Source organism: Theropithecus gelada, chromosome 20, assembly GCF_003255815.1.
Source record: "Theropithecus gelada isolate Dixy chromosome 20, Tgel_1.0, whole genome shotgun sequence".
Lineage (NCBI taxonomy): Eukaryota > Metazoa > Chordata > Mammalia > Primates > Cercopithecidae > Theropithecus > Theropithecus gelada.
This window is the reverse complement of record NC_037688.1, coordinates 1,603,763-1,675,851: the sequence shown is the minus strand read 5'-3', so window position 1 is coordinate 1,675,851 and position 72,089 is coordinate 1,603,763. Positions and strand designations below refer to the sequence as shown.

The following is a 72,089-nucleotide window of genomic DNA, read 5'->3' as shown; positions in this document are numbered from 1 at the left end:
GCCTGAGGATATTTCCTTTGTCACCATAGGCTTCAATGCGATCCAAAGTATCCCTTCTCAGATTCCCCAAAACAGTGCTACCAAACTGCTCCAAAAAACAATCGTGCAACTCTGTGAGATGAATTAACACATCACAAAGAAGTTTCTCAGACAGCTTCCTTCTAGTTTTTATCTGAGGATATTTCATTTTTCACCATAGGCCTCAATGTGCTCCCATATACCCCTTTGCAGATACCTTGAAAACAGTGTTAGCAAACTTATCAATGAAAAGAACAGTATAACTCGGTGAGATGAACTCATACATCTCAAACAAGTTTCTCAGAAAGCTTCTTTCTAGTTTTTGTCTGAGGATATTTCTTATTTCACCATGGGCCTCAAGGTCCTCCCAAATATTCCTATGCAGATTCTACAAAATCAGTGTTAGTAAAGTGCTCCAAGAAAATAGAGGTGCAATTCCATGAGATGAATTCACAAATCACAAAGCAGTTTCTCAGACAGCTTCTTTCTAGTTTTTGTCTGAGGATATTTCCTTTGTCAACATAAACTTCAATGTGCTCTGAAATATCCCATTGCAGATTTCAAGAAAACAGTGTTAGCCAACTGCTTCATGAAAAGAACAATGTAACTCTGTGAGATGCATTCACACATCACAAAGCAGATTCTCAGAAAGTTTCTTTTTGTTTTTGTCTGAAGATATGTCCTTTTTCACTATAGGCTTCAGGGCGCTCCAAAATATATTATTGCAGATTCCGCAAAAACAGTGTTATGAAACTGCTCCATGAAAAGCTAGATGTAACTCTTTGGAATGAACTCACACATCACAAATAACTTTCTCAGAAAGCTTCTTTCTAGTTTTTATCTGTGGATAGTTCCCTTGTCACCATAGGCTTCAAAGTGATCTAAAATATCTCTTTTCAGATTCCCCAAGAACAGTGCTACCAAACTGATACACAAAAAGAGAGGTGTAACTCCGTGATATGAATTCACAATTCACAAAGTAAAAAAGGTTTTTTCTACTTTTTGTATGAGGATATTTTCCCTGTCACCAAAAGCTTCAATGCGTTCTGCAATATCCCATTGCACATTCCAATGAAACAGTGTTTGCAATCTGTTCCATGAAAAGAACAGTCTTACCCAGTGAGATGAACACACACATCACAAGGAAGTTATTCAGAAAGTTCTTTTTGTTTTTTATCTGAGGATATTTCCTTTGTCACCATAAGCTTCAATGTGATCCAAAATATCCTTTCTCAGATTCCCCAAAAACAGTGCTACAAAACCGATCCATGAAAAGAATCGTGTAACCCAGTGAGATGAATTAGCACATGACAAAATGGTTTCTCAGAAAGCTTCTTTCCAGTTTTTATATGAGGGCATTTCCTTTGCCAACATAAGCTTAAAATGCCCTCCGAGATATCCCATTGCAGATTCCAAGAAAATAGTGTTAGCAAACCACTCAAAAAAAGAACAGAGTAACTCTGTACAGTGAACTCACACATCACAAAGAAGTTTCTCAGAAACTTACTTTCTAGTTTTTATCTGACGATATTTCCTTTATCACTATAGGCCTCAACACACTCCAACCAGTGTTAGCAAACTGCTCCATGAAAAAAAGGTGTAACTCTGTGAGGTGGATTAACACATCACAAAGAAGTTTCTCAGAAAGCTTTTTGGCTTCATCTGAGGATATTTCCTTTGTCACCATAGGCTTCAATTTGCTCCCAAATATCCTATTGCAGATTCCACCAGAAAAGTGTTATCAAATTGCTCAATGAAATGAATGGTATAACTCTGTTAGATGAATTCACACATCACAAAGCAGTTTCTCTGAAAGTTTCTTTCTAGTTTTTATCTGAAGATATTTCCATTTACACTATAGGCCTGAATGCACTCCCAAATATCACTTTGCAGATTCCATGAAAACACTGTTAGCAAACTGCTGCTTGAAAAGAATGGTGTAACTCTGTGAGATGAATTCATATGTCACTAAGGGCTTTCTCAGAAGCATCTTTCTACTTTTTAAATGAAATTATTCCCTTTGTCACCATGGACTTGAATGTGATACATAATATTCCTTCTCAGATTCCCTGAAAACAATGCTACCAAACTGTTTAATGATAAGAATCGTGTAACTCTGTGAGATGAATTCACAAATAACAAAGCAGTTTCTCAGAAAACTTCTTTCTAGTTTTTATCTAAGTATATTTCCTTTTTCACTATAGGCCTCATTGCGCTCGCAACTTTCTCAGAAAGCTTCTTTCTACTTTTTGTATCAGATTATTTCCTTTGTCACCTTGGGCTTCAATGCGATCCATAATATCCCTTCTCAGATTCCCCAAAAACAATGCTTCCAAACTGCTCTGTGGAAAAAATCATGTAACTCTGTGAGATGAATTCACAAATCACAAAGCAGTTTCTCAGAAAGCTTCTTTCTAATTTTTATCTCAGTATATACCCTTTTAAGCTGTAGACCTCAATGAGCTCCCAAATATCCCTTTGCAAATTCCAAGAAAACAGTGTTAGCAAGCTGCTCCATGAAAAAAAAATTGTAACTATGTGAGATGAATTCATATATCACAAAGAAGTTTCTGAGAAAGCTTCTGTCAATTTTTTATCTGATTATATGTCCTTTGTCACCATAGACTTCAATGCAATATAAAATATCCCTTCACAGATTCCCTAAAAACAGTGCTACCAAACTACTCCATGAAAAGAAAGGTGGAACTCTCCGAGGTGAATTCAAAAATCACAAAGATGTTTCTCAGAAAGCTTCTTTCTAGTTTTTGTCTGAGTATATTTCCTTTGTCACCATAAGCTAGAATGCGCTCTGAAATATCCCATTGCTGAATCCAAGAAAACAGTGTTAGCAAACTGATCAATGTAAAGAACAGTGTAAATCTGTGAGAAGAATTCACACATCACAAAGCAGTTTCTCAGAAAGTTTTTGGTTTTTACTCTGAGGATATTTCCTTTGTCACCATTCGCTTCAATGTGCTCCCAAATATCCTATTTCACATTCCATGAAAACAGTGTTATCAGACTGCCCAATGAAAACAACAGTGTATCTCTGTAGATGAATTCACCCACCTGAAATTAGTTTCTAGGAAGGCTTCTTTCCGGTTTTCAGCTGAGGATATCTCCTTTTACACCGTACGCCTCAATGAGCTCCCATACATCACTTTGCAGATTCCACAAAAACAGTATTTGAAAACTGTTCCATGAAAAGAAAGGTGTAACTCTGTGAGATGAATTCACACATCACCAAGAACTTTCTCAGAAAGTTTCTTTCTTGTTTTTATTAGAAGATATTTATTTTTTCACCATAGACTTCAATGCGATAAGAAAATCCCTTCTCAGATTCCCCAAAAACAGTGCTACCAAACTGCACCATGAAAAGAATGGTGTAACTCTGTGAGATAAATTCACACATCACAAAGCAGTTTCTCAGAAATCTTCTTTCTAGTTTTTATCTGAGAATATTTCCTTTATCACCATTGGCCTCTATGTGCTCTGTAATATCCCATTGCAGATTCCACGAAAAAAGTGTTAGCAAACTTCTCAATGAAAAGAACGGTGTAACTCTGTGAGATGAATTCTCACCTCACAAGTAAGTTTTTCAGAAAGTTTCTTTCTAGATTTTATCTGAGGATATATCGTTTATCACCATAGTCGTCCTTGTGATTAAAATTATCCCTTCTCAGATCCACAAAAACAGTGCTACCAAAATGCTCCATGAAAAGAATCATGTAACTCTGTGAGATGTATTCACAAATAACAAAACAATTTGTCAGAAAGCATCTTTCTAGTTTTTGAGTAAGAATATTTCCTTTTTCACCATTTGCCTCAATGCACTTTTGAATATTCCTTTGCAAATTCCATGAAAATAGTGTTAGCACACTGCTCCATGGAAAGCAAGCTGTAAATTTGTGAGGTGAATTCAAACATTGGAAAGTTGTTTCTTGGAAAACTTCTTGTTGGTTGTTGTCTGAGGATATTTCATTTGCCACCATAGGCTTCAATGTTCTCTCAGATATCCCTTCTCAAACACCACAAATACTGTGATGCCAAAGTGTTCCCTCAACAGACACGCTTAGCTCTATGAGATGAATGCACACATCACAAAGGAGTTTCTCTAAAAGGCTCTTTCTAGTTTTTATCTGAGGTTATTTCCTTTTTCATTATAATTCTCAATGCGCTCCCGAGTATCCCTTTGCAGATTAAACGAAAAAAGTGTTAGCAAACTTCTCTATGAAAAGAAAAGTGTTACTCAGTGAGGGAAATTCACACATCACAAAGAAGTTTCACAGAAAGCTTCTTTTTGGTTTTTAACTGAGCTTATTTTGTTTTTCACCAAAGGCTTCAATGCACTCCAAAATATCCTCTTGTAGATTCCACGAAAAGAGTGTTATCAAACTGCTCCAAGAAAAGAAAGGTGTAACTCTTTGATATAGTTTTACACATCACAAAGAAGTTTATCAAAAAGCTTCTTTTAAGTTTAAGTTTAAGTTCTTTTAAGTTTAAGTTTTAAGTCAAGTTTTAAGTTTCCTTTGTCACCTTAGTCTTTAATGCACTCCAAAATATCTCTTCTCAGATTGCCCAAAAACAGTGCTACCAAATTGCTGTATGAAAAGAATGGTGTAACTTTGGGAATTGAAATCACAAACCACAAAGTAGTTTCTCAGAAAACTTCTTTCTAGTTTTTATCTGAGGAAGTTTCCTTATTCACCATGTTGCTCAATGCACTCCAGAATATCGCATCCAAGATTCCATGAAAAAAGTGTTAGCAAACCTCTCAATGAAAAGAATGGTGTAACTCTGTGAGATGAATTCACACAACACAAATAAGTTTCTCAGAAACTTTCTTTCTAGATTTTATCTGAGGATATTTCCTTTGTCAACACAGGCTTCAATGTGATCCAGAATATCCCTACTCAGATTCCCCAAGAAGAGGTCTACCAACTACTCCATGAAAGGAATCGTGTAACTTTGTGAAATGAATTCACAAATCACAAAGCAACTTCTCAGAAACCTTCTTTCTAGCTTTCTCTGAGGATATTTCCTTTATCACCATTTGCCACAATGCACACGCGAACAGCTGCTTGCAGATTCCACGAAAATAATGTTAGCAAACTGCTCCATTAAAAGAAATGTGTAAATCTGTGAGACGAATTCACACATCACAAAGCAGTTTTTGCAGAAAGCTTCTTTTTGATTTTAGTCTGAGTATATTTAATTTGTCAACATAGGCTTAAAAGCACTCCCAAATATCCTATTGCACATTCCAGGAATAGTGTTATCACACTGTTCATTGAAAACAGCAATGTAACTCTGTTAGATGAATTCACAGAAAGATTATTTCTCAGAATGCTTCTTTCTTGTTTTTATCTGAGGATACTTGCTAGGCCTCAAAGTGTTCCCAAATATCCCTTTCCAAATTCCACAAAAACAGTATTAGCAAACTCCTCCATGAAAAGAAAAGTGTAACTCTGTGAGATGAATTCACACATCACAAAACTTTCTCAGAAAACTTTTTTCTAGTTTTTATCTGAGGATATTTCCTTTTTCACCATAGGCTTCAAGGTGATCAAAACTATCCATTCTCAGATTCCCCAAAAACAGTGCTACCAAACTGATCCAAGAAATGAATCATGTAACTCTGTGAGATGAATTCAAAAATTACAAAGCAGCTTCTCAGAAAGTTTCCTTCTAGTTTTTATCTGAGGATATTTCCTTTGTCACCATAGGCTTCAATGCAAAATATCCCTTCTCAGATTACCCAAAAACAGTGTTACCAAACTGCACCATGAAAAGAATCATGTAATTCTGTGAGATGAAATCACACATCACAAAGCGTTTTCTCAGAACCTTTCTTTGTAGTTTTTACATGAGGATATTTCCTTTGTCACCTTATATTTCAATGCACTCTGAAATATCCCTTTGCAGATTCCATGAAAACAGAGTTAGGAATCTGCTCATTGAAAAGAACCGTGTAACTCTGTGAGATGAATTCACACATCATAAAGGAGTTTCTGAGAAAACTTCTTTCTGTTTTTTTTTTCCTGAGGACATTTTCTTTTTCACCATAGGTGTCAATGTGCTCCCAAAAATACCTTTGAAGATTTCATGAAAACAATGTTAGCAAACTACTCAATTAAAAGAATGGTGTAACTCTGAGATGAATTCACACATCACAAACAGTTTCTCAGAAATATCTTTCTAGTTTTTATCTGTGGATAATTAATGTTTCAAGATAGGCCTCAATGGGCTCCCAAATATCCTTTTGCAGTTTCCATGAAAACAGTGTTAGAAAACTGCCCCCTGAAAAGATAGCTGTAACTATGTCACATGAATTCATGCATCACAAAGAACTTTCTCAGAAAGCTTCTTTCTAATTTTTATCTGAGGATATTTCCTTTGACACCATTGGCTTCAATGCGATTTAAAATATCCCCTCTCATATTACCCAAAAGCAGTGGTACCAAACTGCTCCATGAAAAGAATCATGTAACTCTGTGAGATTAATTCACAAATCACAAAGGAGTTTCTCAGGAAGCTTCTTTGTATCTATTTCCTGAGGATATTTCCTTTGTCACCCTAAGCTTCAATGTGCTCTGAAATATCTCATTGCAGATTCCAAGAAAACAGTGTTAGTAAACAGCTTAATGAAATGAACAGTGTAACTCTGTGAGATCAATACACATCACAAAGCAGTCTCTCAGAAAGCTTCTTTTTGGTTTTCATCTGAGGATATTTACTTTTCACCATTGGCTTCAATGCACTCCCAAATATCCCTTTGCAGATTCCATGAAAACAGTGTTAGCAAACTGCTCAGTGAAAGGAATTCAACACTGTAAGATGAATTCACACATCATGAAGAAGTTTCTCAGAAGCTTCTGTCTAGCTTTTCTCTGAAGATATTTCCTTTCTCAATATAGACTTCAATGTAATCCAAAATATCCCTTCTCAGATTCCCCAAAAACAGGGCCACCAAGCTAATCCAAGAAAAGAAAGGTATAATTCTGTGAAATGAATTCACAAATCACAAAACAATTTCTCATGAAACTTCCCTCTAGTTTTTTTCTGAGGATATTTCCATTGTCACCATAAGCTTCAATACGCTCCGAAATATCTCACTGTAGATTCCAAGAAAACAGTGTTAGTGAACTGCTCAATGAAACGAACACTGTAACTCTATGAGTTCAATTCACACCTCACATAGCAGTCTCTCAGAAAGCTTCTTTCTGGTTTTTACCTGAGGATATTTCTTTTGTTACCATAGGCTTCAATGCGTTCCCAAATATCCTGTGGCAGATTCCAGGAAAATAGTGTTAGCAAACTACTCAATGAACTGAACGGTGTAACTGTGAGATGAATTCACACATCACAAATCAGTTTGTTAGAAAGCTTCTTTCTACTTTTTATCTGTGGATACTTCCTTTTTTAAGAAAGGCCTCAATGCACTCCCATATATCCATTTGCAAATTCCACACAAAGAGTTTTAACAAACTGCTCCATGAAAAGAACGCTGTAACTCTGTGAGCTGTGTTCACACACCACCAAGTGCTTTCACAGAAAGCTTCTTGCTAGTTTTTATCTGAGGATATTTCTTTTGACACCATAGGCTTCAATGTGATCCAAAATATCCCTTCTTAGATACCCAAAAAGCAGTGCTACGAAACTGCTTCATGAAAAGCATCTTGTAACTCTGTGACATGAATTCACACATCACAAAGGGTTTCCTCAGAAACCTTCTTTCTAGTTTTAACGTGAGAGTATTTCGTTTTTCACCTTACGTTTCAATGTGCTCCGAAATATCCCTTTGCAGATTCCATGAAAGCAGTGTTAGCAAACTGTTCGTTGAAAAGAACCATGTAACTCTGTGAGATGAATTCACACATCACAAAGCAGTTTCTCAGAAAGCTTCTTTGTTGTTTTTATCTTAGGATATTTCATTTTTCATCATAGGCCTCAATGCGCTCCCATATATCCCTTTGCAGATTCCATGAAAACAGTGTTAGCAAACTAAAATGAATGAATGATATAACTCTGTGAAATGAATTCACATGACACGAAGCAGTTTCTCAGAAAACTTCTTTCTAGTTTTTATCTGTGGATACTTCCTTTTTCAAGATAGGCCTCAATGTGTTCCCAAATATTCGTCTGCAGATTCCACGAAAACAGTCTTAGCAAACTATTCAATGAATAGATGGTGTAACTCTGTGAGATGAATTCACATGACACGAAGCAGTTTCTCAGAAGACTTCTTTCTAGTATTTATCTGTGGATACTTCCTTTTTTCAAGATAGACCTCAATGCACTCCCAAATATCCCTCTGCAGTTTCCACGAAAACAGTGTTAGCAACCTGCTCCATGAAAAGAAATCTGTAATTCCTTGAGATCAATTCACATATCACAAAGAATTTTCTCAGAAACCTTCTTCTTAGTTTTTAACTAAGGATATTTCCTTTGTCACCATAGGCTTCATTGCAATCCAAAATATACCTTCTCAGATTCCTCAAAAACAGTACTACCAAACTGCTCCACAAAGAAAATCCTGTAACTCTGTGAGAAGAATTCACACATCACAAAGCGATTCCTCAGAAACCGTCTTTCTAGTTTTTACTTGATTCTATGTCCTTTCTCACCCTAAGCTTCAATGCACTCTGAAATATCTCGTTGCAGATTCCAAGAAAACAGTGTTAGTAAGCTGCTCAATTAAAAGAACAGTGTAATTCTGTGAGATCAATTCGCACATCACAAAGCAGTCTCTCAGAAAGTTTCTTTTTGGTTTTTATCTGAGGATACTTCCTTTTTCACCATAGGCTTCAATGTACCCCCAAAAATCCCTTTGCAGATTCCATGAAAACAGTGTTAGAAAACTGCTCCATGAAAAGAATTCAACATTATGAGTTGAATTCACACATCATGAAGAAGTTTCTCAGAAAGCTTCTGTCTAGTTTTTATCTGAGGATATTTCCTTTGTCGATATAAGCTTCAATGTAACCCTAAGTATCCCTTCTCAGATTCCCCAAAAACAGTGCTATCGAGCTAATCCAAGAAAATATAGGTGTAACTCTGTGAGATGAATTCACAAATCAGTTTTTCAGGAAGCTTCATTCTAGTTTTTGTCTGAGGATATTTCCTTTGTCACCATATGGTTCACTGTGCTCCGAAATAACCCATTGCAGAGTCCAAGAAAATAGTGTTAGCACAGTGTTCACTGAAAAGTAGAGTGTAACTGTCTGAGATGAGTTCACGCATCACAAAGCAGTTTCTCAAAAAGATTCCTTTTGGTTTTTATCTGAGGATATTTCCTTTGTCACCATAGTTTTCAAAGCTCTCCCAAATATCCTATTGCAGATTTCATGAAATCAGTGTTAACAAAGTGCTCAATGAAAAGAATGCTGAAAATCTGTGAGATGATTCACACATCACAAAGCAGTTTCTCAGAAAGCTTCTTTCTAGTTTTTATGAGAGGATATTCCCTTTTTCACCATAAGCCTCATTGTGCTCCCAAATATTCCTTTGAAGATTCCACGAAAACAGTGTTAGCAAACTGCTCCATCAAAAGAAAGGTGTAACACTGTGAGATGAATTCACACATCACAAAGAAATTTATCAAAAAGATTCTTCCTAGTTTTTATCTGAGGATATTTCATTTATCACCATAGGCTTTAATGTGATCCAAAATATCCCTTCTCAGATTTCCCAATAACAGTGTCACCAAACTGCTGCATGAAAACAGTCGTGTAACTCTGAAAGATGAATTTACTCATCACAAAGCGTTTTCTCAGAAACCATTTTTCTAGTTTTTACATGAGGATATTTACTTTGTCACCTTAAATTGCAGTGCACTCCAAAATATCCATTGCAGATTCCATGAAAACAGTGTTAGGAAACTGCTCATTGAAAAGAACGTATAACTCTGTGAGGTGAAGTCACACATAACAAAGTAGTTTCACAGAAAGTTTTTTCTAGTTTTTTTCTGAAGGAATTTCCTTTTTCACTATACCCCTCAATGGGCTCCCATATATCCTTTTGCAGATTCCATGTAAACAGTGTGAGCAAACTGCTCTGTGAAAAGAAAGGTGTAACTCTGTGAGATAAAATCACACATAAGAAAGAAGTTTCTCAGAAAGCTTCCTTTTGGTTTTTGTCTGAGGATATTTCCTCCATCACCATAGGCTTCAATACACTCCCAAATATTTTATTGCAGATTCCATGAAAAGAGTGTTATCAAACTGCTCATTGAAAAGAATTGTGTAACTCTGTGAGATGAATTCACAAATCACAAAACAGTTCCTCAGAAAGCCCCTTCTAGTTTTTTTTTTTCTGATGGTATTTCCTTTTTCATTGTAGGTTTCAAATTGCTCCCAAATATCCCTTTGCATATTACACAAAAACAGTGTTAGCTAACTGCTTCTTGAAAAGAAAGATATAACTTTCTGAGATAAAATCTCACATGACAAAGAACTTTCTCAGAAAGTTTCTTTCTAGTGTTTATATGAGGATATTACCTTTGTCACCATAGGCTTCAATGCCATTCAAAATATCCCTTCTCAGATTCCCCAAAAACAGTGCATCCAAATGATCCACGAAAAGAATTGTGCAAATCTTTGAGAGGAATTGACACATCAAAAAGCAGTTTCTCAGGATGCTTCCTTCTCATTTTATCTAAGGATATTTCCTTTTTCACTATATTCCTCAATGTGCTCCCAAATATCCCTTTGCAGATTCCATGGAAACAGTGTTAGGAAACTGCTGCATGAAAAGAAAGATGTAACTTTGTGAGATGAATTCACAAATCACCAGGAAATTTCTCAAGAAACCTCTTTTTGGTTTTTATCTGAGGTTATTTTCTTTGTCACCATAGGCTTCAAAGGCATTCAAAATATCGCTTCTCAGATTCCCCAAAAACAGTACTACCAAACTGCTCCATGAAAACAGTTGTGTAACTCTGTGAGATGAATTCACATATAAGAAAGTTGTTTCTCAGAAAGCTTCCTTCTAGTTTTTAACTGAGTATATTTCCTTTTTCACCGTTTTCCTCAATGTGCTCCCAAATATTTCATTTCAGATTAAACGAAAAAATTGGTAGCAAACTGATCAATGAAAAGAAGGGTGTAATTCTGTGAGATGAATTCCCACATTGCAAGGAACTTTCTCAGAAAGCTTCTTTTTGATTTTTATCTGAGGATGTTTCCTTTGTCAACATTGGCTTCAATGTGCTCCCAAATATAATATGTCAGATTCAATGAAAACAGTGTCATCAAACTGCTCAATTAAAAGAACAGTGGAACTCTGTGAGATGAATTCAAACACTACAATGCAGTTTCACAGAAAACTTCTTTCTTGTTTTTATATGAGGATATTTCCCTTTTCACTATAAGCCTCAATGTGCTCCCAAATATCCCTTTGCAGATTCCATGAAAACAGTGTCAGAAAACTGCTCCATTAAAAGAAAGGTGCAACACTGTGAGATGAATTCACACATCACAAAGAACATTCTCAGGCAGTTTTTTCTAGTTTTTATCTGAGGATATTTCCTTTGTCACCATAGGCTACAATGCAATTAAAAATATCCCTTTTCAGATTCCCGAAAAACAGTGACACCAAACTGATCCATGAAAAGAATCATGCAATTCAGTGAGATGAATTAAAACATCACAAAGCAGCTTCTTGTAAAGCGTCTTTCTAGTATTTATCTGAGGATATTTCCTGTGTCACCATAAGATTCAATGCGCTCTGAAATACCCCATTCCAGATTCCAAGAAAACAGTGTTAGCAAACTGCTCCATGAGGAGAACAGTGTAACCCTGTGAGATGAATTCACACATCACAAAGCAGTTTCTCAGAAAGCTTCTTTCTAGTTTTTATCTGAGGATATGTCCTTTTTCACCATAGGATTCAATGCGCTCCCAAATATCCCTTTGCAGATTCCACGAAAAGACTGGAATCTGCTCCATAGAAAGAACAGTTTAACTCTGTGAAATGAATTCATAAATCACAAAGAAGTTTCTCAGAAATGTTCTTTCTAGTTTTTATCTGAGGATATTTCCTTTGTCTCCATAGACCTGAATGTGATCCAAAATATCCCATCTCAGATTCTCCCAAAATAGTGCTAATAAACTTTTCCATGAAAAGGTTGATGTAATGCTGTGAGGTGATTTCACAAATCACAGAGCAGTTTCTAAGAAGGCTTGTTTTTAGTTTTTGTCTGAGGAAATTTCCTTTTTCCCCATAAGCTTCAATGTGCTCTGAAATGTCCCATTGCAAATTCCAAGAAATCAGTGTTAGCAAACTCCTCAATGAAAAGAACAGTGTAATTCTGTGAGATGAATTTTCACATAACAAAGCAGTTACTCAGAAAGCATATTTTTGTTTTTATCTGAGGATATTTCCTTTGTCACCATAAATTTTAATTCACTCCCCAAAATCCTATTGCAGAGTCCTCAAAAACAGTGTTATCAAACTGCTCAATGACAAAAACATTGTAACTCTGTGAGATTAATTCACCCATAACAAAGCAATTTCTCAGAAAGCTTCTGTCTAGTTTTTCTCTGAGGATATCTCCTTTATCATTATAGCCCTCAATGAGCTCCCAAATATCCCTTTGCAGATTCCATGAAAACAGTGTTAACACACAGCTCCAAGACAAAAAAGGTGTAACTCTGTGAGATGAATACACACATCACAAAGAAGGTTGTCAGAAAGGTTCTTTATGGTTTTTATCTGAAATTAATTCCTTTGTCACCATAGGCTTCAAAGCGATCCAAAATATTCCTTCTCAGATTCCCCAAAAACAGTGCTACCAAAGTGATCCATGAAAAGAATCGTGTAACTCTGTTAGATGAAATAACACATCACAAACTGATTTCTCAGAAAGCATCTTTCTAGCTTTTATATGAGGATATTTTCTATGTGACCATAAAGCTTTAATGCACTCCGAGATATCCCTTTGCAGATTCTAAGAAAACGGTGTTTTCAAACTGTTCAATGAAAAGAAAAGTGTAACTCTGTGAGATGAATTTGCACATCACAAAGCAGTTGCACATTAATCTGCCCTTTAATTTTTATCTGAGGATATTTCCTTTTTCACTAGAGGCTTCAATATGTTCTCAAATATCCTAGTGCAGATTCCATGAAAACAGTGTCAGTAAACTGCTCATTGAAAAGAACAGTGTAACTCTGTGAGATGAATTCACACATCACAAAGCAGTTTCTCAGAAAGCTTCTCTTCGGTTTTTATCTGAGAATATTTCCTTTGTTACCATAGGCTTCAATTCACTCCCAAGTATCCTATTACAGATCCCACTAAGCAATGATACCAAACTGCTCCATGGAAAGAAACGTGTAACTCTGTGAAATGAATTCACACATGACAAAGAAATCTCTCAGAGAGGTTATTTCCAGTTTTTATCTGAGAATATTTCCTTTGTCTCTATAGGCTTCAAAGCCATCCAAAATATCCCTTCTCTGATTCCTGAAAAACAATGCTACCAAACTGATCCATGAAAAGAATCGTGTAACTCTGTTAGGTGAATTAACAAATCACAAAGTGATTTCTTGGAAAGTTTCTGTCTAGTTTTTATATGAGCATATTTCCTATGTCACCATAACCTTCAATGTGCTCGGAGATATCCCATTGCAGATTCCAAGAGCACAGTGTTATCGAACTGTTCAATGAAAAGAAAACTGTAACTTTGTGAGATGAATTCACACATCACTAAGCAGTTTCTCAGAAAGCTTCTTTGTAGTAATATTTGAGTATGGATCCTTATCACTAGAGGCTTCAATGTGCTCCCAAGTATCCTACTGCAGATTCCATGAAAACAGTGTTAGCAAACTGCTCATTGAAAATAATGGTGTAACTCTGTGAGATTAATTCACACATCACAAAGCAGTTTCTCAGAAACCTTCTTTTCGGTTTTTATCTGAGGATATTTCCTTTGTTACCATAGGCTTCAATGCACTCCCAAGTATCCTATTACAGATTCCACAAAAACAGTGATACCAAACTGCTCCAGGAAAAGAAAGTGTAACTCTGTGAGGTAAATTTCTCACATCACAAAGAAGTCTCTCGGAGAGCTTTTGTAGTTTTTATGTGAGAATATTTCCTTTGTCACAATAGGCTTCAATGCGATCCAAAATAACCCTTCTCAGATTCCCCAAAAACAGTGCTACCAAAACTTCTCCATGACAAGAATCATGTAACTCTATGAGATGAATTCAAAAATCACAATGTAGTTTTTCAGAAAGCTTCTTTCTAGTTTTTGTGTGCGGATATTTCATTTTTCACTGTAGGCCTCAATGTAGTCCCAAATATCCCTTCGCAGATTCCATGAAAACAGTGTTAGCAAACAGCTCCATGAAAAGAAAGGTGTAACCCTTTGAGATGAATTCACACATGACAAATCATTTCTCAGAAAACTTCTTTGGAGTTTATACCTGAATATATTTCCTTTGTCACCATAAGCTTCAATGTGCTGCCAAATATCCCTTCTCTGATTCCCCCAAAAAAGGGCTACCATACTGCTCCATGAAAAGAATAGTGTACCTCTGTGGAATGAATTCACACACCACAAAGCTGTTTCTCAGTAAGCTTCTTACTGGTTCTTATCTGAGGATATTTCCTTTTTCACCATATCCCTCTATGCGCTCCAAAATATCACATTGCAGATTCCCCAATAAAAGTGTGAGTAAACTTTTCAATTGAAAGAATGGTGTAACTCTGAGACATGAATTTACACATCACAAAGAAGTTGCACAGAAATATTCATTTTAGTTTTTATCTGAGGATATTTCCTTTGTCACTAGAGACTTCAATGTACTCCAAAATATCCTATTGCAGATTCCACGAAATCAGTGTAATCAATCTGCTCAATGAAAAGAACAGTGAAACACTGTAAGATGAATTCACACATCACAATGAAGGTTCTCAGAAAGCTTCTTTTCAGTTTTTATTTGAGGATATTTCCTTTTACACTACAGGCCTGAATGTGCTCCCAAATATCCCTTTGCAGATTCGGGGGAGACAGTGTTATCAAATTGCTCCATGAAAAGAAAGGTGTAACTCTGTGAGATGAATTCACACATTACAGAAAACTTTCTCAGAAAGCTTCTTTCTAGTTTTTATGTGAGGATATTTTCTTTGTCACCATAAGCTTCAATGCGCTCTGAAATACCCCATTGCAGAGTCTAAGAAAACAGTGTTACCAAAGTACTCAATGAAAAGAAGACTGATACTCTGTGAGATGAATTCACCAATCACAAAGCAGAGTCTCAGAAAGCTTCTTTTTGGATTTTATCTGAGGATATTTCCTCTGTCACTGTAGGCTTCAATGCCCTGCCAAATATCCTGTTGCAGATTCCACGAAAACAGTGTTAGCAAACTGCTCCATGAAAAGAAAGGTTTACTCGGTGAGATGAACTCACACATCACAAAGAGGATTCATAGAAAGCTTCTTTCTAGTTTTTATCTGAGGATATTTCCTTTGTCACCATGGACTTCAACATGATTCAAAGTATCCATTCTCAGATTCCCCAAAAACAGTGCTACAATACTGTGCCATGATAAGATAAGTGTAACACTGTGAGATGAATTCACACTTCACAAAAGAGTTTCACAAACAGTTTCTTGTTGGTTTTTCTCTGAGGATATTTCGTTTGTCACCGTAGGCTTCAATGTACTCTGTAATATCATATTGCAGACTCCATGAAACAGTGTTAGCAAACTGCTCCATGAAAAGAGTGGTATAACTTTGTGAGAAGAATTCACCCATCACAAAGCAGTTTCTCAGAAAGCTTCTTTCTAGTTTTCATCTGAGAATATTTCCTTTTTCAACATAAGTCTCAACTTGCTCCCAAGTATCACATTGTAGATTCCACGAAAACAGAATAACAAAATGGTCCATCAGAAGAAAGCTGTTACTCTGTGAGATGAATACACACTTCCCATACAAGTTTCTCAGAAAGCTTCTTTCTAGTTTTTATCTGATTATATTTCCTTTGTCACCATAGGTTTCAATGCAATCCAAAATAACCCTTTTCAGCTTCCCCAAAAACATACTACCAAACTGTTCCATGAAACGAATCATGTAATGAATTCACAAATCACAAAATAGTTTCTCAGAAAGCTTCTTTCTAGTTTTTGTATTAGGATATTTCCGTTTTCACTGTAGGCCTCAACGTGCTGGCTAATATCTCTTTTGAGATTACACGAAAACATTGTTAGCAAACTGCTCCATGAAAAGAAACGTGTAAATCTGTGAGATGAATTCACACATCACAAAGCAATTTCTCAGAAAGCTGCCTTTTGTTTTCTCTCTGAGTATATTTCCTTTATCACCATAGGCTTCAATGTGCCCCCAAATATCCTATTGGAGATTCCATGAAAAAAGTGTTAGCAAACTTTTCAATGAAAAAAACGGTGTAACTCTGTGAGATGAATTCACACATCACAAGTAGTTTCTCAGAAAATTTCCTTTCTGTTTTTGTCTGAGGATATTTCTTTTGTCACTGTAAGCTTCAATGTGATCCAAAATATCCCTTCTCAGATTCCCCAAAAACAGTGCTACAAAACTGATCCATGAAAAGTACCGTGTAACCCTGTGAGATAAATTAACAAAGTAGTTCCACAGAAAGCATATTTCTAGCTTTTGTATGAGGATATTTCTTTTTTCACTATAAGACTTAATGTGCTTGCAAATATCCATTTGCATATTCTACGAAAACAGTGTTAGGAAACTGTTCCATGAAAAGGAATGTGTAATTCTGTGAGTTGAATTCACAGATCTCAAAACAGTTTCTCAGAAAGTTTCTTTTTGGTTTTTGTCTGAGGATATTTCTTGTGTCACCACAGACTTGAATGTGCTCCCAAATATCCTATTGCAAATTCCACGAAAACAGTGTTATCACACTGCTCATTGAAAAGAATGGTACAAAGCTGTAAGATGAATTCACGCATCCCCAAGCAGCTTCACAGAAAGCTTCTTTCTGTTTTTTATCTGAGGATATTTCTCTTTTCACTATAGGCCTCAATATGCTCCAAAATATCCCTTTGCAGATTCCATGAAAACAGTATTACAAGACTGCCCCATGAAAAGATACCTGTAACTCTGTGAGATGAATTAACACATCACAAGGAACTTTCTCAGAAAGCTTCTTTCTAGTTTTCATCTAAGAATATTTCCTTTGTCACCATAGGCTTCAATGCCATCCAAAATATCCTATTGCTGATTCCATGAATAGTGTTAGCAAACTGCTCCCAGAAAATAGTCGTGGAACTCTGTGAGATGAATATCCACATCACAAAGCTGTTTCTTAGAAAGTTTCTTGTTAGTTTTTATCTGATTATATTTCACACTAGGCTTCCATGTGATCCAAAATATCCCCTCTCAGATTCCCCAGTAACAGTGTTACCAAACTGTTCCATGAAAAGAATGGTGTAACTCTGTGAGATGAATTCACACATCACAAAGCTGTTTCTCAGATAGCTTCTTTCTAGATTTTACCTGCTGGTATTTCCTTTTTCTCCATATTCCTCAAGGCTCTCCGAATATCTCATTGCAGATTTCATGAAAAAAGTGTTAGAAAACTCAATGAAAAGAATGGGGTAATTCAGTGAGATGAATTCACACATCACCAAGCAGTTTCACAGAAAGAGTCTTTTTGATTTTTATCTGAGGATATTTCCTCTTTCACCACAGGTCTCAATGCATTCCCAAATATCTCTTGGCAGATTCCATGAAAACAGTGTCAGAAAACAGGTCCATGAAAAGAAAGGTGTAACTCTATGAGATGAATTCACATATCACAAGGAACCTCTCAGAAAACTTCTTTCCAGTTTTTATCTGAGGATATTTTCTTTGTAATCATAGGCTTGGATGTGATTCAAAATATCCCTTCTCACATTCCCCAAAAACAGTGCTACCAAACTGCTCCATGAAAAGAGTGGGTAACTCTGTGAGATGAATTCACACATTTGTGAGAAAGCAGTTTCTTAGAAAGCTTCTTTTAGTTTTTATCTGAGCATATATGCTTTTTCACCATAGGCCTCAACTTGCCCCCAACTATATCTTTGTGGGTTCCATGAAAATAGTGTTAGCTAACTGCTCCATGGAAAAAATGGTGTTACACTGTGAGATGAATACACACATCACAAAGAAGTTTCTCAGAAAGCTTCTTTTTAGTTTATGTCTGAGGATATTTCCTTTGCCACATTATTCTTCAACATGCTCCCAAATATCCTATTGCAGATTTCACGAGGATATTTCCTTTATCACCATAGGATTCAATGCGCTACCAAGTATCCTGTTGCAGATTCCACAAAAACAGGGTTATCAAACCGTTCAATGTAAAGAATGGTGTAAGACTGTTAGATGAATTCACACATCACGAAGAACTTTCTCAGAAAGCTTCTTCCTAGTTTTTATTTGAGGATATTTCCTTTGTCTCCGTAGGCTTCAATGTGATCCAAAATATCACTTCTCAGATTCCCCCAAAACAGTACTAAAAAATTGTTCCATTGAAAGAATCGTGTAACTATGTGAGATTAATTAACACAGCACCAAGTGGTTTCTCAGAAAGTTTCTTTCTTGTTTTTATATAAGGATATCTCCTTTCCCACCATAAGCTTCAATGTGTTCCCAAATATCCCCTCTCAGACACAACAAAAACAGTGATGCCAAAGTGCCCCTCCAAAAGAAAACATTTAGCTCTATGAGATGAATGCATACATCATAAAGGAGTTTCTCAGAAAGCTTCTCTACAGTTTTTACCTGAAGGTAATTCCTTTTTTGCCATGGACTCTATACGCTCTTGAATATCCCTTTCCAGATTCCACAAAAACAGTGTTACCAAACTACTAAAGAAAAGGAAAGGTGTAAGTATGTGAGATGAACTCACCCATCACATCTCTGAGAAACAAAGCAGTTTCTCAGAGAGTTTATTTTTAGTTCAAATAAGAAGATATTTCCTTTTTCATCACAGGCTTCAATGTGCTCCCAAATATCTCCTTTCAGATACCACAAAAACAGTGATGCCAAGCTGTTCAATCAAAGAAAATATTGAACTCTTTGAGATGAATACACACATCACAAAACTGTTACTGGAAAAGCTTCTCGCCAGTTTTTATCTGAAGTTATTTTCTTTTTCACTGTAGGCCACTAGGAGCTCCCAAATATCCCATTGCAGATTCCATAAAAACAGTGCTAGGAAAAAGCTCCATGAACAGAAACCTGTAACTCTGTGAGATGAATTCACAAATCACAAAGCAGTTTCTCAAAAAGCTTCTTTTTAGTTTTTATCTGATGATACTTCCTTTGTCACTGTAAGCTTCAATGCACTCCAAAATATCCCATTGCAAATTCCAAGTAAACAGTGTTAGCAAACTGCTCAAAGAAAAGAACGGTGTAGCTCTGTGAGATCAATTCACACATCATAAAACAATTTATCAGAAAGCTTCTTTTTGATTTTTAGCTGAGGATTTTTTTTTCACCATAGGCTTCAAAGTGCTCCAAAATATCCTATTACAGATTATATGAAAGCATTGTTAACAAACGGCTCAATGAAAAGAAAAGTGTAACTCTGTGGGATGAATTAACACATCACAAAGTAGTTTCTCAGACAGCTTCCTTCTAGTTTTTATATATTATTTAATTTGTCACTGAAAGCATCAATGCACTCCGAAATATCCCATTGCACATTCCAGGAAAACAGTGTTAGCAACTGCTCAATGAAAAGAACAGTGAAACTGTGAGATGAATTCACACATTGCAAAGGAGTTTCTCAGAAAGCTTCTTTCCAGTTTTTATATGAGGATATTTTCTTTGTCACCATAGACTTCAAGGCGATCTGAAATGTCCCTTCTCAGATTCACGAAAAAGAGTGCTACCAAACTGATCCATGAAAAAAAATCATGTAATTCTCTGAGATGAATTAACACATCACAGATCAGTTTCTCAGAAAGCATCTTTCTAGTTTTGATAGATTGAACTCTCCTTCCTACAGAGGAAATATCCTCAAATAAAAACTAGAAAGAAGCATTCTGAGAAACTTCTTTGAGATGGGTGAATTCATCTCACAGAGTTACATCTTTCTCTTCATGAAGCAGTTTGGTAACACTGTTTTCATGGAATCTTGCAAAGTGATACTAGGAAGCGCATTGAGGTCTATGGTGACAAAATAAATATCCTCAGATAAAAACTAGAAGGAAGCTTTCTGAGAAACACTTTATGAGAGTGAATTCATCTCACAGAGTTATACTTTCATTTCATGGAGGAGTCTGTTACCACTGTTTTTGGGGAATCTGAGAAGGGATATTTTGGATCACATTGAAGCCTATTCTGACCAAGGAAATATCCTAAAATAAAAACCAGAAAAAAGCTTTCTGAGAAATTTCTTTGTGATATGTGAATTCATCTCACAAAGCTATACCATTCTCTTCATGAAACAGTTTGCTAACACTGTTTTCGTGAAATCTGAAAAGTGATATTTCGGAGTGCATTGAGGCCTATGGTGAGAAAGGGAATATCCTCAGATAAAAACTAGAATGAATCTTTCTGAGAAACTGCTTTGTGATGGGTTAATTCATCTCACAGAGTTACACTGTTGTTTTCATTGAGCAGTCTGCTAACACTGTTTTCATGGAAAATGCAATAGGGTAGTTGGGACCACATTAAAGCCTATGGTGACAAAGGAAATATCCTCAGATAAATAGTGAAAAGAAGCTTTCTGAGAAACTGCATTGTGATGTGTGAATACATCTCACAGACTTACACTTTTCTTCTCATTGAGAAGTTTGCTAACGCTGTTTGCTTGGAATCTGCAATGGGGTATTTCTGAGTGCAATGAAGCTTATGGTGACAAAGGAAATATCCTCAGATGAAAACTAGAAAGAAGCTTTCTGAGAATCTTGTTTGTGATGGGTTAATTCATGTCACAGAGTTACACCATTCTTTTCATAGAGCAGTCTGCTAACACTGATTTCTTGGAATCTGCATTAGGATATTTGGGAGTGCATTGAAGCCTATGGTGACAAAGGAAATATCCTAAGATAAAAACTAGAAAGAACCTTTCTGAGAAACTGCTTTGGATGTGTGAATTCATCTCACAGAGTTACACGATCCTTTTCATGTATCACTTTGTTAGCACTGGTTTTGGGGAATCTGAGCAGGGATATTTTGGATCGCATTGAAGCCTATGGTGACAAGGAAATATACTAAGATAAAAACTGGAAAGAAGCTTTCTGAGAAAGTTCTTTGTGATGTGTGAATTCATCTCACCAATTTACACTTTCCTTTTCATAGAGCAGTTTGCTAACACTTTTTGTGGAAACTACAAAAGGATATTTGGGAGCACACTGAGACCTATAGAGAAAAAGGAAATATCCTCAGATAAAAACTAGAAAGAAACTTTATGAGAAACTGTTTTGTGATATGTAAATTCATCACACAGATTTACACCATTCTTTTCATACAGCAGTATGCTAACACTGTTGTCATGGAAAATGCAAGAGTTTGTTTGGGAGTGCATTGAAGCCTATGGTGACAAAGTAAATATCCTCAAATAAAAAACACAAGAAGCCTTCTGTGAAACAGCTTTGTGATGTGTGTGTATATCTCACAGAGTTAGTTACAATGTTATTTTCATTGAGCAGTCTGCTAACACTGTTTTCTTGGAATCCGTAAAGGCAAATTTCGCAGTTATTGAAGCTAATGGTGGCAAAATAACTCTCCTCAGGGAAAAAATAGAAAGAAGCTTTCTGAGAAACTGCTTTCTGATGTGTGAATTCATCTCACAGAGTTAAACTTTCATTTCATGGAACATTCTTTTGTGACTGTTTTTGGGGACTCTGAGAAGGGATATTTTAGATTGCATTGAAACTTTCTCTGACAAAGGAAATATCCTCAAATAAAACCTAGAAAGAATATTTCCAAGAAACTTCTTTGTGATGTGTAAATTCATCTCTCAGAGTTACACCTTTCTCTTCGTGAGGCAGTTTGTTAACACTGTTTTCGTGAAATCCACAAAGTGATATTTGGGAGCGTATGAGGCCTATGGTGAGAAAGGAAATATCCTCAGATAAAAATTAGAAAGAAGCTTTCTGAGAAACTGCATTGTGTTGTGTGAATACATCTCACAGAGTTACACTTTTCATTGATAGGTTTGCTAAAACTGTTTTCTTGGAATCTGCAATGGTATATCTCTTAGCACAATGAAATTTACTGTGACAAAGGAAATATCACCAGACAAAAACTAGAAAGAAACTTTCTGAGAAACTGCTTTGTGATGGGTTAATTCATCTCACAGAGTTACACCATTCTTTTCATTGAACAGTCTGCTAACACTATTTTCCTGGAATCTGCATTAGGATGTTTTGGAACACATTGAAGCCTAATGGTGACAAAGGAATTATCCTCAGATAAATAGCTAAAAGAATCTTTCTGAGAAACTTCTTTGGATGTGTGAATTCATCTCACAGAATTACACGATTCTTTTCATGGATCACTTTGTTAACACTGGTTTTGGGGAATCTGAGAAGGGATATTTTGGATTGCATTGAAGCCTATGGTGACAAGGAAATATCCTCAGTTGAAGACTGGAAAGAAGCTTTCTGAGAAACTTCTTTGTAATGTCTGAATTCATCTCACAGAGTTCCATCTTTCTTTTCATGGAGCAGTTTGCTACCACTCTTTTCATGGAATCTCCAAAGGGATATTTGGGAGCAGTTTGAGGCCTATAGTGAAAAATGAAATATCGTAAGATAAAAATTAGAAAGAAGATTTCTGAGAAACTGCTTTGTGATGGGTTAATTCATCACACAGAATTACACCATTCTTTTCATACAGCAGTTTACTTACACTGTTTTTGTGGAAAATGCAAGAGGATGTTTAGGAGTGCATTGAAGCCTATGGTGACAGAGGAAATATCCTCAGATAAAAACCACAAAGAAACCTTCTGAGGAACTGCTTTGTTTTGTGTGAATACATCTCACGGAGTTTCAATGTTACTTTCATTGAGCAGTCTGCTAACAGTTTTCTTGGAATCCGTAAAGGGAAATTTTGCATTGCATTGAAGCTTATGGTGACAAAGGAAATATCTTAGAGAAAAGCTAGAAAGAATGTTTCTGAGAAACTGATTTCTGATGTGTGAATTCATCTCACTGAGTTACACTTTCATGGAGCTGTCTGTTACCATGGTTTTTGGGGAATCTGAGAAGGGATATTTTGGATCGGAATGAAGTCTACTCCAACAAAGGAAGTATCCTCAAATAAAAACTCGAAAGAAGCTTTCTGAGAAACTTCTTTTGATGAGTGAATTCATCTCACAGAGTTACACCTTTCTCTTCATGAAACAGTTTGCTAACACTATTTTCGTGAAATGTTCAAAGTGATATTTGGGAGCACATTGAAGCCTACGGTGAGAAAAGAAATATCTTCAGATAAAAACTAGAAAGAAGCTTTCTGAGAAACTGTATTGTGTTGTGTGAATACATCTCACAGAGTTACACCTTTCTTTTCAACGAGAGGTTTGCTAACACTCTTTTCTTGGAATCTGCAAAGAGATACTAGGGAGCACATTAAGGTTTATGGTGACAAAGGAAATAGCCTCCAATAAAAACTAGAAAGAAGCTTTCTGAGAAACTGCTTTGTGATATATGAATACATCTAACAGAGTTACAATATTATTTTCATTGAGCAGTCTGGTAACACCGTTTTCCTGGAATTTGTGATAGGATACTTGGGAGCTCATTGAAGCCTATGGTGACAAAGGGAATATCCTCAAATAAAAACCAAAAAGAAGCTTTCTGAGAAACTGCTTTGGATGTGTGAATTTATCTCACAGAGGTACACAATTCTTTTTATAGATCACATTGATAGCACTGTTTTTGGGGAATCTGGGAAGGGATATTTTGGATTGCATTGAAGCCTATGGTGACAAAGGAAATATCCTCAAATAAAAACTCGAAAAAAGCTTTCTGAGAAACTTCTTTGTGATTCACACACAAAATGTGTGAATTTGTCTCACAGAGTTACACTTCTCCCTTCATGAAGCACTTTGCTAGCACTGTTTTCGTGGAATCTGCAAACTGATATTTGGGAGTGCAGTGAGGTGTACAGTGAAAAAGGAAATATCCTCAAATGAAAACTAGAAAGAAGTTCTTTGAGAAACTGCATTGTGATGTGTGAATGTATCTCACAGAGTTACACTTTTCTTTTCATTGAGCAGTTTTCTAATGCTGTTTTCTTGGAATCTGCAATGAGATATTTCTTAGCCAACAAAGCTTATGGTGACAAAGAAAATATCCTCAGATTAAAAACTGGAAAGAAGGTTTCTGAGAAACTGCTTTCCAGTGTGTGAATTCATCTCACAGAGTTACACTTTTCTTTCATGAAGCACTCTCTTAACACTGTTTTTGGAGAATCTGAGAAGGGATATTTGGGATCGCATTGAAGCTTATACTGAGAAAAGAAAATAGCCTCATATAAAAACTAGAAAGGAGCTTTCTGAGAAACTACTTTGTGATGTGTGAATTCATCTCACAGAGTTACACATTTCTCTTCATGAAGCAGTTTGCTAACACTGTTTTCATGGAATCTGCAAAGTGATAGTAGGGAGCTCATTGAGGCCTATGGTGAAAAAGGAAATATCATCAGGTAAAAGTAGAAAGAGACTTTCTGAGAAACTGCATTGTGATGGGTGAATGCATCTCAGAGTTACACGTTTCTTTTCATTGAGCAGGTTGCTAATACTGTTTTCTTGGGATCTGTAATACGATATTTCTTAGCTCAATGAAGCTTAGGGTGACAAAGGAAATATCCTTAGGTAAAAGCAAAAGAAGCCTTCTGAGAAATTGCTTTGTGATGTGTGAATACATCTCACATATTTACAGTGTTCTTTTCTTTGAGTAGTCTGATAACACTGTTCTTGTAATCCATAAAAGGATATCTCGCAGTGCATTGAAGCTTATGGTGACAAAGGATATATCCTCAGAGAAAAACTAGAAAGATATTGTTTGACAATCTGCTATCTGATGTGTGAAATCATTTCACAGAGTTACACTTTCCTATCAAGGAGCAGTTTGTTAACACTATTTCTGGGGAATCTGAGATGGGATATTTTGGATCACATTCAAGCATATGCTGACAGAGGAAATATAATAAGATAAAAACTAGAAACAAGCTTTCTGAGAAACTACTTTGTGACGGGTGAATTCATCTCACAGAGTTATACCTTTCTTTTCATGAAGCTGTTTGCTAACGCTGTTTTCTTGGAATCTGCAAACGGATATTTAGGAGCGCATTGAAACCTATGGTGAAAAAAGAAATATCCTCAGATAAAATCTAGAAAGAAGTTTTCTGAGAAACTGCATTGTGATGTGTGAATGTACCTCACAGTGTTACACCGTTCCTTTCATTGAGCAGTTTGCTAACACTGTTTTCTTGGAGTCCGCAATGAGATATATCTTAGTGCAAAGAAGCTTATGGTGACAAAGGAAATATCCTCAGAGAAAAATTAGAAAGAAGGTTTCTGAGAAACTGCTTTCTGATGTCTGAATTCATTTCACAGAGGTACACTTTCCTTTCGTGAAACAGCTTGTTTCCTCTGTTTTTGGGGAAACTGAGAAGGGATATTTTTGATCGCATTGAAGTGTATGCTGACAAAGGAAATGTCCTCATATATAAACTAGAAAGAAGTTTTGTGAGAAACTGCTTTGTGATGTGTGAATACATCTCACAGAGTTAGTGTTCTTTATATTGAGTAGTCTGCTAACACTGTTTTCTTGGCATCCAGAAAGGTATATTTCGGAACGCATTGAAGCTTATGATGACAATGGAAATACCCTCAGAAAAAAAATAGAAAGAAGGTGTCTGATAATCTACTATCTGAAGTGTGAATTCATCTCACAGAGTTACACTTTCCTATCATGGAGGAGTTTGTTAGCTCTATATTTGGGGAATCTCAGATGGGATATTTTGGATCGCATTGGAGCCTACACTGACAAAGGAAATATTCTCAGATATAAAGTAGAGAGAATAATTCTGAGAAACTTCTTTGTGATGTGTGAATTCATCTCACAGAGTTACATCTTTCTCTTCATGAAGCCATTGCTAATACTGTTTTCATGGAATCTGCAAAGAGATATTTGGTAGCACATTGAGGCTTTTGGTGAGAAAGGAAATATCCTCAGATAAAAACTACAAAGAAGCTTTCTGAGAAACTGCATTGTGATGTATGAATGAATCTCATAGACTTACACTGTTCTTTTAACTGAGCAGCTTGCTGACACTGTTTGCTTGGAATCTGCAATGGGATGTTTCTTAGCACAATGAAGATTATGGTGACAGAGAAAATATCCTCAGATAAAAACTAGAAAGAAGCGTTCTGAGAATCTGCTTTGGGATGGGTTAATTAATCTCACAGAGTTACACCAATCTTTTCTTTTAGCAGCCTGCTAACACTGTTTGTGTGGAATCTGCATTAGGATATTTGAGAGCATATTGAAACCTATGGTGACAAAGGAAATATCCTGAGATAAAAACCAAAAAGAAGCTTTCTGAGATACTACTTTGGATTTGTGAATTCATCTCACAGAGTTACACATTCCTTTCATGGAGCAGTGTGTTACCACTGTTTTTGGGGAATCTGAGAAGGGATATTTTGAATTGAATTGAAGTCTGCACTAACAATGGAAATATCCTCAAGAAAAACTAGAAAGAAGCATTCTGAGAAAATTTTTTTGAGGTGTGAAATCATGTCACAGAAATACACCTTTCTCTTCATGAAGCAGTTTGCTAACACTGTTTTCATGGAATCTGCAAAGTGATCATTGGGAGCACATTGAGGACTTTGGTGAAAAAGGAAATATCCTCAGATAAAAACTAGAAAGAAGCTTTCTGAGAAACTACTTTGTGATGTATGAATTCATCTCACAGAGTTACACCACTATTTTGGGCAGCCGTTTGCTAGCACTGCATTTTGGAATCTGAGAACTGATATTTCTGATCACTTTGAAGACTATATGGACAAAGGAAATATCCTCAGATAAAAACCAGAATGCAGCTTTCTGAGATACTGCTTTGTGATGTGTGAATTTGTCTCACACAGGTATAACACTCGTTCATGGAGGAGTTTGCTAGCACTGTTTGTGTGGAATCACAGAAGAGATATCTTGGATAACATTGAGTCATATGGTGAAAAAAAATATCCTCAGATACGAACTGGAGAGAAGCCTTCTCAGAAACTGCTTTGTGGTGTGTGAACTCATCTCACAGATTTACACTGTTGCTTTCATTGAGAAGTTTGCTATCACTGTTTTCACAGAATCTGCAATGAGATATACGGGAGTGCTTTTCTAAATATACAATCATGTCATCTGCAAAGAGGGACAATTTGACTTCTTCTTTTCCTAACTGAATACCCTTTATTTCTTTCTCTTGCCTGATTGCCCTAGCCAGAACTTCCAACACTATGTTGAATAGGAGTGGTGAGAGAGGGCATCCCTGTCTTGTGCCAGTTTTCAAAGGGAATTTTTCCAGTTTTTGCCCATTCAGTATGATTTAGAAAACCCCATTGTCTCAGCCCAAAATCTCCTTAAGCTGATAAGCAACTTCAGCAAAGTCTCAGGATACAAAATTAATGTGCAAAAATCACAAGCATTCTTATACACCAGTAACAGACAAACAGAGAGCCAAGTCATGAATGAACTTCCATTCACAATTGCTTCAAAGAGAATCAAATACCTAGGAATCCAACTTACAAGGGATGTAAAGGACCTCTTCAAGGAGAACTACAAACCACTGCTCAGTGAAATAAAAGAGGACACAAACAAATGGAAGAACATACCATGCTCATGGATAGGAAGAATCAATATGGTGAAAATGGCCATATTGCCCAAGGTTATTTATAGATTCAATGCCATCCCCATCAAGCTACCAATGAGTTTCTTCACAGAATTGGAAAAAACTGCTTTAAAGTTCATATGGAACCAAAAAAGAGCCCGCATCTCCAAGACAATCCTAAGTCAAAAGAACAAAGCTGGAGGCATCACGCTACCTGACTTCAAACTATACTACAAGGCTACAGTAACCAAAACAGCATGGTACTGGTACCAAAACAGAGATATAGACCAATGGAACAGAACAGAGTCCTCAGAAATAATACCACACATCTACAGCCATCTGATCTTTGACAAACCTGAGAGAAACAAGAAATGGGGAAAGGATTCCCTATTTAATAAATGGTGCTGGGAAAATTGGCTAGCCATAAGTAGAAAGCTGAAACTGGATCCTTTCCTTACTCCTTATACGAAAATTAATTCAAGATGGATTAGAGACTTAAATGTTAGACCTAATACCATAAAAATCCTAGAGGAAAACCTAGGTAGTACCATTCAGGACATAGGCATGGGCAAAGACTTCATGTCTAAAACACCAAAAGCAACGGCAGCAAAAGCCAAAATTGACAAATGGGATCTCATTAAACTAAAGAGCTTCTGCACAGCAAAAGAAACTACCATCAGAGTGAACAGGCAACCTACAGAATGGGAGAAAATTTTTGCAATCTACTCATCTGACAAAGGGCTAATATCCAGAACCTACAAAGAACTCCAACAAATTTACAAGAAAAAAACAAACAACCCCATCCAAAAGTGGGCAAAGGATATGAATAGACATTTCTCAAAAGAAGACATTCATACAGCCAACAAACACATGAAAAAATGCTCATCATCACTGGCCATCAGAGAAATGCAAATCAAAACCACAATGAGATACCATCTCACACCAGTTAGAATGGCGATCATTCAAAAGTCAGGAAACAACAGGTGCTGGAGAGGATGTGGAGAAATAGGAACACTTTTACACTGTTGGTGGGATTGTAAACTAGTTCAACCATTATGGAAAACAGTATGGCGATTCCTCAAGGATCTAGAACTAGATGTACCATATGACCCAGCCATCCCATTACTGGGTATATACCCAAAGGATTATAAATTATGCTGCTATAAAGACACATGCACACGTATGTTTATTGCAGCACTATTCACAATAGCAAAGACTTGGAATCAACCCAAATGTCCATCAGTGACAGATTGGATTAAGAAAATGTGGCACATATACACCATGGAATACTATGCAGCCATAAAAAAGGATGAGTTTGTGTCCTTTGTAGGGACATGGATGCAGCTGGAAACCATCATTCTTAGCAAACTATCACAAGAACAGAAAACCAAACACCGCATGTTCTCACTCATAGGTGGGAACTGAACAATGAGATCACTTGGACTCGGGAAGGGGAACATCACACACTGGGCCCTATCATGGGGAGGGGGGAGGGAGGAGGGATTGCATTGGGAGTTATACCTGATGTAAATGACGAGTTGATGGGTGCTGACGAGTTGATGGGTGCAGCACGCCAACATGGCACAAGTATACATATGTAACAAACCTGCACGTTATGCACATGTACCCTAGAACTCAAAGTATAAAAAAAAAAAGACAGAGAGATATACGGGAGTGCATTGAGACCTGAAATATACTCAGAGAAAAACAAAAAAGAAGCTTTCTGAGAAACTGCTTTGTGATGTGTGAATTGAACTCACAGGATTACACCACTATTTCCTGAAGCCGTATGTTAGCACTGTTTTTGTGGAATCTGAGAACTGATATTTTGGATCGCTGTGAAGACTATACAGACAAAGGAAATATCCTCAGATAAAAACCAGAAAGAAGCTTTTTGAGAAACTGCTTTGTATGTGTGAATTTATCTCACAGAGTTACACCACTATTTCATGGAGCCATTTGCTAACACTGTTTTTGTGGAAACTGATAACTGATACTTTGGATCGCTTTGAAAACTATACAGACAAAGGATGCATCCTCAGATAAATCCAGAATGAAGCTTTCTGAGAAAGTGCTTTGTGATGTTTGAATTCATTTCACAGTTACACCATGCTTTCATGGAGGAGTTTGCTAGCACTGTTTTTATGGAATCTAAAAAGTGATATATTGGATATCATTGAATCCCATGGTTAAAAATGAAATATCCTCAAATAAAAACTGGAGTGAAACCTTCTCAGAAACTGCTTTGCTGTGGGTGCATTCGGATTACAGAGTTATACCATTGCTTTCATTGAGAAGCTTGCTAACAGTGTTTTCACAGAATCTGTAATGAAACACACGGGGGTGCTTTGAGACCTGAAATATCCTCAGATAAAAACAAGAAAGAAGCCTTTTGAGAAACTCCTTTGTGATGTGTGAATTCATCTCACAGAGTTACACCACTATTTCTTGGAGCCAATTGCTAGCACTGTTTTTTAGAATCTGAGAAGCCTTTTTTTTTTTAAGTGACAGAGTCTCACTCTGTTGCCCAGGCTGGAGTGCAGTGGTGAGATCTCGGCTCACTACAGCCTCCGCCTCATTGGTTCAAGTGATTCTCCTGCCTCAGTCTCCCAAGTAACTGGGATTACAAGTGCCTGCCACCACACCCGGCTAATTTTTGTATTTTTTGTAGAGACGGGGTTCAAGGAACTCCTGACCTCCAGTGATCCACCCACCTTGGCCTCCCAAAGTGCTGGGATTATAAGCGTGAACCACCATGCCCAGTCCCTGCATGCTTTTTAATAATTGCTTCTGAGCTTGGGGTCACCAGGAGCACACAGGTCACGGACCCCAGCAAACAAGTGTGCATTTCTGAAGTATTTGTTTTTCACCCAGAGCCCAGGGTAAGACAGCTATACTTCCTGAGTCAGGACTTGGAGGGTGTCCAGGTTACCATCTCCTACCTCAGGTTGTAGGCCACAGAGGAACCTATGGTTCTTTGGGAGCATTCAGCAGGGGTGGACTTAGGTCCACTTCTTGCCTTGACTTGGCCCAAGGCCTTGATCTTATTGGTACATTGGTTCCCCAGGCAGCAAGCTTGGGCACAGGGTGGCTACAGACGCAGCATCTAACCAAGGTCTTGCTGCTTTGCTTACTATTTCCCTTATCAATGGGGATCCCAAAGAGCACCCTGGGGCTCAGTGCTGTGCTGGGAGGGCTCAGAACTTAGAAAAGCCGTCACACTCTGAGTTCCGGTTTATTACAAGGAAAGGACACAGGTCACGGTGAACGAAGGCTCAGGGTGCACAGGACAAGCTCCAGGAGAGACCAGGCGTGAGCTTCAGTGGCTCCTCGCCCAGGGGAGTTGTGCCGACAGCACCTGTTTCTTTCAGCAACAGTGTGGGACAGCATGCATGGAGTCATAACTAGGGAAGCTCACCCAGCCGTGGCGACCAGGGTTTCCACAGGGGGTGGATCGCATAGGCACGGAGCGCCTGCATGGCCAACCCTGGTTACTTGGGCTGCAGCCACCAGAGGTCTAGCTGGGACTCTGTGGCCCAAGGCCCTCACCGTAAATGATGTGGTTAACACAGACCGCCTGGCAGTCCAGTAAACCAAGACGCTCACATGGGGCGGGATTTTCTAGGGGCCTAGAGGTTATTCTCCAGGAGCTGGGCAGAGGCCAGACCTGCCTTTGGAAGGTACAGGGTGTAGACCCCACCCTGTGGCATGGCCCTGAGCTGCAACCCTCCTGCCATGGGCCCTGAGGATGTCCTTTGCCATCTTGCAAGTGCTCCTGCATGTGGTGGTCCAGGCTGTGGAGTGGGTCCACATGCTCCCCAGGGGCTGGGTTACGGTGGGCATGGGGTCCGGGTACTTAGTCTGCCTGTGGCTGCACAGGGACTGCCACCCTGTCCTCTTGCTGGTGTCCCCAGAGACCCTAGATCTGAGGGAGTCCCAGGCAGGAGGCAGGAGCCTGTGCTCTGGACCCAGCTGTGTTACCAATTCCCTGCATGACCTCAGACAGGTCCCCTCCTGTCTGGGTCAGAGGATCACCAAGGCCTGTTCCATCTGGAATGTCCTCGGCTTTGTGAAGCGTTTCATTGGCCTCAACAGGCTGGAACTGAACTGGCTTTGCAGGAGAGCTACCATCTTCTTGGATAGCCAAGTCCCTGTGCCCCTCCCCTGCCCATGAAATGTGATTCTGTGCTTAGTGACAGGTGCCTTATTTAACACAGAGGGAGTCTAACTGGAACCTGTTTTCCTTCTTTCTAGGTGTTTAGTGACGACCTTACCAAACTAATCATTGATAATATTGTGTCTGATCTCATTCAGATTTATACCATGGACACAGAGATCCCCTAAGGCCCTGGCCCAGGCCTGCCCAAAGAGAAGCCCAGGATGGTTGGCTGCCTGGGGACTTTGCCACCACGTTGCCATGACGGCTGGTCCCCAGAGGACCAGCTGGGAGGACTGGTTTGCTGCTGGAGAAGGACTAGAGAAGGCGATGGCATGCTGCTGCTTTGACAGTCCCTAGCAGTTGCGGTCCAGACGATGATGGGAGCCGCACCTCCAGTGGGCAGGCCGGGAGTGCACTGTGTGAGCTGACCCAAGGCAGCCACATCTGCTTTTGTCCTTTGAGAGGACTCTGACTACAACAGAGGCATGACATCAATGAAAGGAAAACCATGAAATCGATGAGACTGAATCCTTAGGGATTTTTTAAAGCCAGATACATGGCGAGAATGAATGTGCAACATGGCTGAAATCTATTTTGTGTAATAAAAGGTGATGCAAGTCAATAGGGACCCTTGGCTTTGATCTGCAGTGCATGCTGCACATGGGGGTGTGCGGGGCCGCCAGAGACTGCTTCCCATGGAGTGCCCTCAGGTAGAGTGTCCCACACAGCCACCAGGCGGCAGGCCTGGGGTTAGGGAGGATCACTTGCATTCAGAAAAGTGAGACCTGATCAAAAGTAACTAAAAGTAATGCGTTTTTCAGTGACTCCCTGCTCAAAAGCCAGTGGGTAAGAAGGAGTCCAGGAGATGCTCTCTGGGTCCCCTTACAGGCTAGACATACGTTCAGCACGTGGCATAGGGCTGGGGGACTGGTAGGTTTACACAGGAGGGTGGGCTCCGGCTCCTGCAGGTGTGGGGGCAGGGGTGATGCAGGTCAGGGCAGAGTCTTGCTTGACTTTACAGAGCGACTATGTTCAGTGTCCTCAGGGTGAAGTATCTGAGCAGATGTCACAGGCCTCCCTGGTGGGCAGGCTTGCCCCGGCTGACCTGCCCTTCATTTTGTAGAACTCCCCTGTGGGTTTTGATGATTAACTTCTCCTAAATGTGGGCTCCTGCTTTACCTGGTGTAAGCTTTTTAAGACTAATCAGTCAAAGAACCACATTTTTTAAGCAGCTACTGTGTGCCCAGTCCTTGCCTACGCTCTGGCAACCTGGTGAAACTCCTTGCTTATGTGGAGGGAGAGATGGGAAACAGAATGAGAATGTGTAGCATGGTAGTGAAAAGTGCTCAGGGGAAGAGAAGGTGGCCAGGGCTCAGAAGAATTATGGTAAAAATGACCCTGATGCCTGGGTGTGGTGGCTCATGCCTGCAATCCCAGTGTTTTGGGAGGCCGAGGTGGGTGATCACCTGAGGTCGGGAGGTCGTAGACCAGCCTGGCCAACATGGCAAAACCCCATCTTTACTAAAAATACAAAAATTAGCCAGACGTGGTGGTGGGTGCCTGTAATCTCAGCTACTTGGGAAACTGAGGCAGGAGAATTGCTTGAAGTTGGGAGGTGGAGGTTGCAGTGAGCCGAGATCACGCCACTGCACTCCAGCCTGGGCGACAGAGGGAGACTGTATCTTTTTAAAAAAAAAAAAAAAAAACGGAGAAAATATTCACAAACTCTCCATCTGACAAGGGGTTAATAACCAGAATATATAAGGAATTTAGACAACAGAATAACAACCCAATTTAAAAATGGGCAATAGACCCAAATAGACATTTCTCCAAAGAAGACATACAAATGCCCAACAGGTATATGAAAAAATTGCTCAACGTCAGTAATCAGGGAAATGCAAATCAAAACCATATTGAGGATATCACCTTACTCCAATTAGAATGGCTACTATCAAACTAAAGAAAACAAGCTTTGGTGAGGATGTGGAGAAAAAGGAACATTCACACACTGCTGGGGGGATATAGTATAGCCACTGTGGAAAACGGTATGGAGATTCCTCAAACATTTTAAAAATAGGCAGGGGATGGTGGCTCAGGCCTGTCATCCCAGCACTTCAGGAAGTGGAAGCAGGAGGATCATTTGAACCCAGGAGTTCAAGACCAGCTTGGGCAACATATGAAGACCTCTTGTCTATTAAAAAAAAAAAATTACGTCAGGCACAATGGCTCATGCCTGTATTCCCAGCACTTTGGGAGGCTGAGGCAGGAGGATGGCTTGAGCCCAGCAGTTCGAGACCGGAAAAGAAAAGAAAAAAATTTTAGCATTCAATATATTTTTAACATTCCAACAAACGAAAGAGTGGGTTCTGGAGTTAGACCGCTTGGCTGTGAAGGCTGGTTCCGTCACCCGTGTATCTTGGGCTAATTGATCCACCTCTCTTTTCTTTTCTTTTTTCTTTTCTTTTCTTTTCCTTTCTTTTTTCTTTTTTCTCTTCTTTTTTCTTTTCTCCTTCCTTCCTTCCTTCCCTCCCTCCCTCCCCTCTTCTTTCTTTTGTTTTGTTTTGTTTTTTCTTTTCTTTTGCAATCATGACTCACTACAGCCTTGACCTCCTGGGCTCATTCAATCCTCCCACCTGAGCCTCCTGAGTAGCTGGGACTATAGGTGTGCACCACCATGCCTGGCTATTTTTTAAATTTTATTTTTACTTTTGGTAGAGATGAGGCCTTGCTATGTTGCCCAGGCTGGTCTCAAACTCCTGGACTCAAGTGATCCTCTAACCTTGGCCTCCTAAAGTGCTGGGATTACAGGTGTGAGCCACCATGCCTGGCCTGGTATGTTAAAATGTAAAACCAATAAAGAACATAGTAGTTGCTTGAAATAACAGGCAGTCATTGTGTTGGGGAAAGTTAGTGTCCACCAATTCTAGATAGGATCATGTGCTTCATGTTCATCTCTGGAAGTCCAGGGGACTGTATAGGTGTCACTGTAAGCACTTAAGGGCAAAGGTGTAAACACCATCTATTTTCTTATCTGAACTTCCAGAAAGAAAGGACTTGGAGGTGACAGAATTGCAAGCTGGAAACAGCCTCCGTGCCTATATTTCTTCTGGAGCCTAACAGAGCCTCCCACATGCATTGAACTGTGCTGTGGGTGAGAAAAAAAAGCCATAAGAAAAAAGGAGGAGAGACAGACACGGGAGAAAAGCCACACTACAACAGAGGCAGAGGTTGGAGTGAAGCATCTACAAGCCAAGGAATTCCGAGGACGGCTGGCAATGCCCAAAGCTAAGAGGAGGTCCTGGAACAGATTCTGCCCTGGAGCCTTCAGAGGGAGCATGGCCTGCCCATGCCTTGATTTTGGACTTTTGGCCTTCAGAACTGTGAGAGAAGTTTCTGTTGTTGTGAGCAGCCATGGGCCACTCACACACGGGCCTCCCCGAGACCCCTGCACAAGCCTTTACTCCCAGGACTAAGCTGTTTCACTGAGTACCAATTTTCCCCCGTGGCACCTGTGTCATATCTGAAGCAGAAGCTTGTGGACAGGGGATTCACAGACACATATTTGTGATTCTTTTAGGGTAGCATGATATCTCTCCATGAAGGGCCAGCTGTCTTGGTGTGGACTTTGGCTCAATCTGGACTTACTCATCCTTATGGTTCAGGATGCACTTGGACACCAATGCAGCAAGGGCATGGTGCGATTCTTCTGCCTGCTGTTTTCAATTTGTCTTCTTTTCTTTTCTTTTTTCTTTTCTTCTTCCTTTCTTTCTTTTTTTTTTTTTGAGACAGAATCTCACTCTGTCACTCAGGCTGGAGTGCAGTGGCATGATCTCAGCTCACTGCAACCTCCACCTCTTGGGTTCAAGCGATTCTTCTGCCTCAGCCTCCCAAGTAGCTGGGATTACAGGTGTGCACCACCATGCCAGGCTAATTTTTGTATTTTTAGTAGAGAGAGGGTTTCATCATTTTGGCCAGGCTGGTCTCGAGCTCCTGACCTCAAGTGATCCCCCGCCTTGGCCTCTCAAAATGCTGGGATTACAGGCGTGAGCCACTGCGCCTGGCCCCATTGGTCTTTTCGCTGGTTTTAGAAGCATGGACTCTGATGCTTTGAATGACTTTGAAGCCATTTTTCTCCTCTCTTGGCAGCCTTCCTGGAAAATGCGTCTTCCGATGCTGCCAAGTCAAAAAGGGAAAGAGAAATCCAATGAAGTGAGGGGAGTGTGGTCTTAGCGCCATCGCCAGGGTGGTCACTGGCAAGTCCTGGCTCTTCCGGGCTCAAGCAGGAGTGGGACCATGGAGCATGGGCGTGCACAGGTACAGGTGTTTAGGGATGAAGTATGTGGATTAAGAGAATGAGTGAAATGGCGGGCTTTCTTCCTGTGGCTTTGGATTAGCAAAGGCGTCTGTGATTGGAACTCTGCTGCACTGCTGATGAGAATGGAAAATGGCGGTTTCTCAAAAGGTTCAACCTACAGTCCCGATAGGATCCAGTAATTCCACTGCTGGGTATAGGCCCAAAGGAATGGAAGGCAGGGTCTGGAAGGGCAGTTTGCATGCCCATGTTCACTGCAGCATGATCCACAGGAGCTGAAATGTGGAAGCAACCTAAATGTCCATGGATGGCTGATGGCATAAACAAAATGCAGCATATCCAGACAATGGAGTATGATTCCCCTTAAAAAGGAAATTCTGACACATGCTTCAACATGGGTGACCCTTGAGGACATCATGCTAGTCACAGAAGGGCAAATACTGTAGGATTCCACTTCTATGAGGGTATGAGGGGCCTAGTGTTGTCAAATCCATAGAGACAGAAAGTAGAAGGGTGGGTGCCAGGGGCTGGGGAGTGGGGAGTTGGGGTTGAACGGGTCCAGAGCTTCAGTTTGGGAAGATGAACAAGTTCCGCGGCTGGATGGTGGTGATGGCTGCACAGCACCGTGAATGTGCTTGTGATCTGTGTTTTACCACAATAAAAGAAGTGAGGAGTGTGCATGTGTGTCAGGGAGCCTCAAATTCCTGGGCCCAAGGGATCCTCCTGCCTCGGCTTCCCAAAGCACTGGGATTACAGGCCTGAGCCACTGGGCCATGTACTACAGGCCCTTTCAAGTCAAGGCAGCCATAGCTCCTGCAACAGCTGGAGCCCCTCCCCACGGGGCCTAACATCCCAGCATTAGTTCCTCTTCTGCTTACACATCCGGCCAGGCTGCTGCACACCCAGGGGAAACCCCCTCCTGCCCATGGCTTCTCCAGCTCTGTTAAAGCGGCATGAAGGCACCTTTGTTTTGTTCCGCACGTTAACTCACCAAATAATAAATCACACACATTACCCAGACCAGGATGTAAGAAGCCTTTCATTTTTTTAATGCACAGAAATTTTGGTCTATTCTTTAAGTTAGGAAATTCAACTACAGACTTTAAATTATTATGCATCTGTGATCTTTCTCATTAAGTTTTTTTTGTTCATCTTTGTAACAGGCAGATAAAAATGTAAAACATATTTATGAACTGAACACAGTTGACCAAGCCATTCCAGGTAATATAATGCTTTATAAAGAGGGGCTTCCCAGTGAGACAGGGCCCCCCGCCTGAAGACTGCAAAAATAAGAGCAAAACATTCCAGATTACGGTGCCCCGTTTCTGAACTGCACACCACAGCACAAAGGTGACCTAGGGACTAAACGATCGACATTCACATGAGGCAACTTTATACAGCAGCAGTGAGGGTTTGCTTTTAATATCTATTGGCCATTGGTCCTATCGGTGTGTCTACGACAGTGAGAAGAAGCTGGTGATTGCAGCAGCACGCAGCTCATCTTCCGCAATGTCAATGTCTCAAATTTGATTTCTCGTTGAAGAACACAAAGACCCTCAACAAATGGAGTTGCCCTTTTTCTTATTATCGTCTAAACAAGGACATCAGGGAACAGTTTACAAATGGGTAACATTCTCAATGTGCCCTTTAGAAAAAAGGGATGGCTTTGAGTTATCTGCAGCTGGCATTTTAAAGTGAGATTTTCAGCCAGGCGCGGTGGCTCAAGCCTGTAATCCCAGCACTTTGGGAGGCCGAGACGGGCGGATCACGAGGTCAGGAGATTGAGACCATCCTGGCTAACACGGTGAAACCCCGTCTCTACTAAAAAATACAAAAAACTAGCTGGGCGAGGTGGCGGGCGCCTGTAGTCCCAGATACTCGGGAGGCTGAGGCAGGAGAATGGCATAAACCCGGGAGGCGGAGCTTGCAGTGAGCTGAGATCCGGCCACTGTACTCCAGCCTGGGCGACAGAGCAAGACTCCGTCTCAAAAAAATAAAAATAAAATAAAAAAATAAATAAAGTGAGATTTTCTTTTCTAGCCAAAATTCTTTTGCCCGAGATTTGACTACTCATGCTGAGGGGTGACATGGCATTAATGGTAATAGTGGGGATGGTGCCTGCTCCTGTTTGGTTTGTGTGGATGCCAGTGGAGGTATGACAAGCCTCCCGAGGGTGCCAGTCCACATTGGTGGCTTCCATTCCGATCCTCTGTCCCTCAGGTCCCAACTGTCTCCCAGCGGCTGAGCCCCAGGCCCAACCACCTCCCTGCAAAACGTGACACCTGCAAGTGCAGAAGGCAAGGGTCCCCCATGGCATCACTGTGTGGACCTAGGGGCTTCCTCAGGAGGGTGGCAAAAGTCAGGCCCCTCTTTATCCCCTCTGCTCATTTGGGGGAAACTGAGGCTTGGCCACCAGGTGCCCACACTGCCAGGACAGGCTCCCCTCAGTACCTGGTGCTCAGCCACAAATCCATGCCTTCATGGCTTAAGCTTGGCCTCTGGACACAAAGACTAGGGTGGGAAGAGTGCTTTGGTGATGGCATCTCTGGTGTCACAGCAGACATTGAGGTGGTCTACTGAGGACTCCTCAGCATTTGCCAAAGCAAACAGTGGGAGTCCATCCAGGTGCTGAGGGGACAGGGTCTGAACTGTGGCTGCCTCCCTGCCGTCATTCTCCCACCGCCAGCTCCTCCGGGCTTCTGACGCTCCCTCTCCCTCCATTGGCTTCTTTAGAACTCTTGGCCCTGCCCCCGCCCCCTAGGACCTGTGCTCAGCTGGGGCTGCTCCCTGGACTCTGGGCAGGACCCACAACTCCAAGAGTGCTTCATGCTCTTGAAGTTGGGGGCGTGGCCAGGATGAAGGATGTGGAATTGCAGCAGAAACCAAAGAAAGCTGAAAACGAAACTCCCGTTTCACTAACTGGAGGACTCCTACTCATCAATATTTTGTTTTTTTCCTTTTAGATTAAAATTTCAATTGAAAGGGTTTTCTCCTCTCTGGCAGGGGTCTCAGTGCAAATGCTCCACCTACATATATGTGCACACATGCACACGCATGCACACTGCAGATGTGCCTAGTTTTTGCTGGGGATGGATTGCTTTGTGGCTGCAGGGCCGCTTGCATGTGGCTCCCTCAGGTGGCACCCTTCACAGCCCTGCAGAGCACTCAACTTTTTTTTTTTTGCATGAATATGCTGACCTGATTGCTCCTTCATGGGTGCAACAAAAGCTCCCAATAAACCCAAAGCAGCCCCCTGCCCACTGCACAGCCCAAAAGCAAACACGCGGTGAAACTGTAGTTCGTTAAAAAAGAAGCATCAATAGAAAAAAAGGTGGGGAACTCAGCTCTTCACACTTTCTACTTCTTCTCCTTCCTCCTTCGGATGAAGAACCTTCTCCTCCCCCTTTTTGTCCTCCTCTTCCTCCTTTTCCTCCTCCCCGTCCTCATCTTCCTCAGTCCGGATGAGGAGCCTGTGGCAGGCTGCACCCTTGTTGAATGGATTTGGCTTCTTGCAAATGCCCTGCCAGAAAGGTCTTCAGCCACCTTAGTTGTTCCCCCGTTTTGCAGGTGTGCAGGTCCCTATATGTGTGTGTGCGTGCATGTGTGCATGTGACTTCGTGTGAGTCCGAGTGTGCGTGTGCACATGTGCTGAGACAAGTTCTTGTTAGAGGGATGTCTCCATGCTGTGGAGCGGGCTCCCGGGACTGGAGGAAAACACTGAAGAGGTAGCTGACTTGGTGACATGCGTGGTCAGGTAGATGCCGCTGTCTATGGCATTGTTGTTCTGGTTGGGGGATGGGGGCTGGGGGGCCCGGAGGTGCTCCTCGTTCTCGTCCATGTCCGTGTCGTCGATGAACGGGATGTAGTGGGTGTACTCATTGATCAGAAACTTGGGCATGGCCATGAAGTTGTGAATGGAGGTCTTGGATTCTGGTTTCTCCAGGCCTTCATAGAGTGAGCTACGAAACGCTTTCACCACCCGGATCTGGAGTGGGAGATGGAGGGACAGGGCCCGATGTGGGAGCAGGGAGGGAGAAAAGGAAGGGAAAGGAAAGGAAAGGTGGAAGGAAGGTAGGAAAGAAGGAAGGAGACAGTCAGTGGCCAGCTGGTGCTGGTAAGTTCCACCCACATCAATGGCTGGGGGTCATGGCATGAGAAATGTCCACCCATTTGTTGGAGGGCTGCTACGGAATGGGGTGGCTCTGCCTGCCTTTGGAAAGGGTTTTCGGGTGTGGGCCTTGGTCTCGTCAACCGATCTGCATGCAGGAAAAGATGGCAGTGTCTTTCTCTAGGCTGAGCTGCGCAGGTATTCTGGAACTCGAGAGTGCTGCACTAGGCTCGTGGCTGCGACCTCCCAATTCCCTGTCCCGGGGGGACGACTGGCTTCGGTGACCTCCCGGGTCTCTGCCCACTCTGAATTCCAATTTGGTAGAAAAGAAAGACGATTTGAAAAGGAGAGAATGCTGGTGAGTGGGCTCTCTTCTCGATCTTACCAGAAAGTCGGAAGTACCTGCTGGTATAAGCAAGTTCCCAGCCTATGGGCACTGCCGGTCTTTCTCGCATGGGTCTCCCTCCATCCCCCAGCTCCCATGGCTGGAGCTGGGACCTGCCATGCCCAGAGTCCCCCTGCAGCTAACTGCGCTGTCCACTTCTGCATCTTCGTCTTATTTGATCCCTCAGGGCACCCAACACAGATGATCATCCCTCTTTCTGGAAACTTGTCATGGCTTCCTGACATTGCCCCTGCCTGGCCCTCTTCCACCTCACCAGCTGCTCTGGCCCCGTCTCCTCCACTGCCCTCTCTTCTGTCCCTGTGTGCCCCAGAGCTCTGGCTTGGCTCTGTCCCTCCTCCTCTCTGTCCATATCTCTCCGCCGTGGCCACCGTGCTGGGGCCCATCTGGCTATAACAAGGAACTGTGGCCCAGGCCTGTACTCAGAGCTCCAGGCCAGAGAGCCCAGCAGTCCCCAGCTGGAGGTATTTGAGACGAAAATGGCCACACTCTTGATTTGCACCCACTAAAGCCTGTCTCTGCTCAGATGCCCCTGTGGCCTCCTCATAGCCCCCGAGTCCGACTGGGTCTGGTTCAATCTGGTGCCCCTGCTCCTCTGGCCTCACTCCCCCGTCCTCTCTCCCGTCTCCTCCTCCATCTTCCAGTCAGACATTCCAAAACTTGCGTCTCCACCACCCCCCCGGGCTTCGCTCTGTGTTGTTCCCTGGTGGTCCCTCCCCACAGGAGTTAGCAGACCTCAGATCAGCAGAACTCCCTGCAGGAAAGACCTCCCGCTGTGCCCCACACTCCCCCAGCACAGTGGCCCTCTGCCCCCAACTGAGCTCATGGCACCTCTGAAGCCCCCTGACCCTCCAGCAGGGCACTGCTCCAAGAATGAGCTCTTCCCTCCTCTGGATTCTCCACCTTGCCTCACGCACTCAAGTCCTTGCTGCCTCTCTTTGCTCCCTGGCCCCTCAGCCTGGGCTCCTTCCTGCTTCTAGAAGCCAGGAGTTGATGGGGAGACTTCTGCCTGGCCTCGCACAGGCCAGCGTCACACAGCCGCCAGTGGTAGCTGGCCCACCTTGTACTGCCATCCCTATAGGGGGCAGCAGACAGAGCGCTGAGCTTCCAGGCAGACCCTGGGGTTCATCCAACACCTGTTCTCCCCTCCCTATGTGAGCAGGTGGACACATTAGGAGTTCTGAAGCATTTCTGGGGCCAAGGTTCTATTTAGGATTTGGTTTTCTGGATTTAGACAAGGTGTCAGGGCTTACTCAAGGGCTAACCCCAGCTCTCTGCTAGTTTTGGTTAATAAAGTTTTACTGTTTTAAGGGCACAGTTGTGTCACGGCAGCAGGGACCATGCCTGGAAAGCTAAAAATATTTCCTCTCTGGCTCTGTATAGGAAAAGTTAGCCGCCCCCTAGTTTAGACAATGAATTACCTTTTTTCAGTGACTTTCTTTCAGCCCTGCAGGGGCTCAGCTAGGCAAAGCACAGTGCTCCTGAACAGTTGAAATGATGCCAACCTCATCACCTCTCCAGTGCAAAAAGTGAGCCAGGGCCAGGCTTGGTGGTCCACGGCTGTAATTCCAGCACTTTGGAAGGCTGAGGTGGGCTGATCGCTTGAGACCAGGTGTTTGAGACCAACCTGGGGAACAGAGTGATACTCCCTGTTCCTATTTAAAATAATAATAATAATAAAAGTGAGCCAAAAAGCTCCATATTGGAATTTTCTAGCACCCTATCTGAAATCTGGTTAGGATTTTCTCTGGATTCGGGAAAGTCACATCTGCCAGACGGCAGATGGTCAGCTATTCTCACTCAGGCCTTTATCTCCAGACTGGTTTCTGAATTAGGGGTAACACAGAAATTGAGAATAATTTGACATTTTTAATGAAAAGAAACAGAATTCACCTTTTGTAGCCAATGCAGATGTTGCCTCATTATTTAGGCCTTTTCTGGTACAGGATTGTGGTATGGAAGCTGCCTGGGACATCTCCTACTCCAGCTGTTGCCCATGCCCGTCAAGTCACAAAAAGGACACAATGCTGCAGGCCTTGACCCCAGGGCTGTGTGGGGTGAGATTGCTGGCAGTACACCAGGTGACCTTGGCCACACCCTTCTCCTCACTGAGCTGGTGGCCTCATTCAGACCTGGGGCGTGTGATCAGGCCAGGCCCCTGCTCAAACCTATGCACAGATCTCACAGCACCTGGCTCAACTCCAAAGACCTCCACAAAGGGCAGCCAGGCCATGGAACCAGTCCTTCCTTCCAGGCTGGGCTTCTGCTGCTACTGCTACTCCAGTCCCACCAGCTGCTCCAGCTTGCCCCTCCCGGATGGCATCTGCCTTGTCTGTGGCTTAACACCAGAGCCTGGCCCAGAGCAGCTGCTCAGCAGACACTTGGGGAATGCACAAGTGACGGAGTGAACCACTGCAGGATGGAAGGGCTGCCCCTCAACATTCTGCTGTTCGGGGGTGCTAAGCTTGGCTGGAGTCTTGGTGAGTCTGTTACAGCTGACAGTGAGTCAGCTTCCTCCAGGCTCTATTTTCCCTGCATTCTAATCCTGGGCCATTAAACAATGTTTTGGTGTTGGTCTTAGGGTAGGGTGTTTTCAGCCCACCCAACACTGAAGGATGCAGTCAATTCCCAGGAGATTGATTCAATGGAAAGCAGCAAAAATTTCTAAGAGAGGCCCATCCCAGAGGGCTGCACTCCTACCTGGGTGCTCGAGGATGCCCTCCTTCCACCAGCCTGGGTTCACTCTGTCCTCATTTCAGGCTCCTGCACCACCTCCTGCTCTACTCCCAACCCAGGATGCGCCCCCCTCTACTACTCCCAAAGGAATCTCATGGCCCCCAAGGCTGTCAATGCTGTTTATAGACTATCAGGTCACTGTAAATACTGCAGATACCAGCTGCACCACGTCCACCTTTTCCTGGACTGCCAGACTTCTGCCCTGGCTGCCTCCCAGGTGTCCCCCCTTCGACGCCTAAGGGACCTCTCAAATTGCAGGAGGCCCAGGGAGAACTCTTATCAGTGCTCCAGCTGAACTCTGCCCACCAGCAGCCTTCCCAGTGCAGGGCTCTGGCCAAACCTCAGAGGTGCTTTGACGCCCTGACCCTATGCACCAGACATCCGCATGTCCTGTGGGCCCTACCCTAACTCAAAAGCATCTTCCACATCTGAGCCTCTCCCCACCTCCATTGCTGCTGCTATGTCCTGCCTGGGGTCCTGGGGTCCCCTTGGGACCGCAACCCCCACCAGCAAAGCCCTCTATCCTTCCTGTCCCTTCTCCAGGTGGAGTTTCTGAGCTCTCTCTGGCTGCCGAGTCAGACTCTTGGTCCCCCATCTGGCTCCAAACCTTCCAGTAGGCATTGGAACTGGCCTGCGTCCTGACTGTGTGGAAATTCATTGAACTGTACCCCAAAAAGCCCGTTTCACTGTAGGACAATTTAAAAAGAAAGGAAAAGAAAGCATTCTTCAGGGAGAGATGCCCCTAGGAGGGTCAGGTTGGGCTGGGGGTTCCCCATCTCATCCGGGGGAGGCGAGGTGGCTCCCCACTATGTGTGCCCACCTCCTTGTGTCCTCCTGCTGTCTCCCTCTGCCACACTTCTCTCTTCCCCATCGTGGCTGATGACCCTGAGAGGCCACAGTCCTTTACTCCTCATAGTACCCCAGCGCTGTCCGACACTGCTCCAGCCCCTCCTCCTCTTCCATCCCTGACACCCGAGGGCCTTTCCTCTGGGTCTAGGTACTCTCTTCTGGTCCTCGGCCTTCCATTCCATCTGCTGGCTAACAGCCTCTCGGCTCCGGCTCCGGCTCCAGACTTAGGCGTCTAAGCTGGGTCTCAAACTTAGCAGGCCCAACCCCCTGGCCCCAGCCCCGTGGCTCCCTTCAAACGCCATCCAGAACCTACCCTTCGTCCCCACCCCTCCATGCCCTTAGCATGGCAGCCCAAAAACCAGAGCGTGTCTTGGTCTCCCCGGCTACAAGCCCTCCACTGGCTGTGGCCCTCAGAGCCTGCCCCGGTCTCTCTCACTCTGCCCTCTTTTACCCCTCAGCCTCCAGCACATCCCACCTGGGGGCCTTTGCTCCGGCCACACTGCACACCGGGAAGGCTCCCCTCACTCTTGTCTCCCCCAGCAGCACGGTGCCCACTTCTGCTCCTTCCTTCAAGTGCCCCCTCCATCCGCCTTTCACTGGAAGGTATCTCCCTGGGGCAGGGGTCTGTTTGTCTGGCTCACTGCACCCAGCAGGGTCTCAGTGGACGAGGCTGAATATCTGGGGCCCACATGGCCTGGCATCAGTCTCCTGTGCTGGCTTCAGCCATCACCATGGCTCTTTGCCCACTTTGCGATGCCCAGCTGGCTGGAGCTGTTTCTGAATGCCCCACGCAGGGGCTCCCCGGAGCCATGACCCCTGCCCTTTCTGCTGCCTGGCTGGCCTTTCTCTTTCCTCTGAACTTAGCTCAAGTACGCATCCTTAGAGAGGCTGTCCCTGGCAGTTTGTTACCAGCTGCCCAGAGGAGACATGCTGGGTGCTGTGGGCTTGGCCTGGGCTCCTGACCTGCGTGGATGAGCAGTTCTGAGCCTTACACAGGGCCAGTGACTCTGCAGACTGACAAGGCCCATCCCTGGCCACACTGAGCCAAAGCAGAAGGGGTGCAGGTATGGAGTGCCATTTGCGACACCACTGCCAGCCAGCTGGAGTGGAGGTGCCCGCCATGTGCATGGGGACATGGGGAGACATGCCCCTGCTTAGCCTTCAAGTGCTGGAGTTTGCAGTGCAGGGCTTGGGAGGAGGATGAGGGTGGAGAAGGGCCGCAGAAGCAGGGAGACAAGCGAAGGACCAAGAAGAGTAGAAAAAGGAAAGGAAAAGAGAACAATCAAAGCAAAGGCTCCTGACCCGCAGTGACAACGGAAACGACAGAAGGTGTGCCTGATACCTTCTCACTCTTCCTTCTAATTCCTCAAGCAGAAACAAGCCCTATCCTGCTGCCTCTCTGCTGGGCATCAGCTGGCCTGGGGGGCTCCGTGCTCTCTGCTCAGTCTCAGTCACTACGGTTCACAGAGCTCCGATGCTTCTGGTCGATTTCCTCCCTGCCTATCCACTGCTCAGCACCAACCACCGGTCCAGAACCTTCCATTGGAGGCAGGAACCTGTCAGCTCCCCAGGCATCTGAGCTTTGAATTTAGAGCAGATTCTGAACACAGCAGCCAGGGAGACCCATGGGGAACTTCTCGCCAAGAACTTTAGGGTTTCCAGGCCCAAAACAACCCTGCTTTCAAAGCAACAAAGGTGTCCTCAAGAGCCTGTGGCAATATGAACCATCAGTCAACTCAGGCAATGAGAAGCCAAGCTCAGATAGCCTGAACACTGAGGAGAAGATGACTTCGGTCTCACTTCCCTGTGTGGGGGAAGGGCAAGGGGAAGGCCCCTTTCTCCCCCATGGGGATGTGACATGCTTGAATTAGGAAAAATGAAAATGCAAACTCCACAGCTGGCTCTTTCCCCAAGGAATCGAACCAAAGAAAGGAAATGACAGACATGGTTCTGTGTGTGTTGGCAAGCCAGAACTGCTTGCAGCTGGCAAGTTTCATGAAAATTGCCTCCCACCTTGTGTACACACTCACGCCCAGGACCGTGTGAGCCGAGGCCTGTGCTCCTGACATCAGCACTGAGCTGCTCAACTGACCTGGGCGCGGCGAGTCCCAGGCCTGTTGGGTGCTCGGACTAAAGAGGACCCAGGAGGAGGGCCCAGCTGAGCCCTTGCCTCTGTACGGGCTGAATCCAGGTGCAGGACCTCCAATTAGACTTGGGAGGTCTCTGGCCCTGGCTCCCAGCTTGGGAGTCCACACTCAGAGTGCCTGATGGGGAGGGCCTTGGACCAGGGGTTCTGGGCTGCCCTAGGCTGTGTTCTGGTGTCTACTTTAGGAATTGCCTGGAAGGGCATTCCCCTGTGGTAGGGCCCAGGGTTCCAGGAAAGCCTAGGGCAGGGCAAGGCTCTTGGGGGAGGGCTGCTACTGCTTCCAGCATGGAGGCAGGGTGCAGACTATCAAAGATCTGAGGAAAAAATGCCAATACTCCATTCCCAGAAACCAGGTAGGGAGGCTTGGCTCAAAGCACATGACCTTTCTGAGAATGCAAACTCCAGAAAACAAGACTCCTTCCACCATGGGGCTGTGAGTGTGGTGAGCATGTCGCCCTGGGCCCTGGAAAGGAGCATCCAGGGAAAGCCTGGGACTCATGTGGCCCTGTTCGGCCCCTTTGGCCAAACGGTTTTCATGTTGCAAAAGCCAATAAAACCAAGCAACTGCTGTGATCTGTTTCCAGCTAATGATTAACCAGAACTAAATGGCCCTGAGGGACCCCCAGTGGCCACAGGAGACCAGACTCATGGTCTGCTGCCCAACCCCTGCCCTTTTCTGGGCCAGGTCAGGTGGCATCTCAGGAATGACTCCAATAGCAAACATCTCACACAGGCCTGGTGTTGGTGCTGCCGGAAGGATAGACTTTGGATGCGTGGCTGGGGTGTGTCTGTGTGTCCCAGTGGAAAACAGACATAAAAGTCCTCTCGAGTGGTTTCGGGGGGACTTTCCAAATGATCTTGCACCCTCCTGTCCCTCCTAGGGGCAGACACATAGCCCCCTGGGCCTTCTACCCTTGGTAGACCTGAGTAACTGAACCAGCTATCCCTGGCCAGCTCTCCAGAATATGGATACCCAATAGAGATAGTGATACTGTGGCCTCGGTGTGTGGGTGTGTAGTTGAGGCATGGTGCAGGGTAGTCACCAGACTGGGCAGGGGAGGGGCAGTGGAGGCTGCCTGGAGCTGGGGATCAGAAGTTGTGGCCGGTATAGTCTGGCAATGCATGCAGAGGAGGGACGGGGCCTGTGTTGGGACTCCTGAGTCCAGAAGCAGCAAAGGCATGGGAGGTTAGACAGGGTGGGGAAGGCTCAAGTGTGTGAGCACTGAGCCCCAGCGATCCCGAATCTCTATACCCCTCCTAGTCATCCCCTTGCTACTTCCTGCATTGGCCCCAGGGGCACAGGGTGAGGGGATGTCATGGTACCAACCCCTGGCCCTTCTCCCTGGAGGGCCTGAGGTCCTCATTGGTAAAGGCTTGGGACGAAGGCAGCTCCAGTGCCCAGAAAAGCCCCAGACTCCTGGTGGGCTGAAAGGCAGCCTGGCTTGGAGCAGGCAAAGAGGATGGGAAACTGTGGGTTTGCCTTAGGAAACCATGTGACTTGACGCCCCTGCAGGCCTAGTTGGGGCAGCCCTCTTGTCTAGGGGAGCTCCGTCGCAGCTTTCGGAGCATCTCTCATCCACCAGAAAGTTCCAAGTAGAGGGTGGGCACTGGTGCTAGTCCCCGCTCTGCCAGACCTGGCTGCTTATGGGACCCAGGGCAGGTCCTGGCCCTTGGGGACAACCTCCTTGCCCTGATCTCTAGGATGAGGGTGCTGGGCTTGGTGATTGCTTGGGGTCCTTGAAGCGTGGAGTGGGGGTTGGGTTCTGAGTTATAAACCAATCTGCTGCACTGTGATGATGGCAGGAGGTGGCTCTGGCGGGTGGCTTCCAGAAGTGGGCACGTCCTTGGTGTTGCCAGGTCCCCAGCCAGCATCTTCCTCCACGGCAGAGTCCTTTCTGGGATGCTGATGTTCAGCTGGGATGGGCCTCTTCAGAGGGCCCTGCCACCCACCTTCTGCTGGAGCACATAGTGTGCAAGGGACAGCTGCTCTCCTTCTGGCTATCTGCCACTTACGGCCCCCATGGAATAGCTCGTGAACAGCAGGAGGGGTGGCGTCTCTCCCACTCTACTTACCTGGCACTGCCAGGCTCCAGAGGTGGGGAGGAGGGGGACAGATGGCCACGGAATGAAGGCAGGAAAGAAGTGCTAGGAGCCAAGGAAGAGAGGAGCAAGAGGCCGCCCCAGGGAGGAAGTAGGAGGAATCCAGAGGGAGAAGAGACAGCAGGCCCCACTGAGGCTGGGCTGGACCTGGAGAGGGACAAGGAGCTGGTCCTGGGGTGGGATGAGGCCAGAGCTGTGGAAAAGGCTTGAGGAACGCATGGAGTGGGGCCGTGGTGGCTGCCTTCCCCTTAACTCAACAAATGGGCAGATGGACAGACAGACAGGAAACACAGAGAGAGATGGCAAAGAGATATACGGAGGAAGTCAAGGGGGAGGGAGGCTGAGGCACAGCCATGCCCCTTGTTGCCCCTCAGCTCCCAGGAAGGAAGGTGCTGGGAGGCCACGAACCATTTTTGGCCTTAACTGACTTGGCAGAGCCTCCTGTCGGCCTCTCTGGGTGGAGTGATGGCGAGGCCCCTCTGGGCCCATGTCTAGGGCACTGGAGGCACCGGCTGCTTTTCAGCCCAACCGCCACAGTGTTGGCCAATATTTGTGACCAGGGTAGGTGGCACCATGATGAGTGTGGAGCAAGCTGGAGGTGTGCGTGGCCTGTGGTTTGGAGAAGTGTGTGAGTGTGTGTGTGTGTGTGCATGTGCACGCGTGTGTGTGTGAGCACACGTGCTCTGTTCCCAAGGGGGACAGGATGGCCCTCCTCCCTTCCTTAAACGACAGAGTGGCCCAAAATGACAGCTTATTCAAGAGGAGGGGTGACCCCCACCAGGCACCTCTCACCAGTTCCTAAAAAAAAAAAAGACAGGAAAAGAAAAGAAATCAAGCTGGAAGAGTCTGTGATGGAAAAAGGTGTGGTTAAGGACTCCAATCTGCAGAGGAGTGGCCTGTTCATGTTGGCAGAGGGGAGCGCTTCAGGGGCTTGCTAGAAGGAAAGGAAAGAGGTAGCACAGAACCATCCTGACAAGGGCTCTGGGCCTACGTGTGAAGGTTTACTATTTGGTGTATAAACTCTCTTGAGTTTGTTGGAGAAAGCAGGCTGCCTGGCTGGAGCCACTGGGTTCCCTACATTCTCTCCCATTGGGGTGGTGGGGTCAGCAATAGAGTGGCTTTCCCTTTGTCTTTGTAAAAAGATGTGAGCAATTATGGAAGTTTCTACCTCCTTAGGATAGCCCCTGGGTTCTCTTTAAACTGTGACCAACATGGTAGGAACTTTTTGTGGCAACGTCTTGAAGAAAAGTGGTTTCTCTCAGCTTCTCAGAGGAAGGAGGGGAGAGAGTGTGGGTTAAGGATCAGGTTAAGGTCTGATCCTGAGGCTCGTTTGGAAAGAGTGAAGGTGCTTCAGGAACACCTGGCCACATACCCGGCCTCTGAGCGCCAGTTCTGGGGACACCTCTAACACCCAGTGGCTTGGGGCAAGGCCTACAGGGCAGGCGCCACCTGTGCAGTAGTGACTGGCCAGCACTGAGCCCACCTGGGGACAGGCAACAGCAGCATCCTTAGGAAACCACTTTAAGGAGGATGCTGGAAGCGCCACTCCAGTTCCTGGGTACGGGGGCTGGATTCTTCTGCGGCAAACAGTGTGGGAAAGGCACCCACCACCCCTCCAGCCCCGGAAAGGCGGCCCTGAGCCCGCGTGCTGCCCTGACGTTGCACCACTAAACACTGAGCAAGGCCCCAGCCTGACACCAGACACCCCCAGAAGTGGCCCAAGTTCATGAAGAACCATCGGCAAAGGCAGACAAGTTCAAGAAAAGAGAACCAATGGCACAAGGAGCACTAAACATAAACCCAAAAACCAAACAAAGCAAAGAACGGGAGGTCCGGAAGTGCCATGGGTTGAATACGTTTCATAAAAGAATATGGCTTTCGAGAGACACCGTCTGGCGGGAAGGACTTGACAGGGCAGTAAAGAACAGAAAAGCCACGGTGAGCGGAATGCAAGACTGGAAAAGAGAGAAGGCTGAGCTGGGGAGGCTTATTCTTCCCCAGAGATGCCATTTATGAGAGAAAAGGGAAGTCAAGACTCACTCCCAGCAGCACTGGTGGGATTGGCAGCAGAGAGAATTGCGTGAGTAGGGGTAGAAAGATTGGTTACGTCATGAAGCTGGCTGAGGACCGAAGACCGCCGGCGCACAGCACCCTGAACTGAACTGCTTCTCTTGAAGGTACTCACTACCTCCATCTGTGGGAGAGAAAATGAGATAAAGTTTGGCTTGCACTGTTGTCCAGGCTATCGCGGAGGGGAGGGCTGGGCAAGGATAGGGGCCACCACTGGGCACACAGGGTGACAGCAAAGCCTCACCAGGTCACCCTGCTCACTGGGAGCTGGCAATGTTTGGACAGGGCCCTGACTGATGCCAGCCTCTGTGCCACCCACCAAGAGAGGGTTTGCTGAGCAGATGGTTAGTGGTCATGAGATTGGGAAGGGAAGGGGGTCACAAGTCAGGGCACACTGCAAACATGTCAGAAATGCCCCTTGCAAGCCACTTGTCAGGAAGTACTTCATAGTTCTCAACCTTTTTTTTCCCTCCCCAACACACCTGAGGGATATGACAGGCTCCTATAAGAATCCGCCCTGCTTCCTCTAAACCCGGAGGACTTGTGCCCCATGCTGTGTCTGCCTGCCCATCTCCACCAGCTTCTGTGGCTCATCCGAGTGACTGGGCGGGGGGTGCCCCCTCGAAACCTCAGCAGAAGAATAGACCTAGCGGAGGAGGGGATTCTCCCACCAACTGGCAGCCATGGCTTCACTTTGTCCCCACTCTTACAGCTTCCTACAAGTTGAAGGGGAAGCGAGGCTGGGGAAACTGAGGCCTGCAGGAGGGCCTTGACCCAGTGTCTTTGGATTTCCTGACCTGCCGTTGGCTGGCATGGGGACTCATGTCCATCTTGCTGGAGATGATGTGAAGAGCAAAGCCAGTGTTCGTATCTGGAGCCCAAAGCTACCTGCTCCTGCCCGAGCCCTGCAGTGCTATGTGATGGCCACCAGGTTCACCTGGGTATCTTGATACGGGCCAGGGCTTCATGGAAGAAGGCAGCTTGAGTGTTCAGACTCCCCCTGCACCAGCCAAAATGAGGATGTACGCCAGTTCAACCCTTGACACGCTGTGGAAAGGACTCCTCCTTCTCAGCCTGCCTAGTCCCCTTCTGCCCAGCACATCCCACTCACTCGCTTGTCACAAGGGGTACCTCGTGGCACTGGCTGCGACCATGAGGAACGCATATTGAGTATATCAGTGCACGGAAGGAGGATGGTTGATGTGATGGCGTTGTGGTGGCTTGCAGGGGGATCTCCTGTCTAGATTCAGGAGAGGACTCTTGCTGTGGCAAAAGTGATAAGGGGTAGGAAAGATGCCTTTCCTGCCTCGGATTTGCATTGGTCTGGCCTGGCTACAGACGGTGTCCCAGTGGGAGAGCCCCATCAGTGACAATACCACAGTCGCCACCACCCCATACCTGGAAGCCCAAGAGCTGAGCCAGGAGCAAGGCCCAGTCGCTAATGAAGCTTCTTTTTGGGTTATTATGGGATGCAAAAAAGACAGACCGAGTCATGAGCACTTCAAAAAGCTACATGCTCTGGGTTTGAAGGACTCTTTTATTCTGGAATGACACCCTGTCCATCTGGTGCATTGATATGTTAGTATGGAACCATGGTGCGAGCAGGTTACAAAATCCCTTCACTTAGCAACAGAAAAGCATGTGCCGGCCTCCAAAATCTGGGGAGCGATTTTTGTGGTTCCCAAAACACAGAAACCTGGGGCCAGCTGCCTAGGAAATGTTTTTCTTGGCTTGGGGCATACGCACAACCTGACGGGCTTCTCCCAAGCTTTACCTCCATTTTTCAAGCAGGTATTTCGAATCAAAGAGAGCAGATGCTCTTACACAGCTGGCTAAAAGAACCGACTGGTTCAGCATTCCTGAGAAACATGGTGAGTTGGATGTGACAAAGTCAAAGCGAAAAACCATGGGGGTCAGGAACCCATGAAAGAGTCAGATCGGCTGTGCCGAGGGGAAGGAGTGCACCCTGTTTCCTCATAGGTAAAGCAGGGGACTCACCAGCCCATGTCTCTGTAAGCACCGACAATTGAAACAGCCTGGAACTCTAAGACTCTAACCGATGGGACCCACTTCTACTAGCCAGGCTGCAGTGGCCCCCACATACAGAGGACAGGAGACACACAGGTGGTCAGTGTACCACTGACACCACTGATGCTTCAGGTCAGGGCAGGGCTGTTGTCTCAGCTGCTGGAAAAGCTAACGTTGCCTTTGGCTGCAGCGGCAGGAGTGAAGTGGGCCACCGAAGGGCAATGTCCTGCTGTCCTCACCCCCAACCCCAGGCTTGGGCAGCTCTGGGCTCTGGGCTCTGTAGCACAACAGCCCATCTGGGGGCAGCTGGGGGGCTCATAGGCATGGTCTCGTAGAAGGCACAGTTGGGCCTCTAGCAGGGCACTGGGGCAGATGTGAGTGCTGCTTCTAACATTTGATGTGTTTAAGATTTAGCACAGAAATATATTGCAGGGATTGAGAAGAGACTATCTGTGCTGCACCCCTGGCCTGTCCAGGCATTGTGCTTGAGGCATTAGCCCCTGCACACGGGAGGGGAGACACAGGCCATCTGGCGACAAAGCCTGCTCCCCTTCCTCACCGGGGCTCTCTGTGTTCTGACCAGGCCAGGCCATAGGTAACAGTGTTCGGAGTCCAGACCTAAGACACCCTTCCCAGGCTACGCTGTGTTGGGTGCCTAGGATGCCAGCCTCATCTCCCAGTTCTCAGTTGGAGAGGCCCCTTGGACTCCTTGGGGGCTCTTTAAATGTGGAGTTCTTTGGTGCCCCTTGACATAACCTTGCATGATCGTGGTCTCTGGGGACTCTGTAGCTCTGGAAAGTTTTGCAAGGAGCCCGTGTGAGTGAGAGGAGTCAGAGAGGGCTTCGTAAGCATGAGGGCCTCAGGGGATGCAGCGGGAGTTGGGGAGGTGCAGTGGCACAGGCGGGCAGAGGGCATGATTGGAAAGGCAGCCGGGGGTGCAAGGGTGCAGGAAGGTTGGGGTGACACCAAGAGGCAGAGGCTTGAAGGTCATGGTCAGGAGCGTGGACTTCATCCTTACGACAATGGAGAGAGGCTCTACCAGTCCCACTGCCGAGGGCGGCGTTGGAGGGGCTGAACTGAGCCAAGGCAAGCAAAGGAGGCTGAGGCCTGGGGAGTGGGGCTGCCCTGAGGCTGGGTCCCTTGAGACTAGGCCCTTGAGATCACTGGGAGGGAATACAGGACCCAGGGCACCGAGAACAGCTTTGTGCAAATTGCATGGATGATTCCTTGGGACAAGCCCTTGGTGATGTGTGACAGACCCTGGGAAGGGGTGTGGCCTCAGTCCCCGCCTATTTCAGCTTGAGCTGGGGCTGGTGGCTTAGGCGGGCCCTGGCTCCACAGCCAAGTGTGCAGTGGTGTCCTTACTCTGGCAGGACCTCAGGGAGGAGAATCAGTCGCTCCATGTCAGGGGCATTGCAACTGGGGATCCTGGACGGGGCCTGGAGGGGCAGGGAGTGATGGCTGTGACCTGAGAGATGGTGGCCCAGGCCTTGCAGAAGGAGGTGGAGTGTGAAGCATGCTGGGTGGCCCTCTGGAGGCTGCTGGGGGAGGGGCAGGCCATGAGGGAGAGGCTGCAGGGGCTGCAGTGGGAGAGGGGCCAGGACGCAGGTGGGGTCCCCATGGGCTCTTTCTTCCTCCCGGGCCAGGATTTTCAGCACTCAAGTGCCATAGCAGGGTGGGGCGAGGGCTGAGCAGGAGGTGGGGGTGCCAGGCGGGTGAGGACAGCAAGTCTCCAGGCAGTGCCCACAGCAGGCAGGAACGATGCAGGGATAGCCCGACCCCAGGAGCCGGAAGGGAGCTTGTAGACCTAGGCGAGCGCCATTTCTGGGGAGTGGTGGGCAGAGGCCAGGCTGTAGTGGGATCACAAGAGAGTTCCAGGGAGGGGTGTGGAGACACAGCGAGTCTGGAGCATTCTGGCAAAAATGTTGGCCGGGAGGAGATGGGAACAAGGGAGCAGGGTAGCTCTGGCAAGCACCTGATACTGGTGGCAGTGGTGGCTATCTGACTTCAGAGAGGAACACAGCTGACGCCCTTGGTCTTGGCCAGCCCTAACCCTTGGTGATTTGGATGAGCAGAAAGGACCAACTCGGTGGCCAGAGTCTACTTCCCAAATGAAGTCTCCCCATCGCATTTACAGTGTCATCCAGCGAACCTTGAGCTCACTGGTGGCTGTTTGAAATGGGCCTGTCTTCCCGAGAATGTCACTTGCCTATGACCTGGGGCCATTCCCGCCAAGTAAAGGGAGCCCTAGCAGTGATGAAGACAGTGCTGGCCTGTGCCTCTGAGAGAGCCATTAGTCACCCACACACACCTTTAGCTATGGGGGATGCCTGGGCTCTGAAGGAGGTGTCAGGGAGAGGCAACCTCAGTGCCACAGCCATCAGCGGACACACCCCGGAATGGCAAAGGGGACACTGGCAGCTATTTTTGTGACCTTGGCAGCAAGACCAGAGGGTTTCCCTGTGGGTGTTGGGTGCAGACGGCCAGCTCTCGGCTGCTGATGGCCAGCTTGCCTCTACCCTCTTGGGGTGGAAGTGCCAGGGCGACAGCGAGGCAGGGCTTACCTGTGGTTGAATCCGGTTCAGGCCCCGGAACCAGAGGATCTGGCCCCTGCGGAGCTCCCGCTCGGCGTGGTCGATCTCTTCCTCGCCTCCGGCCAGCTCCTCGTTGGTCATCTCGTCCTTCCCAGGCCCATGCCCAGCTTCCTTCAGGCACTTGAGCTGACTGGTGGGGATGGTGGCAATGAACTGGGAGAGCCACACGGAAGTGGCCGTGAGAGCCGGGCTGAGCAACATCTGCCTAGCATAAAGTCCCCCTCCAGAGGGAGATGCCGGCCTCCTTCCTCCAAAGGATGTCATTTTTTTGTGTGTGTGACTAAGCAAAGGGAGTAAAGCTAGAGCAGCTCCCCGGGAACTGGCAGCCCCTGGAGAACCGGTGGAGTGTTCCCTCAGGGGGCTGAGATGCATTATCGGGAGTATGTGGAGCTCTGGGCCTGCCCCTCCTCCATGGAGTTCCATATAGCCAAAGGGCCCGGGGAGAGGCCCGAGTGGAGCGCTGTGCAGCAAGGGCTCCTGGGAGGGATTGCTAAGCCCCTGGAACATCCTGCCTGACAGCAGCATGGCTCACCGGGGCTGGGGGCTCGGGACCATGCCCCATAGTCTACACTAACAGCTGGACCTCCAGAGGGCTGGAGACGGAGGTCAGCCATGTGACCACGGCATGGCTCTGCGAACCACCCCAAGAAAAGCTCTGGACACTGGGGTCCAGGTGAGCTGCCCTGGTTGACAATACTCCCTGCATGTCACTCCACACCATTGCTGGGAGACACAGGTGCTGTTTGCGCAGCTCCCCTGGGAGAGGACAGCTGGAGCTCTGGCCTAGTCTCTCCTAGAGAGGGCATCCCCTGGGGGAAGACCAGCCTAGAGAAGACCTGTGCATTGGGGGCTAGGGAGGGTGGGGCGTGACAAGGAGGGTGACAGCTGGAAAGGGTGACTGGATAAGGAGCATGGCAGGAGTGAAGAGAGGGCATGGCTTTGCGTATTGCAGGCCACTGGGAAGTTGGGGGAACAGTATAGAAGGACGCAGGGGAAGCCACAGAAAGGGATGATGGGCATCTGGAGTTCTAGAACAAGATGTCTCGTCTGTCTTGTGTGTCTATGCCAGTGTCTTTGTTGAATGTGGCCAGGAGGTGACTTGAGGACTGGTTCACAGAGATTCCCTTCTATTCATTTTTCACTTGAACATGTTTTATCTTTGTAACTGAACAAGGTTAAAAATGAAAAGGACAACCCAGTAGCCCTGAGAGACCAAGCTACAGGCTGGTACCACGTTCCTGGCGGGGAGACCAGAAGACCAGTGGCCTGGGAGCTTGAAGAGCAAGAAGAGGGCCTGGCACCCCTCTGGGCTGTGGTTAGAGTCCAGGTTTTGGAAAGTGAAGGGACTCCATGGAGCAACCAGGTTCAAGCGTGATTGGGAGGTGAGGTGCAGTAGCAGAGGGAAAGGAGAATTCTGAGAATTCTGAACATGAAACAGAGGAACTGGGTGGGCTGTCCCCGAGGACACTAATGCTGGGGCAGATCACTTGAGGTCAGGAGTTCAAGACCAGCCTGGCCAACATGGCAAAACACATCTCTACAAAAAATACAAAAATTAACCTGGTGTGGTGACATGTGCCTGTGGTCCCAGCTGCTTGGGAGGCTGAGGTAGAAGGATCACTTGAGCCTGGGAGTTCAAGGCTACAGTGAGCTGTGATCATACCACTGCACTCCACCCTGGGCAACAGAACAAGACCCTATCTCAAAAAAAGAAAAAGAAAAAGAAAAAGAAACAAAGCCAGAATGCTATGGACTGAACTATGCTCTCCAGTTCATGTGTTGAAGTCCTAGTGCCCAGCGTGGCTGGATTTGGAGTAAGGAAGTGATCAAGGTTAAATGAGGTCACCAAGGTGGGGCCCTGATCCTACTGGATTAATGCTCCTAGGAGAGGAGACACTAGAGACCTTGCTTCCTCTGTCTACCATGTGAGCACAGAGTGGGGAGGCGGCTGTCTGCAAGCCAGGAAGGAGCCCTCACCAAGGAACTGGCCCCGCTGGCTCCTTGGCCTCGGATGTCCAGCCTCCGGGACTTTGAGAAAGTAACTGTCTGTTGTCTAAGCCTCCCAGTCTATGATATTTTGTTATGGCAGTCGGAGCGGATGAAGACAGAGATAAGCGGATCCTGAATACCCAGGCTGTTTCTTCCTGATCTAATTGTGGGGTCCTAGACACTTCCCAGTGTGCAGCTTCAGCTGCAGCCCACAGAACTCGATGTGGGGCTCTCTGTCCTTTCCATCAGGTCAAAATATTTCCTAATTTCTCTGGAGACTTTCCTTTCACCCCATGGATTATTGATCAGGGTGCCGTTTGATTGATTTAAAATATGTGGGGATTTCCCAAACTACCTACCCATTTTGAAGGGGCAATTTTTGGCTCTTATCATAGAAAGGGGAGCTGTGGGCAGTTTTCCTGGGCCCTGTCATATCCCAGCCATGTTCCTTTGCATTATTTTGCTGACACCTTCCCTTGTGGCCTGTCCCTGGGTCCTGATGTGTCACAGGCCTGAGCCCGCAGTGTGCTTCCTGGGGTGTGGACCCCAAGGCTCTGAAGCAGGGTTAGGGCAAGTGGGCCCATCACAGAAGCTGTCTGCAGGGCAGTCTGGAATGAGGGGCAGGGCTGTCACTCACCTGTCCCCAGACCAGCTCCCCAACACCAACAAACAGGCACGAGAGCCACTGTTCCATGGATAGTGGGGAGCAGCTGAAGGGTTTCCCGCCGAACTGGACAATGACAATCTGCAAAGGGCAAGTGGGAGAGAGGAAGGTCCAGCTGCGGCTCCTGAGCCACCCTTGTTCTCCAGCCCCTTGAAGGCCCAGCCACCCTGGTCAGTTCACCCAGGTGCATAGGCTGCTCCCTGCGAGAGAACCACAAGGCCGGGGGTGCCATGACAGAGCAGCACATGGCCTCCACCGCCTCTGGGTGCCAGGCACCTACTGACTCCAGCCTCGGAATTGGGCCCGGCTCCACTGACCATGCTCCTATTTTCAGCAAGACAGGCTGTGACACCCACACTGTGGGCACACTGGATACGCCTCATTCTGGAGGACCCTAGAATCTGCTGGGGTCACCTTGCCTTGGCCTCCTGCCTCCTCAGGAGGCATTCAATTCCCAGAGGTGAGCTTTCCAAATGTAAACTGACCCTGTCCTCTGTTGGACTGTCACAGTCCGGGCCACTATCCCCTTGTGCTCATTACCCAAGACCAGGTACCAGACAGCCAGGGAACACCCCTATGCCCTAGAACTGCTTCAATGATGCAATCTAGTCAGTCCTGAGCCTACCAGCCCTGCCTCACCCGCTCCTCCCCGAGGGAACCACAGCAAAGGCTCTTGTCCCCAGCTCTCACACCCTGCCTCCTGCTTGGTACTCTCCCATGTGGGCTCCTATGGTGTGGCATGTGCTCTCCTCTTGGGATCTGTGAGTCATAAACTGTCTTTCAATAGCAACTGTCTCCTGACCTGTTGGACTTACTATACCTCATTTTCTCTACAAATACACTATATTTTAGAACACTTAGCCCCTCCTAGACAGTGGCGCTGACCAGCCTGTCCACAGCACTGTGTTAAGCAGAGGTTAGTGTGTCAACATTGGGCACAGAGGGCATCTCCAAAAGAAACTTCTGGAGCTATGGCAGCCTCATGCCAAGGAATTAAGTGCTAGAAATGGGAAAGGCAGACCTAGAGGGAGCCAGGGAGGACTCCTTTCAGCATCTGTGAGAAAACTTAGTTCTGATGAAGGCTCATGAAACCCTTCTGGAAGCCAGCACGCTAACCCAGGGCAAGGCCAGCAATGTTTGGAAGATGAAGGCCTGCTCCGACATGCAGAGAGGACAGGGGGCTACAAGAAAGCCAGGTGGGGTGGGGCTCCTTCTGGGAGTGGAGGTGGGGAGGCCAGTACTAGGGGTGGACATGAGGCCTTGAAGCCCACCACCTCCACCTTTTGCAAGTGGCAGATGCCAAGAGTAGAGCCGCCCCTCCTACCTGAATCCCGAAAGTGCCCAAAACGATGGTGCAGAAGATGGGGTTGCTGAAGATGCCGTCGAACACGTTCCTCTCGCCATGGATCTTGCGGGCATTGATCTCGTTGAAGAGCTGCATCATGACGAAGGTGTTGAAAATGATGGTGTAGTGCTCTGAGGGTGGCGAGTGCAAGGGCGCATTCCTCCCGCTGTCGATGTCAAAGAAGAGCTCCCCTGGAAAGCAACATTCCCCACTCAGGCAGTCACCTCAGTGCATGACTCAGGATCGAGACTGCCATGTGTAGCTCCCGAGATGGGTCCCTTGTCTCAGGGGGCGGCCACTTCCAGCTCACAGCCAAGGCCCAAGGCAGCCACACCTACCCCAGGCTCAACCAACCAGAGTCCTGAGACCCCACTGGGCCAGGGGCCAGACCCTGAGCCTGAGGGCAGGAAGGAAGAGGTTAAGAAGGGATGTTCTTAATGCTGGCTATCCTCAGATGCCCTCCTTCTCTTCCTCTCACTTGCAAGCCCCCCTCCCTCAGAGCTTCCAGTGCGACACCCCAGTCACTCCGCAGGAGCAATCTTCACAGGGTAAATGTGGGCCATTCTGTTCCTAGGGTTACCGTGTCCACTCTGAGGCTGGGTAGAGGCTGCCTACCCTACACAGCCGTCGGCAGGATGTTAAGACATGAACTGTTTCTCAGCTGCTCAGGGGCCTGGGGGGAGAGGCTGAGAAAGAGCTATAGGCTACCAGCAGGCCTGGCTGCAGGGTTGCTAGCCTGGCCCATCTGCTCCTTCCCCTGAGTGCCGTCCAGTCAAGAACTGCAGCGTCTCACCCCATACTGGGCCCGGAGACACAAGTGGAGACAAACCAGACAGAATCTGAGCCCGAGGTGGTGGCGACAGTGTCCCGAATGCCTCCCGTGTGCCCCTGGCCAGCCTACCAACAAACAGTAGGGTGAAGATGATGGCGAGCTGGTACATGGCATGGCCCAGAATGTTCTTCATCATGGTGTGGGAGATGAGAGGCTTGTCACGGCCGTACAGCTTCCGCAGCAGCAGCAACTCCGTGGGTGGCTCCGTCGCCAGGGCCAGAGAGGCAAACGTGTCCATGATCAAGTTCACCCATAACATCTGCAGGCTTTGAGAGGAGAGTCCTACGGAGAGGAGGCAGTCACCTTTCCATGGGCCGCCTGCCTGGGAAGGTTGGGGGTGGAAACGCAGTAGCTCCTGGGGGCTCCTCATGGGGTCCACATCACCAGGATTTCATGCCCATGAAAACAGACATCTCCATCCCTACATTGCCTTTACGCTAGCAGGGCGTTTTCTTTGGGATGTCATGTGCCCGCCTCTCTTCTCTCATCTGGCAGCAGGTGTGCTCCAAATCCCTCGCAGGAGGTGAAAAACCCCAGACCACAAAACAGCCCGACGATGGGGTCTGCCACTGGGGGCAACAGAGTGAGGGCTGCTCTCCTTGTCTCCTGCACCTCAGGGGCAGGAGGAGGCAGAAACTCTGAACTGGACCTTTTTTCTCAGCTCCTCTGAGTTGTTGGTTAAAAATCAGCCTCACAGAAGCCAGACACACAAGGCCACGTACTGTCTGATTCCATTCATAGGAAACTTCCAGAACTGACAAATCCATAGAGAGAGAAAGCAGATGAGTGGGTGCCAGGGGCTGGGGTTCAGGGAGTAGAGAGTGACTGCTCACGGGGTTTGGGTGTCCTTTTGGGGTGGTGATGAGAGTGTTCTGGGAATACACAGTGGCAATGGTTGCTCAACATTATGGAGGAATATAAACCTCTGAGTTAGGTACTTTCATAAGGTTAAAATGGTTCTGGTGAAGTTTGTTAGGTGATTTTTATCTCAATTAAAAAAAATTTTTTGAAAAGACCAAGTTGATCAGCAGGCAATTTAAATCCCTGTCAGCAACAAATAGGTATTTATTTGCCCCCCTCTTTCTAAGGGGGGGGTGAAGAAAATCTGGACACTCACCAATGGGGAAAATGAGACTATTGAGAAAGGGTTCCCATGGGATGCACAGCCCATGCAGAAACTCATACACAGATGCTCCTGGCAGCACCATTCACAGGAGCCAAAAACTGGGAACAAGCCTTGTGTCCATCAGGATAGACATACATAATGTGGCAATCTGTGCCATGGAGTGTTATGAAGCCATGAAAAGGCAGAAGGTCCTGCCCTCTGTGTGTGTGAGCCTGAAAACGCGGTGCTAAGCGAGATGCCAGATACAAGAGGCCACATATGATTTGATCCCACAGGAATTAAACGTTCGGAACAGGCAAATCCATAGACCCAGGAAGCCCATGAGTGGTTGCTGGGGGCTGGGATGTTTGGGGGAGAAATGGGGAGATGACTGCTCAAGAGCACAGGGTTTCTTTTTAAGATGATGACAGTCTTCTGGAACTAGATAGAGCCGATGGTTGCACAACATGGTGAATGTTCTCAAAATTTGAGTACTGAATTGTATACTTGAAAATGGTGAATTTTTGGCATGTGAATTTGATGTCAACTAAAATAATCTGCAGCAAAGAAAAAAAAACCCTCACTCTCACAATCTGGCCCTCAGGCCTGAGCCCAGGTGTCCTACAGCAGGGGCGCAGCAGCCCCCAGTACCCACCTGAGTAATGCAGGCGCCTGTGAAGGCCACGATCACGGCCACCACATTGACCGTCAGTTGAAACTGCAGGAACTTGGAGATGCTGTCATAGACGTTACGGCCCCACATGATGGCCTTGACAATGCTGGTGAAGTTGTCATCGGTCAGGATGATGTCAGAGGCCTCCTTGGCCACGTCGGTCCCTGCGATGCCCTGCGGGGTGACACACACTCACACACACAGAGTGTTTGTGGGGGCCCCTTCCCCAGACCTCCCGATCACCTGGCCTACCTGGGCTGACTCCCTGCCCTCCCCTTCTGAATAACATCCCACCCCGCCCCCCAAAGCCAAGAACAGCATTGTTTTTGTTGTTGTTGTTTTTATGCAACACATTCTAGTACTATGAACAGTAAGTTGTCACATGTCACAGTGAGGGGGGCTTTGCTCATAAACACATAAAGCCCAGCTGCCACCACGTGGCCACCAAGCAGTGTGGTCTGTTCTTAGCACTCCAGAGACGCTTGCTGGCTAAGGAGCCCTGGGAAGTCCTACATGAGGACACCCTGGGCGGGTGGGTCTTTGCCCATGCAGGCGCAGCTGCAGCTGTGCCAAGCTGCTCAGCCCTCTACTCTGCCCCAAGCCTGGCCCTGTGACAGCTGCCACCTCTTGAAGCTTGGGCTGGAGCTCCCTTCTGGGCTACAGGTGCTGGGAAGGACTGGGCTGGGTTCCCCGGGTGGCACTCCTTTTCGGTAGGGCAGGGAGAGGCGCTCGCCAGGTTGCTGCATTCAGCGGCTGTTTTCAGTGGCTGTGGGGCCACTGTGGGGCTGCAACCTGCCATGCGGGTGGTGTCTGCAGGGCCACCCTACTCAGTGGGTGAGCAACAGGAAGGAAGTGCAGAGGAAGAGCACATCTGGGGACTCTGCTTACCTCATCTGGGGATGACAGTCCATTTAGAGAGGACTGGGGGTGGGCAATGCCATCAGTGATGAGCCCCTGCCCCCCATTCCCCTTCCTCTCCACAGTATGTCTGGGGCCCACTGTCACCTTGGGCATCACAGCAGATGCCTTTAACCACATGTCCCCTGACTGGCCAAGCCCATGCTGGCCCAAGTGGCCAGGATGTGAGAGAAAGAACCTTCAGGCACTCTGTAACCTGCCCCAACACTGGCTCCCACTTCCTGGTACAAAGCTAATGTCCATGGGACAGATGCTGGCCCCATCTGCCATGGTGAGTTGGGCTGGCACCAGGTGGCTTACCATGGTGAAGCCTACATCCGCCTTCTTGAGGGCCAGCCCATCGTTGGTGCCATCCCCTGTCACAGCCACCACCTGCCGCTGCTCACCAGTGGTGCTGTCGATAATCCCTGCAAGAAAAATCAGGGCAGGGCAGGGCTGGGGCCATCTGTCACCACAACCCTGTGTAGCTATGGGGGTAAGTTGGCTGTGAAAACCCTTCAGGATTGCCCCGTCCTGACTGTCCCAGTCATCTGTGCTCCCTGTCACCTGGATCATCTCCTATCCCCAAATAAGTAAGCAAGTCTCACTGAGTGACAGGGCCAGGGTGGGAGGGTAGGGATCTGCTTAGGGCCTGGGGACATGACCCTGGGTCCCTGGCTCTAGACCCACTGCTTCTAGAGACTCGCTGTGTGACCTGGAGGGAGTCACTGGCCCTCCCCAAACCCCAGTTCCCTCATGGGCCCCTGCCCTGCTGCTCTGGGCTAATGGGACAAATGGACCCAGCTTCCTAGGCAGGCCCTGGGGACCTGTTTGGGAACCTGGCTTTTGGTGTCAGGAAGCAGACAACCTCAGGTTGGCCACCCCAGGAAAGGGGTGTGGGACCTCGGCTACCTTTAACCAGCATGTGCTTGTCGGTGGGAGACGACCAGGCCAGCACCCTCAGCTTGGGCCACACCTTGTCCAGCCGCTCCTGTTCTATCTGGGGAGGGGAAGCGCAAGGACGCTGCAGAGCTAGGGCGGGCACACAGGGCGATGGGGGAAGGAGAGGAAGGTCTGGGGTGGCAGACAGCTGGGTGCTACCTCGCCTTTCTCGTTGAGGATCCGTCAGTTGAACTCCTTCCCTTCCAGGCACAGGAAGTCCTCCCCGGGCTGGATGATGCCACATTTGGCTGCGATGGCCCGGGCCATGTTGATGTTGTCTCCAGTCACCATGCGGACTGTGATGCCAGCATGCTGGCATTTTCGGATAGCTTCAGGGACCTAGAAGATATAAGAGAGGTGGGTGGGGTCATTGAGGCAAGACGTATTTTGGGCTGAAGCAGTACCCCTTCCTCCACCAGATCTGCAGCCGGCCCAAAGTCCAGCAGAGATGACAGTAAAGCCAAACCATGGGTCCCCATGCAGGGCCCCTGTGGAGGCATGGGCCCAGAGGAGGCCTAGAGGGTGGCAGGGCTGTCCCACCTCAGCCAAGCCGCAATGAGCAGGTGCTTGCCTCCTTCACTGTGTCAAGCCCTGGGAGTGCCAGGCCCTGGGGACCAGTGACGACACAGATCCAGGCCCTGATGGTAGAGGCATGGCAGGGAAAAGTCACTGGAAGCTTTACGCTGTTCAGGGGCACCATCAGACTCGCGTCTGGAAAGGTCACCTGGGTGACCATAGAAATCACCAAAAAGAAGCTTTCTCAGAAACTTCTTTGAGATACGTGAATTCATCTCACATAGTTACGCCTCACTTTCATGGAGCCCTTTGCAAGGACTGTTTTTGTGGAAACTGAAAAGTGATATTTTGTATCGCTTTGAAACCTATGGTGACAAAGGAAATATCCTCAGAATAAACAAGAAAGAAACTTTCAGAGAAACTGCTCTGTGAAGTGTGAATTCATCACACAGAGTCACACCACTCTTACAAGGAGGACTTTGCTAGCACTCTTTTTTTGGAATCTGAGAAGTGATATTTTGGATCGCTATGAAGACTATACAGACAAAGGAAATATCCTCAGATAAAAACAAGAAAGAAACTTTCAGAAGAACTGCCTTGCGATGTGTGAATTCATCTCACAGTTACACCACTCTTTCATGGAGGTGTTTGCTAGCACTGTTTATTTAGAATCACAGAAGAGATAACTTCGATAACATTGAATCCCATGGTGAAAAAAGAAATATCCTCATATACAAACTTGAGAGAAGCCTTCTCAGAAACTGCTTTGTGTTGTGAGAATTCACCTCACAGAGTTACACCATTGCTTTCATTGAAAAGTTTGCAACACTGTTTTCACAGAATCTGCAATGAGATATACAAGAGTGCATTGAGACTTGAAATATCCTTAGATCAAAACAGGAAAGAAGCTTTCTGAGAAACTGCTTTGCAATGTGTGAATTCATCTCACAGATTTACACTACAATTTCGTGGAGACATTTGCTAGCACTGTTTTTGTGGAATCTGAGAAGTGATATTTTGGATTGCTATGAAGACTATACAGACAAAGGAAATATGATCAGATAAAAAACAGAAAGAAGCTTTCTCAGAAACTGCTTTGTGATGTGTGAATTCATCTCAGAGTTACACAAATCTTTCATGTAGTAGTTTGCTAGCACTGTTTTTGTGGAATCTGAGAAGTAATATTTTAGATCACTTTGAAGACTATGGTGACAAGGGAAATATCCTCAGATAAAAACCAGAAATAAGGTTTCTGAGAAACTGCATTTTGATGTTTGAATTAATATCACATTGCAACACCGCTACTTCATGCAGTCTTTTGCTAGCACCGTTTTTATGGAATGTGAGAAGTGATATTCTGGATTGCTATGAAAACTATACAGACAAAGGAAATATCCTCAGATAAAAACCAGAATGAAGCTTTCTGAGAAACTTCTTTGGGATGTGTGAATTCATCTCACAGAGTTACACCACTGTTTCATGCAGCCTTTTGCTAGCACTGTTTTTGTGGAATCTGAGAAGTGATATTTTGGATCGCTATGAAGACTATACAGACAAAGGAAATATCCTCGGATAAAAACCAGAAAGAAGCTTTCTGAGAAACTGCTTTGTGATGTGTGAATTCATCTCACAGAGTTACACAAATCTTTCTTGTAGGGGTTTGCTAGCACTGTTTTTGTGGAATCTGAGAAGTAATATTTTGGTTCATTTTGAAGACTATGGTGACAAGGGAAATATCCTCAGATAAAAAAACAGAAATAAACTCTGTGAGAAACCGCATTGTGATGTTTGAATTCATATCACATTGTAGCACCGCTAGTTCATGCAGTCTTTTGCTAGCACCATTTTTGTGGAATCTGATAAGTGATATTTTGGATCTCTATGAAGACTATATGGACATAGAAAATATCCTGAGATAAAAACCAGAAAGAAGCTTTCTGAGAAACAACTTTGGGATGTTTGAATTCATCTCACAGAGATACACCACTGTTTCATGCAGCCGTTTGTTCGCACTAATTTTGTGGAATGTGAGAAGTGATATTTTGCATCACTATGAAGACTACATGGACAAAGGAAAAATCCTCAGATAAAAACCAGAAAGAAACTTTCTGAGAAACTGCTTTATGATGTGTGAATTCATCTCACAGAGTTACACACTCTTTTGTGGAGACGTTTGCTAGCACTGTTTTTGGGGAATCTGAGAACTGATATTTCAGATTGCTTTGAAGACAATATAGACAATGGAAATATCCTCAGACGAAAAACAGAATGAAGCTCTCTGACAAACTGCTTTGTGATGTGTGAATTCAACTCACAGTGTTACATCACTCTTTCATGGAAGAGTTTGCTAGCACTGTTTACATGGAATCATGGAAGAGATATCTTGGGTAACATTGAATCCCATGGTCAGCAAAGAAATATCCTCAGATACAAACTGGGGAGAAGCCTTCTTAGAAACTACCTTGTTGTGAGTGAATTTATCTCACAGAGTTACACCATTGCTTTCATTGAGAATTTTGCCATCACTGTTTTCGCAGAATCTTCAATGAGATATACGGGAGTGCATTGAGACCTGAAATATCCTCAGATAAAAACAAGAAAGAAGCTTTCTGAGAAACTACTTTTTGATGTGTGAATTCATCCCACAGAGTTATACCAGTATTTTGTGGAGCCGTTTGCTAGCACTGTTTTTGTGGAATCTGAGAACTGATATTTTGGATTGCTTTGAAGACTATATGGACAAAGGAAATATCCTCAGATAAAAACCAGAATGATGCTTTCTCAGAAACTGCTTTGTGATGTGTGAATTCATTTCACAGAGTTACACCATTATTCGTGCAGGAGTTTGCTAGCACTGTTTTTGTGGAATCTCAGAAGTGATTTTTTTTGTCATTGAATCCCATGGTGAAAAATGAAACATCCTAAGATCAAAACTGGAGAGAAGCCTTCTCAGAAACTGCTTGTTGTTGGTGAATTGAGCTCACACTGTTACACCATTCTTTTCATGGATCACTTTGTTAGCACTCCGTTTGGAGAATTTGAGATGGGATATTTCAGAGCCCAGTGAAGCTGATGGTAACAAAGGAAATATCCTCAGATAAAAACTGGAAAGAGGCCTTCTGAGATACTGCTTTTAGATGTCTGTATTCATCAAAGAGAGTTACGCCATTCTTTTCATACAGCAGTTTACTAACACTGTTTTCATGGAAAATGCAGTAGGATGTTTGGGAGTGCTTTGAAGCCTATGGTGACAAAGGAAATATCCTCAGATAAAAACCAAAAAGAAGTCTTCGGAGAAACTGATTTGTGATGGGTTATTTCATCTCAGAGTTACACCCTTCTTTTCATTGAGCCTCTGCTAAAACTGTTTTTGTGGAATCTGCGTTAGGACATTTGGGAGCACATTGAAGCCTATGGGGACAAAGGAAATATCCTCAGATAAAAACCAAAAAGAAGCTTTCTGAGAGACTACTTTGGAGGTGTCAATTCATGTCACAGAGTTACACGATTCTTTTCATGGATCACTTTGTTAGCACTCTTTTTGGGGAAACTGAGAAGGAATATTTTGGATTGCATTGAAGCCTACGGTGACAAGGAAATATTTTCAGATAAAAACTGGAAATAAGCCTTCTGAGATAATGCAGATAATGCTTTGTGATGTGTGAATACATCTCACAGTGTTACAATGTTATTTTCATTGAACAGTGTGCTAATACTGTTTTCTTGGAATCCGTAAAGGGATATTTCCAGCGCATTGAAGCTTATGGTGACAAAGGAAATATCCTCAGAGAAAAACTAGAAAGAAGGTTTCTGAGAAATTGCTTTCTGATGTGTGAATTCAACTCAAAGCGTTATACATTCCTTTCATGGAGCAATCTGTTACCACTGTTTTTGGAGAATCTAAGAAGAGATATTTTGGATCACATTGAAGCCTATGTTGACAAAGGAAATATCCTCAAATAAAAGCTGGAAAGAAGCCCTCTGAGAAACGTCTTTGGGATGTGTGAATTCACCTCACAGAGTTACACCTGTCTCTTCATGAAGCAGTTTGCTAACACTGTTTTCATGGATTCTGCAAAGTGATACTTGGTAGTGCATTGAGGCCTATGGTAAAAAAGCAAATATCCTCAGATAAAAACTAGAAAGAAATTTTCTGAGAAACTGCTTTGTGATGGGTTAATTCAACTCACCAAGTTACATTGCTCTTCTCAGTGAGCAGTTTGCTAACACTGTCTTCGTGGAATCTGTGTTAGGATATTTGGGAGCGCATTGAAGCCTATGGTGACTTGGAAATATCGTCAGATTAAAATTAGAAAGAAGTTTTCAGAGGAACTGCTTTGTGATTCGTTAATTCATCTCATAGTGTTACATTGTACTTTTCTTTGAGCAGTTTGCTAACACTATTTTCTTGGAATCTGCAATGCGATATTTCTTGGCACAATGAAGCTTACAGTGACAAGAGAAATATCCTCAGATAAAAACTAGAAAGAAGCTTTCTGAGAAACTGCTTTGTGATGTGTCAATTCATCTCACAGAGTTACACTTTTATTTCTTGGAGCAGTCAGTTACACCTGTTTTTGGGGAATCTGAGAAGGAATATTTTGGATCTCATTGAAGGATACACTGACAAAGGAAATATCCTCAAATAAAAACTAGAAAGAAGCTTTCTGAGTAACTTCTTGGTGATGGATTAATTCATTTCACATGGTTACATCACTATATCATGGAGCCGTTTGCTAGCACTCTTTTTCTGAAATCTGAGAACTGATATTTTGGATCACTTTGAAGACTATACGGACAAAGGAAATGTCCTCAGACAAAAAACCAGAATGAAGCTTTCTGAGAAACTGCTTTGTGATGTGTGTACACCCTTTCATGGAGTAGTTTGCCAGTACTGTTTTTGTGGAATCTCAAAAGCGATATCTTGGATATCATTGAATCCTATGGTGAAAAACCGAATATCCTCAGATAAAAACTGGAGAAAAGCCTTCTCAGAAACTGCTTTGTTGTGGGTGAATTCAGCAGACAGGGTTACACCATTGCTTTCATTGAGAAGTTTGATAACACTATTTTTGCAGAATCTGCAATGGGTTGTACGAGAGCACTTTGAGGAATGAAATGTCCTCAGATAGAAAGAAGTTTTCTGAGAAACTGCCTTGTGATGTGTGAACTCATCTCCCGGAGTTACACTACACTTTCCTGGAGCCCTTTGCTAGCACTGTTTTTGTGGAATCTGAGAAGGGATATTTTTCATCACTTTGAAGCCTTTGGTGACAAAGGAAATATCTTCACATAAAAACCAGAAAGAAGATTTCTGAGAAACTGCTTTTTGAGATGTGAATTCATCTCACACAGTTACACCATTATTTCATGAAGCAGTTTGCTAACACTGTTTTCGTGGAATCTGCAAAGTGATATTTGGAGCACATTGAGGCCTATGGTGAAAAAAGAAATATCCACAGATAAAAACTAGAAAGAAATTTTCTGAGATACTGCTGTGTGATATGTGAATCCATCACACAGAGTTACACCATTCTTTTCATACAGCAGTTTGCTAACCCTCTTTTCTTGGAATCTTCAATGGGATATGTCTTAGAACAATGAAGCTTATGATGACAAAGGAAATATCCTCAGATAAAAACTGGAAAGAAGCTTTCTCAGAAACTGCTTTGTGAAGGGATAATTCATCTCAGAGGGTAACATCATTCTTCTCTTTGAGCAATCTGATAAGAGTGTTTTCTTAGAATCTGCATTAGGATATTTGGGATCCCCTTGAACCCTATGGTGACAAGGAAATATCCTCAGATAAAAGCCAGAAAGAAGTTTTCTGAGAAACTGCATTGTGATGTGTGAATGCATCTCACAGAGTTACACATTTCCTTTCATTGAGTAGTTTGCTAACAGTGTTTTCTTTGAATCTGCAATGGGATATTTCTTAGTGCAATGAAGTTTATAGTGACAAGGGAAATATCCTCAGATAAAAATCAAAAAGAAGCATTGTGAGAAAATGCTTTGTGATGAGTTAATTCATCTCACAGTGTTACACACTTCCTCTCATTGAACAGTCTGCTAACACTGTTTTCGTGAAATCTCTGTTAGGATATTTGGGAAAGCATTGAAACTTATGAGAACAGAGGAAATATCCTCAGATAAAAACCAAAAAGAGGCTTTCTGAGAAACCGCTTTGGAAGTGTGAATTCATCTCACAGCGTTACATAATTCTTTTCATGCACCACTTGGCTTGCACACTTTTTGGGGAATCTGTGAAGGGATATTTTGGATTCCATTGAAGCCTATAGTGACAAGGAAAATTCCCAGATAAAAACTGGAAAGAAGATTTCTGAGAAAGTTCTTCGTGATGTGTGAATTCATCTCACAGAGTCGCACCTTTCTTTTTATGGAGCAGTTTGCTAACATTCTTTTCATGGAAGCTGCAAATGGATATTTGGGAGCACCTTGAGGACTATCATGAAAAAGGTAATATCCTCAGATAAAAACTAGAAAGAAACTTTCTGAGAAACTGCATTGTGATGTGTGAATGCATCTCAGAGAGTTACACTTTTGTTTCATTAAGCAGTTTGCTAATTCTGTTTTCTTGGAATCTGCAGTGGGATATTTTTTAGCTCAATAAATCTTATGGTGACAAAGGAAATATTCTCAGATAAAAACTAGAAAGAAGTTTTCTGTGAAACTGCTTTGTGATTGATTAATTCATCTCACAGAGTTACACCGTTCTTTTCATTGATCTGTCTGGTAACCCTGTTTTCTTGGAATCTACATTAGGATATTTGGGAGTGCATTGAAGCCTATGGGGACAAAGGAAAATATCCTGAGGTAAAAACCAAAAGAAGATTTCTGAGAAACTGTTTTGGATGTGTAAATTCATCTCACAGAGTTACATGATTTTTTTTCATGGATCACTTTGTTAGAACTCTTTTTGGGGAATATGAGAGGAATATTTTGGATTGCATTGAAGCCTATGGTGACAAAGGAAATATCCTCAGATAAAAACTAGAAAGAAGCTTTCTAAGGAACTACTTTGTGATGTGTGAATTCATCTCACAGAATTACACCACTCTTTCATGACGGAATTTGCTAGCACTGTTTTTGTGGAATCACAGAAATGATATTTTGGATAGCATGGAATCCTATGGTGAGAAATGAAATATCCTGACATAAAAACTGGACAGAAGTCTTCTCAGAAACTGCTTTATGGTGTGTGAATTTTTCTCACAGAGTTACCCCTTTGCTTTCATTGAGAAGTTTGCTAACACTGTTTTAGCAGAAACTGTAGTGAGATATATGGGAGCGCATTGAGGCCCGTGGTTAAAAAGGAAATATCTTCGGATAAAAAGAAGAAAGAAGTTTTCTGATAAACTGTTTTGTGATGTGAGAATTCATCACAGAGAGTTTCACTACTCTTTCATGGAACAATTTACTCCCGATGTATTTTTGGAAACTGAGAAGTGACATTTTGGATCCTTTTGAAGCCTATGGTAACAATGGAAATATCCTCAGTTAAAACTAGAAAAAGCTTTATGAGAAACTGTTTTGTGATGAGTGTATTCATCACACAGAGATACACTTTTTGTTACATTGCACAGTTTTGCTAACACTGTTTTCATGGAATCTGCCATGGGATATTCTGAGGGCATTGAGTCCTATGGTGAAAAATTAAATATGCTTAGATTAAAACTGGAGAGAAGCCTTCTGAGAAACTGCTTTGTGATGTGTGAATTCATCTCACAGAATTACCCCACTCTTTTCCTTGAGAAG

General features: G+C 44.9%; 1 protein-coding gene across 1 annotated transcript; it reads right to left on the bottom strand.

Moving 5' to 3' along the window:
- Positions 1-39,492: 39,492 nt before the first annotated feature.
- Positions 39,493-64,297, bottom strand: LOC112614671 (plasma membrane calcium-transporting ATPase 3-like). Its single transcript, XM_025371375.1, is given in 12 exon segments — positions 39,493-40,301; positions 50,766-50,852; positions 55,321-55,503; positions 57,977-58,084; positions 59,328-59,539; positions 60,250-60,444; positions 60,447-60,462; positions 61,941-62,132; positions 63,177-63,283; positions 63,768-63,855; positions 63,957-64,136; positions 64,202-64,297. Coding segments are annotated over 12 exon segments (1,785 nt in total). The 3' UTR covers positions 39,493-39,980.
- Between the last annotated feature and the right edge of the window lie 7,792 nt (positions 64,298-72,089).